This window comes from Haliotis rubra, unplaced genomic scaffold, assembly GCF_003918875.1.
Source record: "Haliotis rubra isolate DU_JTF1 unplaced genomic scaffold, ASM391887v1 Scf333, whole genome shotgun sequence".
NCBI lineage: Eukaryota > Metazoa > Mollusca > Gastropoda > Lepetellida > Haliotidae > Haliotis > Haliotis rubra.
Genome location: NW_025767006.1, coordinates 1,056,824 through 1,128,912, shown reverse-complemented (window position 1 = coordinate 1,128,912; position 72,089 = coordinate 1,056,824). Strand labels below are relative to the sequence as shown.

Here is a 72,089-nt window from a genome sequence, read left to right as displayed (position 1 = left end):
CCACCGTGGGCATCCAGAACTGCACGGCATCGCCTCGGCATCGAACGAGTAAGTCTCAGAATCTCGTGTTGACCAATCGCAGCCCACTCTGCCTGTAGTGCCTGTGCGAGTTGCTGAAGTGTCTGGGGCTGAGGGTTACGGCGTCGCACCCGTCTGTCCAGGGCATCCCACAGATGTTCGATCGGGTGTAAGTCCGGTGATCTCGAGGGCCAGGGGAGCACAATGATGTTTTGGTTCTGGAGGAAGTCTCTAGTGTGACGTGCTGTGTGGGGCCTGGGATTGTCCTGTTGACACAACTCCCTCTGGCGATCAATGATTGGAAGGAGGTGTGGGCGTAGGATTTCGTCACAGTACCGTTGAGCTGTCAGGTTGACCTGGATCATCACCAAATCACTTCTCCTACGGCAGGTGATGGCTCACCACATCATAACACTTCCCCAGCCGAATCTGTCCACCTGGGGAACGTGAGTGTCGGCGAAACGTTCACGTCGACGTCTGTACACCCGCATTCTTCCATTGCGTCGTTCCAATAGAAATCGTGATTCATCACTGAACCAGATTCTACGCCAATTCGGTAGGTTCCAGGCCTGAACGTTGGTGCACCATTGAACTCGATGTCGACGATGTTGTCGAAGCACAGGCCAAAAGGTCTTCTGTCACGTAAACCAGCCTCTCTCAACCTGTTCCTGACGGTCTGTGCAGAAAGCCTCCTCAATCCGGGTATTTGTCGAGCGGTACTGGTCGCCATAGCTGTTCGATGACGTAGGTGATGTACCCGGATGTAGCGATCCTGCGCCGCAGTGGTCGCTCGAGGTCGCCCACTACGAGGGGCATCTGCTACCGAATTCTGCCGTCGATATCTCTCCCAGAGCCGTGAAATGGTGCTTTTGTGAACATTCATGCGTCGGGCAACTGCACGTTGGGACTGGCCAGCTTCAAACAAACCAATGGCGATATGACGGTTGGTTTCACTTAGGCGTGGCATTTTGCGTTCGTCAACAATATTCCAAATACAGTGAATAATCGACAGACAGCGATCAACCTTTTATACCCATCATTGAGACTATCTGATCCCCAACTTTCACGTGCTTTGCATGTGGATTGTGTATTCTGTGACACTACACGCCGAAATTGAAAATCATGCTGTTAAATATGGGTATTTTACGGATGGAGCGTTTTGTTGTGATGTTTCAAAACATAAACACCATAGGACTCATAAACAGAGCAAAACCTTTTGTAAAATGAATCACGTTTTAATTCATTGCTACATGAAATTGCTATTTTCATGATGCGTTTCTTTTTTGGGAAAGTATATATAGCTGTCCACGCATACCCCCGTCAGTCGTCGTATCCGTTGCAGCAGAAACTGTCGCGATTCATGGTGCAAAGCTGCTTCCATTTTGATAAGATGGCACACGTTGGACTTATGGCGGGCCAAGGAAGGATGTCACTGCACGAGAAGGGTGAGGCCTAACGTTGTCATCCATAAATACAGGTCTTGCAGTAAGAGGATGGTTATCAAAATTGGGGACAACAACTGGATCCAGAACGTACTGGATATAGTGATCACGCGTCAAATTCCTACGTATTGTCATCAAATCAAGCTTACAGTTCTGAGAGACACATCCCCCAATCATAAATTAACCCACACCAAAGGCAGCAGATTGTTGAATCTTTTGCTGCAAATGCTGTATTTCACAGCCTCTAGACGCAACAATTGCATAAAGAAGGAATCGGCTTACATCAGATTAATCTATTCTTCACAAAGTCCTCTGATTCCAGGACAAAGGTGCTCAGTTTGATGACTTTTTAAGAGTGAGTGAGTGAGTGAGTTTAGTTTTGCGCCGCTTTTAGATCTATTCCATCAATATCACGGCGGGGGACACCAGAAATGGGCTTCACATACTGTACCCATCTGGGGATCGAACCCGGGTCTTCGCTTTCACCATTGGACTATCCCACCGCCCCACTTTTAAGAGTTGTACCCGGCTCTCATTAGGTGATTCCGGACTGTTCTCGTGGAGACCCGGCGAAATGGTAACAGTGGTGCTTCAGAGCCATGTTTCTGTTGAATGTTTGTCGTCGAGTGAGGTTCAGTAGTGTCCTGTCTTGACGATCTGGTTTCCCTGTATTTTCTGACCAAAATACTGACAACTGTGTAGTGGACATTCATTACCCGACCAATTGCTTTAAAGGACTTACCGGAGTTATGCATACCAATAATTTGCTTTCTCTGGGCATCGGATAATCGTCTTCGTACCATAGTGGCAGAAAAAATATTGAACTTTGTAACCCATGCAGATTAAATACCAACATGTGGCAAGTGCACAAACGATAGCTGTTTCCTTCTGGACATGTTCCACAGGGTGTGTTTGGGAGACACCTTCCACCAAGTACAACTGCAATAATTTCTTAAATGAACATTATTATACATATCACCATACACAAGCTGAACTTGAACACAGTTCTGTCAGCGGTCAACATATTTAGGGGTGCTTAACCTTTTTCCATGTGCATATATCATAATAAATAGTTCCTAAACAATTATGTGTTTGTTGATAGTCATTACAAAACATCACTTGCAAATACCCATTCCTGTCTCAGGGAGCACTCAGGACCCAGCCACACAGATACGACAAAAACTCACATAACTGAATAAAGATGATTTTATTGCTATAGGTCAGTAGCAAAGGTGTGTAATGACATATAGAACAGTGCACATATTGTCGCGTTACTGTTTCTTTGCCTCTTTTGCGGCCAATTTCTGGTCAATTTCATCCTGGGATAAGTCGTAGTAATACAACCCGGCCGCAGAATAATCCACCTGGAAACAAATGTATCACATGATAATTGGATAGCTTGAATTATGCTATTTAATTATTTAAGCCTGAAATAAAGGGTTTTGTGGCATATTATTTTGTGATGTGTCTGATGTATGCCTGTCTTGTCCAAGCGGGATGGTACACGGAAGTAACGTATATCTTAGGAGCTTACCAGTTTTGAGAAACTAAAATATTTGCTAAGCGATGTACCTGACGGTGTAGTAACTAACGCTCCTTATTGCATGTATTGTTTGTACATATTTCAGTTTCAATTTCACTTGGGGCGGTGGGGTAGTCTAGTGGTTAAAGCGTTGGCTCGTCACGCCGAAGACCCGGGTTCGAATCCCCACATGGGTACAATGAGTTAAGCCCATTTCTGGTGTCCCCCGCCGTGATATTGCTGGAATATTGCTAAAAGCGGCGTAAAACCAAACTCAGTCAGTCAGTCCGTCAATTTCACTTTGTTATTTATATAGATACCTTCCTCTGTTGATTACTGGAGTATTTACAGTAGAACTTGTCATAATCTGATGACCAGGGCCCCGTTCCTCAAAGCGATCGTAGCGCTACGACAGTCGTAACTCCCATACTTTAACATAGACTTACGACTGTCGTAGCGCTACGATCGCTTTGAGGAACGGGGCCCTGCATCTTGGGACCAATGTTTCGACTTGATGACTGATCTACAACTTTGTCTACCGCTACATTACAGCTAGTTGTACGACAATGGAAAGAATGACCCTCTCACATAGACTTTGGGTCATGAACAGCATGCAAAACTAATTTGGTGAATAATATATACGTCTATATATTCCTTTTATTTAAAAATATATGAAAATGTAGCTACTAATTAATAGTCAAGTTTTGATATGAGTTACTCACGTATCCATAGTCAACCACGGCACCAACAGCGTACAGTCCGTACTCATCGTAGTTGACGTTGTAGTAGTAAGATTGATAATCTCTCTTATCTTTGTTGTTGTGCTCATCCATGTCGTTAGCAGAGGCGATGATTGAATTAGCGGCGTTCATGACGCTATTGTCGCGATTGCTGTTGGACCTCTTGGCCTTGGTGACGGCTCTGGCGGAGGCGACGACAACAACGACTGCTAGGATAACGAGAACCTTCATTCTTGGATCTGTGGATAATTATATATACAGTAGTGAAAGACGTGGCAGTACAAATGTTTTCTGTTCTGAATTCTCACAACATAACAGAAAAATATTACAATATCTCAGTGTATGCTTAAAATTGCAGCACATCAACATTCTTTCAATATTTTGTTAAAAATCGGCAATATGATAACGTCATTTGCATTTATCATGAGCACTTTAGAGATATGGGGGCGGTGGGGTAGCCTAGTGGTTAAAGCGTTCGCTCGTCACGTCGAAGACCCGAGTTCCCTTTTTGTATCGACCATTGATAAATCTACAGTAACAGTCTCAATTGTACTGGCATAGACTTTACACATTTTCACATAAAGCTCTAAACACACACGCGCACACATATACAACCACAGATGCTTGCATTCAATAGAACGGTGAAAGTGTTAGACTTGCCATGATATCTTTACTGTATATATATATATATATATATATACATGGATCAGGGACAACTCCTGGCCCGTTTACAATGTTCGATACCAACGAATTTAACAATTAAACTTCACTTACTTGCACAGTTGAAACCTCAATGTTCACACAGACTATGATGTGAAACTACTAAACTATATAAGCATTTATATCACCATGACTCCTCAAATGTCGGACTTCAGTCTTCACAAAAAAAGGTTCAACTGATGGGATTATTCTATCATAATGTACATCAGGTTAAGGGCATCCGTGTTGCATCGTCTCAGGTTTCTTCAGCTTCATCAACTGCTGTATAGAACATGGAAGTATTGCAGGATTGAATATCACAGCTCAGAATATAAGCCCAGAGTGGACCGTGATTGTCATTTCTGGACTGTAGAGAATCCCAAGCAACATTCGTCAGGTAAGTTCTCTGTAGATTAGGATATTTATAAATAAATATAAACGTTAAGTTTTTCAGTTTGAAGTCGTTGAACTACCTCAAAATTTCTAAACCATTATTAAATGCGTTTTTTCAAATGAAAACTTTCGTGGAACTAAGGTGCGGTGGGGTTCATTGGATGGTCAGCCTTGTTGGTTGTCATGATATCAATCACGGGTTGTCTGGTCGCGATTCGATAAGCTATTATAGCTGGGGTCGCTTTTTTGCAATATTCCAGTAATATCACGGCAAGGACCATGAGATATGGCCTTCACACACTGTATCCATGTTGGGAATCGAACCTTCGTCTTCGGCGTGGTAACCGAACGCTTTAACTAGGCTACACCGCCCTTCATAAGAATCAGCTATTTAACTTACTTAATGGCAGGTGAACTTAATGGTGGTTCGTTAGTTTGGTGTTTTTTCGTATGAAAAACACACGTTTTTAAAACATGTGCCTACTTCACAACAGTAACTAAACTAACACAATCAAGACAAGCGTAAAATCGTATTCACTCACAAACAGATTTTGTCTATAAGAGTAGCACCTTAGCGGAGATTCCTATGAGGTCAAGGTCGGTGACTAGGTTCACATGACACATTGTGGCTCATGGCGAGAACTCTTGTTCATGCTATCAGTATCTGGTTTCAGCTTGTCCAGGTTTGAACACTGACCAAAAAACATGCCACATATTATTCCGATACCTAGTTATTTTATATATTCAGCGGCAAGACTGACTGACTGAGCTTGGTTTTACTCCGCTTTTAGCAATATTTCAGCAACATTACGGCGGGGGACACCAGAAATGGGCTTCACACATTGTACCCATGTGGGGATTCGAACCCGGGTCTTCGGCGTGACGAGCCAACGCTTTAACCATTAGGCTACCCCACCGCCCCTCAGCCGCAAGAGAGTATAATGATATAAAAGAATGAGGTTTGCTGTAACTTATTTTGAGCAGTATAGATGGAGTTTTGTTGAGTTTTGCTATGTAGCTACGAAACTGGTCACAGTTCATGCGTACAATAGACAGTTCATCTGGCGATGCCAGAATGAATATCATCAAAGTCTAAAAAGTCGCGAGTTGGCTCGATGGTGGATGAGGACAGACGTAGAAAATACACGTAGCACTGAAAAGATGGACATTTTTCTTCACAGAATGAACGTTACCTGTGTCTTCCTGTTGGCGCTACTCGTGGCCTTGACCTTGGCCACACCTCGTGACTCGAGGAAGGACGCCAGGAAACAAGACCGACAATCAAAGCAGTCGAAGGATGGGCAACAGAAGAGAGACGCTTTGAACTTCTTCGATTATGACGTGTCGTACGGTTCTGCCTCTGTTAGTGGTTACGAAGATCAAGGTTATGTGAGTATCGTCGAAGGTTTCACTTACTGGGTTATAGAGATTTAGATGGTATAAGCGTGGTATAAGCGTTTTTCTTGGTGATGTTTGGTCGCGAAGAACTCTTTGCTCACCAACATTTTGACGGTTCTGTTGTTGTTACTGTAAACAAAGTAGTTCTGGTCTATGTTATAAAATAGTTCATGTTCTGATACTACTTATTGCTAGCAGCATAGTGTACCATTACTCCCCCCAAAACATGTTAAAATGAAGCACACTTGCAAACAAGACAAATCCTATACGAATATGTAAAATTCATACTTTCTCCGTTTGTGAAATCCACTATTTGTTCCTCAGTACAACGAGTACGACTACGGGGGTGGATGGCTGGAGTACTACAACAAAGAGGATGAGCAGCTGGAAGCCGAGCAGAAGAAGCAGAGTCGTCGTCGTCGTAGACGGGCAGTCCCCGTTGTCAGAAAAGTGCAGTAGATTTGAAGATTTAACAGAAATGAGACGTCACTTAATACACTTTGGAGTCTGAATGTTTTCATCGTTCTGTTATTGGTGGAATATTGCTTAAAACACACAAGACAGAGAACAGTTTCCATGATCTCACCCTGGCCTATAAATACATGTATTTACAAACTCTATAAAAGAATAATTCTACTCATCCACCTTAGTAGCTTGCATTGCAGCAAGTGGCTTCGAAAGTACTTGACGGTGAAAAAAACATCTTTGAAAGCATTTCTCAATCATATCCTGACATGGGGCGGTAGGTCTAAATTATCTCCTACTCTGACGTCAAAAATGGTAGTATAAACTGTGGAACTAAGTGAGTGAGTTTTATGCCGCTGTTAGAGATATTCCAGCAATATCATGGCAGGGGCCACCAGAAATGGTCTTCACACGTGGATCTTAACGTGACAAGAGTCGTATGTTTCCTTCAAGAGCAGTTTGCATGAAACTTACATTGTACCTGTTCAAGTTGAACTCCCCGTTGTCAGAAAAGTGTTGTAGATTTGGAGATGTAACAAAAGTGAAATGATACTGAATAAACGTTGGAATCTGTATGTATTGTCATGGTTTTGTCATGTCAAATCATAGTGTTCACTTTTGTAATCCACAGCGATTAGGGACGAGTTTGCATTTAGCCTCTTGTACGAGTTATTGTTTTCATGCTAGATACCTTAGTACCTGAAGGATATAATCAGGAACAAACGATTAAGTGTTTCGGGAGAACATTAAAATCTTTAACTTGATGGCCTTTCATACATATTATTGCTATTTCAGATCAATTAAAAGTAGTCATGTAAAACGTTAGCCAAAGAAAGGGTAAAGTTGAGAGGATGATATTGTATTCACAAACTTCAGGACTGGATGAGTGTCCATTCTGTTTTAGAAACATATTGAAAAATAACAAATCATTCAATAGCGGGAGTGGTGGGATAGTCGAGTGGTGAAAGCGTTTGTTCGACACGCCGACGACCCGGGTTCGATAACGCACATGAGTGCAATGTGTGAAGCCCATTTCTGGTGTCCCCTACCGTGATATTGCTAACAGCGACGTCAAACTAAACTCACTCACTAGTCAATAGCGATGACTTTAATAACGTAGACCTACATTGATGATCTTTCGTATAGTCTTAATTCTGTGAAAGGGGGCGAATGTCTGTCTAGTCAAGTACAAACGCTGGAACTCCAAGAATTCCTGTCATGGATGGGACATTGTGGGATTCATTAGGCTTTAAGCCACTCAATATCCAAATCGAAGCCACTAAAAATCCCATATTCATAATAAATCTATATTATGATCCTATGTCATGAAATAAACATATGGTAATTCTAGGTCAATAATGGCTGACGGTTGTATTAGAGTGAGTTAATGTACTGTATATGTACACTTTCGCGGTGAAACACGCCTATGTAAAAGAATTTAAAAGTTTTATTTTTGAAGAATATATGCTGAAAAAAAGCGTTTTATCACAAATGAGAATGTCTACGGCAGTCAATCCCCCCCCCCAAAAAACACACAAACAAAACAAAAACAAAAAACAAAACAAAAACAAAAACAAACAAAAACAACAACAACAAAACACACACACACACAAAACAACAACAAACCAACAACCAACAACAAAAAACACCGACTGTTTTGCATTAGGACTGAAGATTCCTTTCATTGCAGCTGCCTGCACTCAGAAATGATTTTATTTCGCTTCATCCAATATCCTGAACCAAGTGACGCTGAATATTGCTGTTGGCTTGATGGTTTGGTTGTTGTTTAACGCCGCACTCAGCAATATTCCAGCTTTATGACGGTGGTCTGTAAATAATCCAGACAATCCAGTGATCAACAATAAGAGAATATATCTACGCAATTGGGATATGATCACATGTGTCAACCAAGTCAGCGAGCATGACCACCCGATCCCGTTAGCATGGGCTGCCGAAGACCAATTCTAACCCGGATCTTCACGGGTCCTGAACCCATTAGAGCGTCTATGGGATGAAGACGTGTACGTCAACAGACGCCACAGACACTTCCAATGGTGTTACAAGAAGAATGGAGACCTTCACAGCACGGAATCGGTGGACATCATAAGTCTCTGCCAAAGAGGTGTCGACCACTGATGATAGTATTTGATGGTCACACCAGTTACTGATCTGAACGCCCTCTCGTGGACGTGCGGGTCTTGAGACAGGACAGTCAATTTGCCATGCTATTAAGTCTACAGAATATGCGAAATTACATCCTTGTAACGTTCGAATTATTTGAAACACACATTTATTTGAAAACAAGTCATTCTTTTGCTTGCAATTATAGTATTTTTTCTTATCTTTTTATATTTCATTTATCAATTTAATAATGCTTTGGTATCTATTAATGTATTATTGCGTCAGAGTTGATCCAAGAAGAAGTCTAGGTATTTTTCTTCCAAATGAAATATATTCAGTTTTATATAGAGAGCCAGGAGAATCTTCATTAAAACATTGAATCCAGTCAGAGTTAGTTGTCTTGTCAGTTACTATGAGTAGGATGCAATTTTCCCAACAACAGAGGCAGTTCGACCCTGAAAAGTGTTCATTTTGTTTTGTCTTCTGACAATTATAGATACTCAGCAGTCATTGCCAGCCGGGGTTGCTAGGGAGGGGAGATAACTAAACAAGGTAGATAACTCTTCCAGAGTAATAATGTACTGACGTGGTAATCATAACCGACTTGTACTCGAGTCCTGTTCCAATCCTACTATTTGTATGTTTTGTGTTACGGTGACATGTAAATCGAGTCTGGACTAGACAATCTAGTGAGTGATATCGTGAGCAAAGCCCCACGCCATCTTGACGCGCGATAAATCAAGTCAACGAGCCTCACAATCGCCTCTTATGCCCAAGGAAGTTCACTGGAGACTTCTCTCGCCCTACCCGTAACTGCCTCAATGAACTCGCTGTATAGTCGGGTATAGCGAAAACTATAGCGCAAAATAGCATTCGCCCCTCGCTATAAGACGTATCTAGGCGAGGAAAGAGTGTTGTCTATCTGCCACGGCTAATCCTGTGAAAGACACTTCCAATTACCACGTCGATCGATAGTAGCACATATGTGAAGGAATGAAACTTGAGCTGAAGTATGCTTCTCACTATATTTTGAGCATCTCTAGTTTTCCCGGAATAACCGCATTTGAGGTTTTGGTTTGCTCTCAGGTTTTACTTTTAGTAAGTAAGACCTCTTTCAGGTTTTACTTATGTAAGTAAGACCTCTTTCAGGTTTTACTTATGTAAGTAAGACCTCTTTCAGGTTTTACTTATGTAAGTAGGACCTCTTTTCAGGTTTTACTTTTGTAATTATTTTTTCCTAACTCTATATGAACATCGACATTCAAATGATATATGAGTGTTTGAAATCACTTGAAAAATATCGTCCAAGATCAGTTTCAAAGTGCAAATGTTTTCCCATGCAGGATTAGAACCGCATCTATCAGGTCGAAAGCGGTGGGGTTGAATTATCTATTTATAGTTACTGTCATTAAATAGATTTTACTGTTATTGCTATTGTTATGAAGCTTCATTAAATAATCATTTACATTACAATTATCCATCATTGACGGTTTATATACTAGGCACATAAAGAAACTGTGCATACAAAAATTTAAAATCTAAATTTATCAAACCTGTGTAGACACATAAGGATTTAAACTCAGAGATTAGTGACATGTATCCAACATGCATGCACGTGCCACGTTCCGTGACGTCAGTGGCTTCGTCCTTGAGACGTGCAATACGTTGTTGCACGTGCATTCCGGGAAAGAGAAACAGAGCAAATGAATGCCACACAATACTGTCACTTTGGAAAGCTCAACCCCTGCCCTTGCGATCGTTCAAAAAATTAAACGGCTATTGAAACGCATAGCATGCCAAGGCTCACGTCTGCACAACGTCATGAGGCCATTGGGATGGTCCGTGGGGGAATGTCTCAACGACAAGTGGCTGCACATTTCCACTGCCACATGAACACCATTTCTGCTCTGGTGAGACGCTACCAGAACACAAATGACGTCATCGATCGGCCACGTTCTGGACGTCCACGTGTAACAACGCCAAGACAGGACATATGGATAAGGGTGACCCATCTTCGCCACAGGTGTCAGACTGCAGTGATGACTGCCCGAACCAGCCCAGGACTTCGCCGTATCCACCCCAACACAGTTCGACAACGTTTACGTCATCACGGGATCAGACCACGACGTCCCGCCATACGGCCTATCCTGACACAACGTCATCGACAAGCTCGCCGAATGTGGTGCCGAAATCATGTCCGCAGACCCTTGTTTTGGTGGAGAAATGTTGTTTTTACAGATGAGTCCAGGTGTAACATTTCCCATAGTGATGGACGTCAACGTGCCTATAGACGCGTGGGAGAACGTTATGCATAGGCCTGTGTCTTGGAGAGGAATCGCTTTGGTGGTGGTTCCGTGATGATTTGGGGTTGAAAAAACAGCACGCCAAAGAACTCCTTTGGTGATTGTTCAGGGCAACTTAACTGGTGTGGGCTACAGGGATCAGATTCTTCGACCTGTGGCAATTCCTTTTCTGCAACGTCATGGGGTTAACCTTCCAACGGGACAATGCCCGCCCTCATACGGCAAGGGTTGCTAATGGTTTCTTGCAACACCACAACGTTGACTTACTGCCTTGGCCTGCAAATTCATCGGATCTCTCCCCGATAGAGCATGTTTGGGACGAGATGGATCGACGTCTACGCCGTCTTCCTCATCCGCCAGATAACGTCCTTGACCTTGCAACAGACCTTGAGAGAACCTGGCGTGACATCCCACAAGCCTTCCTTTGGTAGGCTCTATGCGTCGTCGATGCACTGCTGTTCTCAATGCCGATGGTGGACATACCCGTTATTGAGCTTGTGACATGGTCGTTTGACCCCTGTCCCGCTTGTGGACTCGTGATGTCATTGTGATTGACTTTTCAACTGAAATTCTCCCGACTTGTTATGGTCTCATGAAAATATTCGAGGTAAGAACGGAAGACACACGAAAGTATAGTTTTGATATGGTCAAATTCATGTCTTTGCCACTGGAATTTACAGTTGTTATGCTCAGTTTATTTCTTTCATAATATTTAATAGGTTAATCCCCACCTGGACTGACTCACACAGTTTTATTGATATATAATTATACAGTTGTGCTATCGTTAATACGACAGTTGCACGCCGCTAAAAATACTCCATGCAGTGGAGAGCATTTTGCAATGTTTTTTTCATTTCTGTAAACGCCGGCTTGTTTTCACTGTATATGTATTCACACACGTGACCTTTCTTCACTGATAAGGGGTTGTGGGGTAGACCAGTGGTTGAAGCGTTCTCTCGTCACACCGAAGGCCCGAGTTCGATTCCCCCCACTTATTTGGCATTTCTGTTAATGTTAGTCCTCAAAATCATATGTTAGAATCACAAAATATCGATATGATTAATCAGTGAAGTGAGTGAGTGAAACTTACGCCGATTTTGGCAATATTCCAGCAATATCACGACACCAGAAATGGGCTTCACACATTATACCCACGTGGAGAATCGAACCCGGGACTTCTGCGTGACGAACGAACGTTTTAACCACTGGGCTACCCCACAGCCCCTAATCAGTGAATAAAGGTCACGTGTGTGAATACATATACAGTGAAAACAAGCCGGCGTTTACAGAAATGAAAAAAACATTCTAAAATGCTCTTTTAAAAGACATTAGCTGTGACTAAACATTGAATTTTTATCAGCGACAACTTATTGGCAGCATGTGCAGCGTACGTTTGGTATCAGGACGAACTGAAAAAAATACAAATGTTTTATTGAATTTTGTTCTTCGTCGTCGCACTCGGTAATATTCCAGCTATATGACACTGGATTGTAAATAATCGCGTCTTGACAGGCCAGTGATGGATATTTAGTCAGCAATAGCTCTATTTAGTCAGCAATAGGGGTGAAGAGATTAAGTGAGTGAATATGGTTTTACGCCGCTTTGAGCTTTACACCAGAAATGGGCTTCACACACTGAGGAATCGAACTCAGGTCTTCAACGTGATGAGCGAACGCTTTAACCACAAGGCTACTCCGCCGCCCCCAATAGTCGGTAGTCGGGATGAAGATGAACTGTTATGAATGTCGTCTAAATTGATCATTGTCAGACCGGGTTCCTGCTGATGGTATACCGCTGTGCCATGATTAGAGGAAGATTCTTCAGTGAACCACAGACGGCCATTATGGCAGATGCCATCCCTTAACACAACAACAAACACACAACATACACTTCACCACACACACACACACACACACACACACACACACACACACACACACACACACTGCCATCACAAACAACATCAACTCCACCGACACACACACACACACACACACACACACACACACACACACACACACACGCACGCGCTGCCATCTCAAACAGTATCAGCTTCACCGACACCCCCTACCACCGACACACACACGCGCGCGCGCACACACACACACACACACACACATACATACATACACACACACACACGCACGCACGCACGCACGCAACCGCACACGCTCACACACTCAAACACACACTTCCATCACAAACAACATGAACTCCACCCTCACCTCCTACCACCGACTCAAACACTGCCGTCACAAAGAACATTAACCTCCACACAATACCACCAACACACCCACCGACTCCCACACCCCATTTCCACGGCCGCTGCCATGACAGCAACCATCACGCCCACCCCACTACCCCTGCCACCACTATGCTTACACAATACGTCCACGCCAACTTCCACTGCCAACACAGCCACAAAACACTGATGAGTCGACGCACAATAATTACCTAATATTCAAACACTAGCTATGGTGACTTTAAAAACTTGTGCAAACATTCTTTGATCCTCTTCTCACCATCATTTTGGGATGGCGATCAGTTGTGTTGGATCAACAACGTACCCCCTGGTGGCTGTCTCCCAAGGGAAGATATAAATACCCATTCCATTAAGAAATGAGCATTGTGTTCTTCTATTCTAGACGCAGTTCTTTGTTAAATATCATTTCAACCAAGACATTAGGAGCTCCCCTATTGATCTCCCCTGCGAAGGAAGTATCATCAATGTCTAAATCCTTGTAAACGATTGAGATTTATCAACGTAGGCCAGCAAATAGGAACGCAGGCATTAGCTTACATGTAGACGCTACGCTACCGATACCTGTTTCTGTATTAGCGGTTCACAAAATCCATGCCGTTCTCATTAACAGGCTGAGCTTAACGTGCCTCGCCGTGGAACCAGAATGCTATGGTAATGGACCTGCTTGTTGATGAACACATACAAGCTTTCGGACACCGTGGTATGTCCACATAAGTGCGGTATATCTCCAGGTACCAATGGTTACAAATGCTGGATGTGCATGCAGTGGCTGCGAAGGCACTGGTCATCAAGCCAGCAGCGACTTAAATTTTTCGGTGAACATTTCGGAATGGGACAGACTGATTCTGGAGAACAAGATTCGACCCTTATCACCGGCTGGCTACCTTGGCACAGCCATTTATCTCACTATAATTGGTAAGTATATGAAATACTGGTTTTGATTAATTTCTTACGAAATAATACAAATTTTTCAAAGAAAAGTTGTATTGAATTTAACAATAATAGTATGTTAGTACGCAGTGTTAATACACTCGAGCATGCGCGTATTAATAAAAAATAATTTTATTTTTTTAATCCAAGATTATTGATAAGAGTCGTGATGACAGATCTGTGTTTAACGATCTCCAAACGTTCACCTTTTACCTGAACTGAAAAGATCTAATAATATAATTTAAATATTACAGATCTTCTCTGAAGAGTACTGTTCCAGCACAGGAACGCTTATTGACAGCTACATTCTGTACATGCTCAACAAATGGCAGTTTCCTCGCCTTCATTTTGAATTTCTTCCCCAATTCAAAATTTGAACAGCATATATATGCTGTATGCAAGAATGATATTGTTATAACCGAGATTGTCATGGTGACGATATGGGTACATATATGCAATCACCATGAAAGGGGTCTGATGGAATACATATGTATTTTTCGTTAGTCTCGAAATGTCAATCAGAGGTTAAGGACATATATACTTGAATACAAGCATACACCTATACATACATACTTAATCACAAGCATACACTTATACATACATACTTGATCACAAGCATACAACTACACATACATACTTGATCACAAGTATACACCTATACATACATACTTGGTCACAAGCATACACCTAAACACACAGAATTCACCAGAAGTATACACCTATACATACATACTTCATCACAAGCATACACCTAAATATGCATAACTCACCACAAGCATACACCTATACATACATACTTGAAAACAAACATACACCTATACATACATACTTCATCACAAACATACACCTATACATACATACTTGAACACAAGCATACACCTATACATACATACTTCATCACAAGCATACACCTATGCATACATACTTCATTACAAGCATACACCTATGAATACATACTTCATAACAAACACACACCTATACATACATACTTCATCACAAACATACACCTATATATACATACTTGAACACAAGCATACACCTATACATGCATACTACATCACAGGCATACACCTATATATACATACTTGAACACAAGCATACACTTATACATATATACTTCATCACAAGAATACACATATACATACATACTTGATCACAAGCATACACCTATACATACATACTTGATCACAAACATGCACCTATACATACATACTTGATCACAAACATACACCTATACATACATACTTGATCACAAACATACACCTATACATACATACTTGATCACAAACATGCACCTATACATACATACTTGATCACAAACATGCACCTATACATACATACTTGATCACAAACATACACCTATACATACATACTTGATCACAAACATACACCTATACATACATACTTGATCACAAACATACACCTATACATACATACTTGATCACAAACATGCACCTATACATACATACTTGATCACAAACATGCACCTATACATACATACTTGATCTCAAACATGCACCTATACATACATACTTGATCACAAACATGCACCTATACATACATACTTGATCACAAACATGCACCTATACATACATACTTGATCACAAACATGCACCTATACATACATACTTGATCACAAACATGCACCTATACATACATACTTGATCACAAACATGCACCTATACATACATACTTGATCACAAACATGCACCTATACATACATACTTGATCACAAACATACACCTATACATACATACTTGATCACAAACATGCACCTATACATACATACTTGATCACAAACATGCACCTATACATACATACTTGATCACAAACATGCACCTATACATACATACTTGATCACAAACATACACCTATACATACATACTTCATCACAAACATACACCTATACATACATACTTGATCACAAACATACACCTATACATACATACTTGATCACAAACATACACCTATACATACATACTTGATCACAAACATACACCTATACATACATACTTGATCACAAACATACACCTATACATACATACTTGATCACAAACATACACCTATACATACATACTTGATCACAAACATACACCTATACATACATACTTGATCACAAACATACACCTATACATACATACTTGATCACAAACATGCACCTATACATACATACTTGATCTCAAACATGCACCTATACATACATACTTGATCACAAACATACACCTATACATACATACTTGATCACAAACATACACCTATACATACATACTTGATCACAAACATACACCTATACATACATACTTGATCACAAACATACACCTATACATACATACTTGATCACAAACATACACCTATACATACATACTTGATACACATGCACCTATACATACATACTTGATCACAAACATACACCTATACATACATACTTGATCACAAACATACACCTATACATACATACTTGATCACAAACATACACCTATACATACATACTTGATCTCAAACATGCACCTATACATACATACTTGATCACAAACATACACCTATACATACATACTTGATCACAAACATACACCTATACATACATACTTGATCACAAACATGCACCTATACATACATACTTATCACAAACATACATGCATACTTGATCTCAAACATACACCTATACATACATACTTGATCACAAACATACACCTATACATACATACTTGATCACAAACATACACCTATACATACATACTTGATCACAAACATGCACCTATACATACATACTTGATCACAAACATACACCTATACATACATACTTGATCATCAAACATACACCTATACATACATACTTGATCACAAACATGCACCTATACATACATACTTGATCACAAACATACACCTATACATACATACTTCTTGATCAAACATACACCTATACATACATACTTGATCACAAACATACACCTATACATACATACTTGATCACAAACATACACCTATACATACATACTTGATCTCAAACATACACCTATACATACATACTTGATCACAAACATACACCTATACATACATACTTGATCACAAACATACACCTATACATACATACTTGATCACAAACATACACCTATACATACATACTTGATCACAATACATACACCTATACACATACATACTTGATCACAAACATGCACCTATACATACATACTTGATCACAAACATGCACCTATACATACATACATCACAAACATACACCTATACATACATACTTGATCATCAAACATGCACCTATACATACATACTTGATCACAAACATACACCTATACATACATACTTGATCACAAACATACACCTATACATACATACTTGATCACAAACATACACCTATACATACATACTTGATCACAAACATACACCTAAACATACATACATACTTGATCACAAACATACACCTATACATACATACATACTTGATCACAAACATACACCTATACATACATACTTGATCACAAACATACACCTATACATACATACTTGATCACAAACATACACCTATACATACACATACATATCATCACAAACATGCACCTATACATACATACTTGATCACAAACATGCACCTATACATACATACTTGATCACAAACATACACCTATACATACATACTTGATCACAAACATGCACCTATACATACATGATCACAAACATACACCTATGACATACAAACAAATGCACCTATACATACATACTTGATCACAAACATGCACCTATACATACATACTTGATCACAAACATACACCTATACATGCATACTTGATCACAAACATGCACCTATACATACATACTTGATCACAAACATACACCTATACATACATACTTGATCACAAACATGCACCTATACATACATACTTGATCACAAACATACACCTATACATACATACTTGATCACAAACATACACCTATACATACATACTTGATCACAAACATACACCTATACATACATACTTGATCACAAACATACACCTATACATACATACTTGATCACAAACATACACCTATACATACATACTTGATCACAAACATGCACCTATACATACATACTTGATCACAAACATACACCTATACATACATACTTGATCACAAACATACACCTATACATACATACTTGATCACAAACATGCACCTATACATACATACTTGATCACAAACATGCACCTATACATACATACCTGATCACAAACATACACCTATACATACATACTTGATCACAAACATGCACCTATACATACATACTTGATCACAAACATACACCTATACATACATACTTGATCACAAACATGCACCTATACATACATACTTGATCACAAACATACACCTAAACATACATACTTGATCACAAACATGCACCTATACATACATACATATACATACATACTTGATCACAAACATACACCTATACATACATACTTGATCACAAACATGCACCTATACATACATACTTGATCACAAACATACACCTATACATACATACTTGATCACAAACATACACCTAAACATACATACTTGATCACAAACATACACCTATACATACATACTTGATCACAAACATACACCTATACATACATACTTGATCACAAACATACACCTATACATACATATACTTGATCACAAACATACACCTATACATACATACTTGATCACAAACATACACCTATACATACATACTTGATCACAAACATACACCTAAACATACATACTTGATCTCAAACATGCACCTATACATACATACTTGATCACAAACATGCACCTATACATACATACTTGATCTCAAACATGCACCTATACATACATACTTGATCTCAAACATACACCTATACATACATACTTGATCACAAACATACACCTATACATACATACTTGATCACAAACATACACCTATACATACATACTTGATCTCAAACATGCACATACCTGATCACAAACATACACATACATACATGATCACAAACATACACCTATACATACATACTTGATCACAAACATACACCTATACATACATACTTGATCACAAACATGCACCTATACATACATATCACTTGATCACAAACATACACCTATACATACATACATACTTGATCACAAACATGCACCTATACACATACTTGATCACAAACATGCACCTATACATCACAAATCACAAACATGCACCTATACATACATACTTGATCACAAAAATGCACCTATACATACATACTTCATCACAAACATACACCTATACATACATACATACATGATCACAAACATACACCTATACATACATACTTGATCACAAACATGCACCTATACATACATACTTGATCACAAACATGCACCTATACATACATACTTGATCACAAACATACACCTATACATACATACTTGATCACAAACATACACCTATACATACATACTTGATCACAAACATGCACCTATACATACATACTTGATCACAAACATGCACCTATACATACATACTTGATCACAAACATGCACCTATACATACATACTTGATCACAAACATGCACCTATACATACATACTTGATCACAAACATACACCTATACATACATACTTGATCACAAACATCACAAACACCTATACATACATACTTGATCACAAACATACACCTATACATACATACTTGATCACAAACATGCACCTATACATACATACTTGATCTCAAACATGCACCTATACATACATACTTGATCACAAACATGCACCTATACATACATACTTGATCACAAACATACACCTATACATACATACTTGATCACAAACATACACCTATACATACATACTTGATCACAAACATACACCTATACATACATACTTGATCACAAACATACCTATATACATACATACTTGATCACAAACATACACCTATACATACATACATACATCATCACAAACATACACCTATACATACATACTTGATCTCAAACATACACCTATACATACATACTTGATCTCAAACATACACCTATACATACATACTTGATCACAAACATACACCTATACATACATACTTGATCACAAACATACACCTATACATACATACTTGATCACAAACATACACCTAAACATACATACTTGATCACAAACATACACCTATACATACATACTTGATCACAAACATACATCTATACATACATACTTGATCACAAACATACACCTATACATACATACTTGATCACAAACATACACCTATACATACATACTTGATCACAAACATACACCTATACATACATACTTGATCACAAACATACACCTATACATACATACTTGATCACAAACATACACCTATACATACATACTTGATCACAAACATACACCTATACATACATACTTGATCACAAACATGCACCTATACATACATACTTGATCACAAACATACACCTATACATACATACTTGATCACAAACATACACCTATACATACATACTTGATCTCAAACATGCACCTATACATACATACTTGATCACAAACATGCACCTATACATACATACTTGATCACAAACATACACCTATACATACATACTTGATCACAAATCACAAACATACACCTATCACAAACATACATATACATACATACTTGATCACAAACATACACCTATACATACATACTTGATCACAAACATACACCTATACATACATACTTGATCACAAACATACACCTATACATACATACTTGATCACAAACATACACCTATACATACATACTTGATCACAAACATGCACCTATACATACATACTTGATCACAAACATACACCTATACATACATACTTGATCTCAAACATACACCTATACATACATACTTGATCACAAACATACACCTATACATACATACTTGATCTCAAACATACACCTATACATACATACTTGATCACAAACATACACCTATACATACATACTTGATCACAAACATGCACCTATACATACATACTTGATCACAAACATACACCTATACATACATACTTGATCACAAACATACACCTATACATACATACTTGATCACAAACATACACCTATACATACATACTTGATGATCACAAACATACACCTATACATACATACTTGATCTCAAACATACACCTATACATACATACTTGATCTCAAACATACATCACAAACATACACCTACATACATACTTGATCACAAACATACACCTATACATACATACTTGATCACAAACATACACCTATACATACATACTTGATCTCAAACATACACCTATACATACATACTTGATCACAAACATACACCTATACATACATACTTGATCACAAACATGCACCTATACATACATACTTGATCACAAACATACACCTATACATACATACTTGATCACAAACATACACCTATACATACATACTTGATCACAAACATACACCTAAACATACATACTTGATCACAAACATGCACCTATACATACATACTTGATCACAAACATACACTTGATCACAAACATACATACATACATACTTGATCACAAACATACACCTATACATACATACTTGATCACAAACATACATACTTGATCACAAACACTACACACACATACATATGCACCTATACATACATACTTGATCACAAACATACACCTATACATACATACTTGATCACAAACATACACCTATACATACATACTTGATCACAAACATACACCTATACATACATACTTGATCACAAACATACACCTATACATACATACTTGATCACACAACATACACCTATACATACATACTTGATCAAACATGCACCTAAACATACATACTTGATCACAAACATACACCTACATACATACATGATCACAAACATACACCTATACATACATACTTGATCACAAACATACACCTATACATACATACTTGATCACAAACATACACCTATACATACATACTTGATCACAAACATGCACCTATACATACATACTTGATCACAAACATACACCTATACATACATACTTGATCACAAACATACACCTACTTGATCTCAAACATGCACCTATACATACATACTTGATCACAAACATACACCTATACATACATACTTGATCACAAACATACACCTATACATACATACTTGATCTCAAACATGCACCTATACATACATACTTGATCACAAACATGCACCTATACATACATACTTGATCACAAACATACACCTATACATACATACTTGATCACAAACATACACCTATACATACATACATACATCTTTCACAAACATACACACAACATACTTGATCACAAACATACACCTAAACATACATACTTGATCACAAACATGCACCTATACATACATACTTGATCACAAACATGCACCTATACATACATACTTGATCACAAACATGCACCTATACATACATACATGATCTTGATCACAAACATACACCTATACATACATACTTGATCACAAACATACACCTATACATACATACTTGATCTCAAACATACACCTAAACATACATACTTGATCACAAACATACACCTATACATACATACTTGATCACAAACATACACCTATACATACATACTTGATCACAAACACCTATACACCTAAACATATACATACATACTTGATCACAAACATACACCTATACATACATACTTGATCACAAACATACACCTATACATACATACTTGATCACAAACATACACCTATACATACATACTTGATCACAAACATACACCTATACATACATACTTGATCACAAACATACACCTATACATACATACTTGATCTCAAACATACACCTATACATACATACTTGATCACAAACATACACCTATACATACATACTTGATCACAAACATACACCTATACATACATACTTGATCACAAACATACACCTATACATACATACCTGATCACAAACATACACCTATACATACATACTTGATCACAAACATACACCTATACATACATACTTGATCACAAACATACACCTATACATACATACTTGATCACAAACATACACCTATACATACATACTTGATCACAAACATACACCTATACATACATACTTGATCACAAACATACACCTAAACATACATACCTGATCACAAACATACACCTATACATACATACTTGATCTCAAACATACACCTATACATACATACTTGATCTCAAACATACACCTATACATACATACTTGATCTCAAACATACACCTATACATACATACTTGATCTCACAAACATACACCTATATACATACATACTTGATCATCACAAACATACACCTATACATACATACTTGATCACAAACATACACCTATACATACATACTTGATCACAAACATACACCTATACATACATACTTGATCACAACACATGATCACAAACATACACCTAAACATACATACTTGATCACAAACATACACCTATACATACATACTTGATCTCAAACATGCACCTATACATACATACTTGATCACAAACATACACCTATACATACATACTTGATCACAAACATACACCTATACATACATACTTGATCACAAACATGCACCTATACATACATACTTGATCACAAACATACACCTATACATACATACTTGATCACAAACATACACCTATACATACATACTTGATCACAAACATACACCTATACATACATACTTGATCACAAACATGCACCTATACATACATACTTGATCACAAACATACACCTATACATACATACTTGATCACAAACATACACCTATACATACATACTTGATCTCAAACATACACCTAACATACATACTTGATCACAAACATACACCTATACATACATACTTGATCTCAAACATACACCTATACATACATACTTGATCTCAAACATACACCTATACATACATACTTGATCACAAACATACACCTATACATACATACTTGATCACAAACATACACCTATACATACATACTTGATCACAAACATACAAACATACATACTTGATCACAAACATACACCTATACATACATACTTGATCACAAACATACACCTATACATACATACTTGATCACAAACATACACCTATACATACATACTTGATCATCAAACATACACCTATACATACATACTTGATCACAAACATACACCTATACATACATACTTGATCACAAACATGCATCACAAACATGCACCTACACATACATACATACTTGATCACAAACATACACCTATACATACATACTTGATCACAAACATACACCTATACATACATACTTGATCACAAACATACACCTATACATACATACTTGATCACAAACATACACCTATACATACATACTTGATCACAAACATACACCTATACATACATACTTGATCTCAAACATACACCTATACATACATACTTGATCTCAAACATACACCTATACATACATACTTGATCACAAACATACACCTATACATACATACTTGATCACAAACATACACCTATACATACATACTTGATCACAAACATACACCTATACATACATACTTGATCACAAACATACACCTAAACATACATACTTGATCACAAACATACACCTATACATACATACTTGATCACAAACATACACCTATACATACATACTTGATCTCAAACATACACCTAAACATACATACTTGATCACAAACATACACCTAAACATACATACTTGATCACAAACATACACCTATACATACATACTTGATCACAAACATACACCTATACATACATACTTGATCACAAACATACACCTATACATACATACTTGATCTCAAACATACACCTAAACATACATACTTGATCACAAACATACACCTATACTATACATACATACTTCATCACAAACATACACCTATACATACATACTTGATCACAAACATACACCTATACATACATACTTGATCACAAACATACACCTATACATACATACTTGATCACAAACATACACCTAAACATACATACTTGATCACAAACATACACCTATACATACATACTTGATCACAAACATACACCTATACATACATACTTGATCACAAACATACACCTATACATACATACTTGATCACAAACATACACATACTGATACATACATACTTGATCACAAACATACACCTATACATACATACTTGATCACAAACATACACCTATACATACATACTTGATCACAAACATACACCTATACATACATACTTGATCACAAACATACACCTATACATACATACTTGATCTCAAACATACACCTATACATACATACTTGATCACAAACATGCACCTATACATACATACTTGATCACAAACATACACCTATACATACATACTTGATCACAAACATGCACCTATACATACATACTTGATCACAAACATACACCTAAACATACATACTTGATCACAAACATGCACCTATACATACATACTTGATTGATCTCAAACATGCACCTATACATACATACTTGATCACAAACATGCACCTATACATACATACTTGATCACAAACATACACCTATACATACATACTTGATCACAAACATGCACCTATACATACATACTTGATCACAAACATACACCTATACATACATACTTGATCTCAAACATGCACCTATACATACATACTTGATCACAAACATACACATACATACTTGATACATACATACTTGATCACAAACATACACCTATACATACATACTTGATCTCAAACATACACCTATACATACATACTTGATCACAAACATGCACCTATACATACATACTTGATCACAAACATGCACCTAAACATACATACTTGATCACAAACATGCACCTATACATACATACTTGATCACAAACATACACCTATAAACATACATACTTGATCACAAACATACACCTATACATACATACTTGATCACAAACATACACCTATACATACATACTTGATCACAAACATACACCTATACATACATACTTGATCACAAACATACACCTATACATACATACTTGATCACAAACATGCACCTATACATACATACTTGATCACAAACATGCACCTATACATACATACTTGATCTCAAACATGCACCTATACATACATACTTGATCACAAACAACATACATACTTGATCACAAACATACACCTATACATACATACTTGATCTCAAACATGCACCTATACATACATACTTGATCTCAAACATACACCTATACATACATACTTGATCACAAACATACACCTATACATACATACTTGATCTCAAACATGCACCTATACATACATACTTGATCACAAACATACACCTATACATACATATACTTGATCACAAACATACACCTATACATACATACTTGATCTCAAACATACACCTATACATACATACTTGATGATCACAAACATACACCTATACATACATACTTGATCACAAACATACACCTATACATACATACTTGATCACAAACATGCACCTATACATACATACCTATCACAAACACATACATACTTGATCACAAACATGCACCTATACATACATACTTGATCTCAAACATGCACCTATACATACATACTTGATCACAAACATACACCTAAACATACATACTTGATCTCAAACATGCACCTATACATACATACTTGATCACAAACATACACCTATACATACATACTTGATCACAAACATACACCTATACATACATACTTGATCACAAACATACACCTATACATACATACTTGATCACAAACATACACCTATACATACATACTTGATCACAAACATACACCTATACATACATACTTGATCACAAACATACACCTATACATACTTGATCACAAACATACCTTACATCTTGATCACAAACATGCACCTATACATACATACTTGATCACAAACATACACCTATACATACATACTTGATCACAAACATACACCTATACATACATACTTGATCACAAACATACACCTATACATACATACTTGATCACAAACATACACCTATACATACATACTTGATCACAAACATGCACCTATACATACATACTTGATCACAAACATGCACCTATACATACATACTTCATCACAAACATACACCTATACATACATACATACTTGATCACAAACATGCACCTATACATACATACTTGATCACAAACATGCACCTATACATACATACTTGATCTCAAACATACACCTATACATACATACTTGATCACAAACATGCACCTATACATACATACTTGATCACAAACATACACCTATACATACATACTTGATCACAAACATGCACCTATACATACATACTTGATCACAAACATACACCTATACATACATACTTGATCACAAACATACACCTATACATACATACTTGATCACAAACATGCACCTATACATACATACTTGATCACAAACATACACCTATACATACATACTTGATCACAAACATGCACCTATACATACATACTTGATCACAAACATACACCTATACATACATACTTGATCACAAACATGCACCTATACATACATACTTGATCACAAACATACACCTATACATACATACTTGATCACAAACATACACCTATACATACATACTTGATCACAAACATACACCTATACATACATACTTGATCACAAACATACACCTATACATACATACTTGATCACAAACATACACCTATACATACATACTTGATCACAAACATACACCTATACATACATACTTGATCACAAACATGCACCTATACATACATACTTGATCTCAAACATCACCAAACATACACCATACATACATACTTGATCACAAACATACACCTATACATATACATACTTGATCACAACATACATCACAAACATACACCTATACATACATACTTGATCACAAACATACACCTATACATACATACTTGATCAAACATACAAACATACACCAAACATACATATACATACATACTTGATCACAAACATGCACCTAAACATACATACTTGATCTCAAACATACACCTATACATACATACTTGATCACAAACATACACCTATACATACATACTTGATCACAAACATGCACCTATACATACATACTTGATCACAAACATACACCTATACATACATACTTGATCACAAACATACACCTATACATACATACTTGATCACAAACATGCACCTATACATACATACTTGATCACAAACATGCACCTAAACATACATACTTGATCTCAAACATACACCTATACATACATACTTGATCTCAAACATGCACCTATACATACATACTTGATCACAAACATACACCTATACATACATACTTGATCACAAACATACACCTATACATACATACTTGATCACAAACATGCACCTATACATGCATACTTCATCACAAACATACACCTATACATACATACTTGATCACAAACATACACCTATACATACATACTTCATCACGAGCATACACCTATACATACATACTTGATCACAAGCATACACCTATACATACATACTTCATCACAAGAATACACCTATACATGCATACTTGATCACAAGCATACACATATAATACATACTTGAACACAAGCATACACCTATACATACATACTTGATCCCAAGCATACACCTATACATACATACTTGAACACAAGCATACACCTATAAATATATACTTCATCACAAGCATACACCTATGCATACATATTTGATCACAAGCATACACCAATACATACATACTTGAACACAAGCATACACCTATACATACATAATTCATCACAAGCATACACCTATACATACATACTTGATCTCAAACATACACCTATACATACATACATACATACATACATACTTGATCACAAACATACGCCTATACATACATACCTGAACACAAGCATGCACCTATACACACACAATTGAACACAAGCATGCACCTATACATACATACTTCTTCACAAACATACACCTATACATTCATACTTCATCACAAGAATACACCTATACATACATATTTGAACACAAGCATGCACCTATACATACATATTTCATCTCAAGCATCCACCTATACATACATACTTTATCACAAACATGCACCTAAACATACATATTTTAAAACACAAGAATACACCTATACATACATAATTGAACTGAAGCTTGCACCTATACATACATAATTAAAAAACAAACACACACCTCTGCATAATTGAACACAAGCATATACCTATACATACATTATTGTTAAATTTATGGATAATTTACGCACACTGAGTTACACAGAAAGTGCAATCCCCAAAATATCAAATATTATACCACTGGGTGTCAGGAGGTATCTGGAACTATATACAGTAATTCAGATATCTGCTGTTTTTGCGAACACTTGGTGTCATCCCCTTCTCATGACGTAGTCGCAATCGTATAATGGAATATGTTTTAGCAGTGATGGCTTATGATTATGGAAATGTCCTATATCTTTTTACTTAAAAAATCCCTATTAAGCTCGACTGTGTCTTGATGGCGATAACCCCTTGTAATACATATAACACGAATGTGGCGTCTCAGACTTCGAAATGGTGAAAGAGGGGAAAATGAGAGCTGATATAAAAGATCATAAAAGACCAAGCATGCCCAAAGCTCTTTTCTCACTTAAAGTATCCATGCTCTTATTTCTGTTGGGAAATTCTATAATGTCTTGTCGAGTTATCTGATTTTCACACCAGCTAGAAACTGAGATCGGAAGCAAATTGGACATACGACAGAGAAGATTAGATGAGTATAGATCTGGTGTCGTTGGTGATGCATTTCAATGATTACTTCGACATATTTAGCGACCTCAGGCTCAGGTTGAAGTTTATTGTTACTGTGGCAGCACTGATAATGTCAATAGTTTATCGTCGTCGTTTGTGATATATCCAGTTAATGATATATAGTATGACCAGAAATTATTACGAATTTTAGGAATATGTATAATTGGAATTCTAGTATAAACAACATTGACCAGCTATCAAGTGATTGGTTTCATTCAAGAGAGACAACTCCGTTAATCCTTTTTCATTAGTTTGTGAAGAGTTATCCCCCTTTGTTTACTTGCTAGCAGACGACATTTACAGTGATCCTCAGTATGGATGATTTAGAGAAGAGGAAGTTCATTTTAGAGTATTATAACAAGGACATCAGATCAGCTAAAGTGAATTTAAGTAGAACAGGCATCGCTTTGTCCACTGTTTATCGTGTTTTGAAAAATATTGCCAATGGATATGGCATTGAGCACCCGGGAGGCGCAGGTAGGCCCAGAAAATTGACTCGGTGACAGGAGGCGGCTTGGTATTCTTGTTTCTAAACAAACTTAAGGCTGGATATGATTGATAGAGGAACTGTGGCCGTCTGTAAGGAGACAATTAGAACTGAGTCGCATGCAATGGGTTGGCAGAAAAGTCGAGGAATTCCATCACCGATCATGAAACCTGAACAAAAGGAACAAAAGGTTGAACTGGTGCTTACAGCATAGAAAGTTTAATTGGGACAATGTTATTTTCTCAGATGAAAGTTCTGTGTGGCTGTTTCCTAATTCACTGAAATTCTGGATCAAACAAACTGAAAAACCTTTGCATCAGCGCCCAAAGTACAGTCCGAAATTTAACTTGTGGGGTGGCATATCTGTGTTAGGGGCAACGCCCCTCTGGTGTATTTAAAGGGAATATGAACAGTGAGTGGTACACAAATATTTTCGAGGGACATTTATTTCCATCTGCTCACGTGTTCTATGGAAAGTTTTGGATTTTCCAGCAGGACAACGACCCAAAACATCGCTCAAAGCATTCACAGGCCTGGTTTCGGACCCAAAATATTACATTATTAGATTGACCAAGCTATAGCCCTGAACTAAATCCAATAGAAAATGTTTGGGGACTTATGAAGGAAAGTGTCAATAAGAAAAATCTGACAAATATTGCAGAAATGAAAGAAGAGATGGTCCGATATTGGGACAGCATGGACCACGACTTTCTAACTTCTTTGATCAGTAGTATACCCCGTCGCATTGAAGCCTGCATTGCTGCCCATGGTGACTTGACAAAATACTAACTGTTCACCTGTCTTTGAATCTGGAGTTATGTTCTGCTAATATTCACATTTAATACGTGAGTAATGAGTGAAATTATTTTTTACAATCTTTAAATTCTCAATAATTTCTGGATGTACTGTAAGTGCTACATGAAACATTAAGCAACATGTAAAAGTTCAAAGGGGCGGTGGGTTAGCCTAGTGGTTAAAGCGTCCGCTCGTCACACCGAAGTCCCTTGTTCGATTCCCCACATGGTACAATGTGTGAAGCCCATTTCTGGTGTCCCCGCAATGATATTGCTGGAATATTGCTAAAAACGGCGTAAAACTAAACTCACTCACAAAATGTTCAACGGTGTAACACATTAGCGGTATATGTCCATCCGGCATTGCCGTCATCTGTACCAACATCACAATATGATTCTATCCTCTACGTCGTTCATATTACAAAATGAGTGAACATTTTTAAAACATTACAATCTTTAACTTCTGAATAATTTCTGGTTGTACTGTATATGAATATTACCGCTTTAGTAATTACTCAGACATGCTTTTTCCTGTCACCAATAGAGACATCAGACTCAAGTTAAATGTCACGCTCGCTGTGGCGACAATAATGTAGAACACCTTTAGTGTCTCTAATAGGAATGTATTTTTGTATTTCAATGAACAACTGTCGAGAGTCTAAGCCACTTTTTCTGAACCACGGTAATTGTTCTCTTTTTAAAAATTATTTCTTTATTGTAACATTCGTTATGTATTTAAAAAGAAATACTAGTCTGAATGTCTTTTCAAACAAAAAGACTTTCAGCAATATACATTTTGAGAAAGATAAATGTTTTCTGTAAAACGATCTGGTTGCCAGTCATCTCTTGACCATGAAATTAGAATCCACGTCGAAACGTCGCCTATAAAGAATAAGGAAGTAACTGTTGTATATCCCTAAAATTGTCCTCATTCTTGATCAGAAGCATGATAATTTTTACAAGAATAGTTTGTAACAATGTACTTCTTTCGATAGAATCCACCACCATCACAGATTCCGTATATAGTAAAGCTCAGTCATGACGGCAGAATTGATACTATTCTGGGCAAATGGTTTCAGCATACTGTTTTCCAAGGCTTCATAATTCTTAAGACAAGCTCACGGTTCTCAGGCTCTCGTGAAGACTCTCGCTTTGAAGCAGATACAGCAGATTTTGAATACAAAATGCAATTTAGAAAATGGTCAAATATTTAGGGTAACACATTCGTGGAAGCCGCGGTGGCTGAGTAGGTTAGGTCGATGACTTTGCATGCTGTCGATTAGGTGCTTAACTTTGAGAGTGAGTGAGCCCCGGATAGGACTAGACCAAACAAAATACTGTGTGTATCACGTCTAGGACACGTCGTCATCATTTATACTATGTCATTGTATTTATGACACATTATCATCATATATGACACATTATCATCATTTATACTATATCACTATATAGTTATGACACGTTATCATCATTTATAATGTGGCAACATCTATGACACGTAGCCATCATTGAAAGCGTGTCATCACAACATTCATCCATCATATGTATCATTCTTTTATTCAGTCAGTCATTCTGACAGGCTGTCATCCCCTGTAACACGAAGCGTTTTTAATATCACACAGCCATTCTTATAACAGTCATCTTTATGTCACGAAGTAACCCTGTATGTATATAACAGCCATCCCTTCTACCACGCAGCCATCCCTTCAATCACGAAGTCACCCCTTATACCACGCCGTCACCCCTTATACCACACTGTCACCTCTTATACCACGCAGTAACCCTTATACCACGCCGTCATCCCTTATACCACAAAGTCGTCTTATACCACGCAATCACCCCTTATACCACACAGTCACCACTTATACCACACAGTCATCCCTTATACCACGCAGTCACTCCTTATACCACACAGTCACCACTTATACCACGCAGTCATCTCTTATACCACGCAGTCACCCATATACCACGCAGCCATGTCTTCTATCACGCAGCCACCCCTTATACCACGCCGACAGCCCTTATACCACAAAGTCATGTCTTATACCACGCAATCACCCCTTATACCACACAGTCATCTCTTATACCACGCAGTCATCTCTTATACCACGCAGACACCCTTATACCACGCAGCCATCTCTTCTATCACGCAGCCACTCCTTATACCACGCAGTCACCCTTATACCACGCAGTCACCCCTTATACCACGCAGTCATCTCTTATACCACACAGTCACCCCTTATACCACACAGTCACCCTTATACTACGTAGCCATTCCTTATAACATATAGTCACCCCTTATACCACACAGCCATTCTATAACATATAGTCACCCTTTATACCACAGTCACCCTCATACCACACAGTCACTCTTTATACCACACAGTCATCCCTTATACCACGTAGCCATTCCTTATAACATGAAGTCATCCCTAATACCACGTAGCCATCTCTTATACCACACAGTCACCCTTATACTACAAAGTCATCCCTTATACCACGCAGCCATCTCTTCTATCACGCAGCCACCCCTTATACCACGCAGTCACCCTTATACCACGCAGTCACCCCTTATACCACGCAGTCATCTCTTATACCACACAGTCACCCCTTATACCACACAGTCACCCTTATACTACGTAGCCATTCCTTATAACATATAGTCACCCCTTATACCACACAGCCATTCTATAACATATAGTCACCCTTTATACCACAGTCACCCTCATACCACACAGTCACTCTTTATACCACACAGTCATCCCTTATACCACGTAGCCATTCCTTATAACATGAAGTCATCCCTAATACCACGTAGCCATCTCTTATACCACACAGTCACCCTTATACTACAAAGTCATCCCTTATACCACGTAGCCATCCCTTACAACACGTAGCCATCTCTTATACCATACAGTAACCCTTATACCACACAGTCATTCCTTATACCACACAGTCATCCTTTGTAGAATAGTTCTGTACTTAATTTTTGGCTGTGGGTGAACGAAAGTGAAAACCCCCAGTAAAATGTCATTTCAGTTTAAAGCAAGTATTAGTGGAAACCTTGATAAGACAATGTGTTCCAAGCTTCGATTTCAGGGGCTTTAATAATAAAGTGATATCAAGTTTTTCTCCATAAAAATGAGACGTAAGTGGATGAGAAAGATTTCAACAATATTGGGCCACTATACATGCCCATGCATATAATAAGGGGTATTTTTGTCGTATGATTAATGTCTCGAACATGGAAGCCATTTGTACATTTCACGCATTGTGTTTGTGATACCTGTATTAATTCTGTAAAAATGCATCGAGTCAAGAAGGTTGAGACGAAAAAGATTTTGACCCAAGTTAATTTTCCCTGGATGTTTAAATACAATGCAAAGTGCATGCATAAGCTCACCCTATGTTTTCACGCCGAAGACCCGGGTTCGATTCCCCACATGGGCACAATGTGTTAAGCCCATTTCTGGTGTCCCCCGCCGTGATATTGCTGGAATATTGCTAAAAGCGGCGTAAAACTAAACTCAGTCAGTCAGTCACCCTATGTTTTCACTAGACAAAACGACCTGTTCCACTCATGTGGGTAATTATTATATCAACGATGTCTCGTCATTTTGATACCAATAGGATCAAACATTTCAGGTATGCCAGATAGGTCCCTTACATTGTCTCCTCTTTAAGTTTTATACGTTTTGGACACCAAAGTGATGACTACCATACAAACAAGGATGCCAGCTCTTCTGTGAGCTGGACCTATGTTTGTTATTAATTTTGATAATAGCCTTTGTGAGAATAAGATCTCTTTGTTATTCACATCCATTAATTAAGAATAACCTTCAGAATACCAAATGGAAATATCTTTTACATATTTTCTCTGTATTAGTATTAACGACATTGAAATAGATCTCATTCTCATTAATAAGTTTCTGTTTTTCAGAAATAATTAGAACATCCAACAACGTCTTCATGCAAAACATCAGTAAGGTATCAAACCACTGCTTATCCATCACATTTGATTAATGGTGGAAGGGCAACAACACCAAGGCCATCATTGAACAATTAATGAAGGCACCTTCAGTATGACTCCACGTCCTGCTAAATGTACCTTACTTTATTTCAGGATTACTAGCAACGATCGGCAACGTGTTGGTGCTGCACCTTCAGGATGACTCCACGTCCTGCTAAATGTACCTTACTTTATTTCAGGATTAATAGCAACGATCAGCAACTTGTTGGTGCTGCACTTTCATGTTGAATCCACGCCCTGCTAAATGTACCCTACTTTATTTCAGGATTACTAGCAACGATCGGCAACGTGTTGGTGCTGGTGGTGTTCTACAAGCACAAGAAGTTGAGGAAGAATCCTCACAATCAGCTGCTTCTGAACCTTGTGATCTCCGACTTGGGCATCTCTCTGTTTGGCTACCCACTAACAACCTCGTCTAATTATGCCGGCAGATACCTGTACGGGAAGGTGGGATGTGTCATTCAAGGCTTCATGACTTTCACCCTGGCACAGACCGATATGAACACCCTGGCGTGTTTGAGTATCTACCGTTTCATTTCAGTATGCATGCCGGGGGATGGTAAGACTTGTAACAGTTTTAAATCGTAAATATACTGAGGGAAACAAGTTAAGGGAACTCCACTTCATTTCAGTGTTCCTTTATTTATTCTCAGACTTCCTCCCAAAGCGCTATTCGAAGCATGTGATGAAAACTGGAAAATAGTAAATGAAACTGGTCAATACACGAACTACTTTCACAAAACTCAATATACACCATGCGAATCCTAAAACGTTAACATTTCATTAATGACGTCGTTGCGAGTTTAGTCACAATCATATGCCCCGTCATATACGACCTTCACCTTAAGCTTGGTGTGCCGCTAAGTATTCTTACGCGAATGCTCGATTCTCTTCATATAAATTCACGTACGATTTGCTTCAGAATCTTTTATTTGAGTAAGTTTAAGATTGACATTACACGATAAAGAGATTATTAACCTCGTGTGTGTCCGTGTCATTGATATCATATATTAGGCATAAAAAATATGTATTCGCCAAAAGCTCGCATAATACATTTTGTTATTCCTAATATAAAATTTAAGATATTAATGATACGGAAAACAGGAGGTTATTACCCTCTATGTATGGTATTATGTAATAATGGTAAGTACAAATCATCCCAAACGAATTAGAGAACGTCAAACATTGGAATTGATGTGTGCCCGAAAAGATAAGATACAGTCGTCTGAAAAAATCGACTTCCTTTGAATATAGATAATATTAAAATTACATCAGTAATTCCTGTTATAATTTTGACAATGTCTGTTTCCGACATATGTGCAATGTAGAAATATGTTATTCAGCATGACGGAAGGCGCAGCACTCACTCACACACGCAGCCACTCGCTCACTCACGCAAACACTCATTCACACTCACATAAACACGCATGCAACCACTCACTCACACACGCAAACACTCATTCACACTCACATAAACACGCATGCAACCACTCACTCACTCACGCAAACACGCATTCACACTCACATAAACACGCATGCAACCACTCACTCACTCACGCAAACACGCATTCACACTCACATAAACACTCAATCACACAACCACTCACTCACGCAAACACTCATTCACACTCACATAAACACGCATGCAACCATTTACTCTCGCAAACACTCACTCACACTACTCACGTACACAACCACTCTCTCAAGCAATCACGCAACCACTCACACACTCACGTAGGCAACCAAAGCCACTCACACAATCAATCACGTAGGCACACACCACTCTCTCAAGCAATCACACACATCTCACGTAGGCAACCACTCTACGCAACCACTCACACACTCACGTAGGCAACCACTCTCTCACGCAACCACTCACACACAATCACGTAGGCAACCACTCTCTCACGCAATCACTCACACACTCACGTAGGCAACCACTCTCTCACGCAACTCACTCACACAATCACGTAGGCAACCACTCTCTCACGCAATCACTCACACACTCACGTAGGCAACCACTCACACTCACACATCACGTAGGCAAACCACTCTCAAGCAACCACTCACAGGCAACCACTCACGTCACGTAGGCAACCACTCTCTCACGCAACCACTCTCACGTAGGCAACCACTCTCTCAAGCAACCACACACAATCACGTAGGCAACCACTCTCTCACGCAACCACTCACACAATCACGTAGGCAACCACTCTCTCACGCAACCACTCACACACTCACGTAGGCAACCACTCTCTCACGCAACCACTCACACAATCACGTAGGCAACCACTCTCTTTCAAGCAACCACTCGCACACACTCACGTAGGCAAACCACTCTCTCAAGCAAACACTCACTCACACACTCACTCACCTACTCATTCCATTATCACCAGTCATACATCAGTATATACTACCCATCAAAAGTTTAGACTCACTAGTGTAACTGTAGCCACTTACTTCAGTCAATGTTCTAAACTTGATTTTGCAAAATATTCCATACTGTTTATGGGTACTGTTCACACATGAACTGACGGATTGTAAAACAAATTCGTAACGTTGAAAAGTTTATTGTTATGGATTCAATAAATGATGAAACTCAGTGAAAATTGGCGCATTCTTAACAAACCTTTACACCAAAACGCAGCTGTTCACATGCACGATACTTGCACATGCTTTACAGCAATTTGATGCATGATTCTCGTGCGATTTATCTGCATAAGGTTTGCAGTTGTTCCCCAAGTTAGTGGAGAAATTCATCTTCGATGTTACCATATATATATACATAACATATAGTGAGTGTTTTAAGTGAGTGTAAACTTTTGATGGGTAGTATATAATCGACCTCTCTATTCTACGTGTACTTCTATGGATGTCAAAATAGTGTCACAGGCAAAATAAAAATTCAAAACTCATATGTTTACCTTTAGTTCACCGCCTTACCCGTTCCGTGACGATCAAAGTGATAATATTCCTGTGGCTGTACTCCCTGTTATGGACCGTTCCGCCGCTTCTGGGGTGGAGCGCCTACACTTACGAACCCTTCGGTACCTCCTGCAGCATCGACTGGGATGACAAGGAATCCGGAGCCGTCGCCTACACGTGGTGCCTTATAATTTACTGCTACATCGTCCACATCCTCATCATCGCTTACTGCTACTACAAGATCGCAATGAAGGCCAGGGATGTCCACTCCAGGCTCAAACATTTTACCATTGGGGGAATATGCAACTCCGATTCCATGTGCCTGCGACGTGTTCACATGGAGAGGAAATCAAGCCTTGTAAGTTCCAATTTCAAATGTCCCGTTCCATTTTGTCAAAATAGCTCTTATAATACTATCTGCTACTTGTGTACGTAGGGTGGTGGGGGTAGCCTAGTGGTTAATGCGTTCGCTCGTCATGCCGAAGACACGATTTCGATTCCCAACCTGGGTACAATGTGTGAAGCCCATTTCTGGTGTCCCCCATCCTGATGTTGCTGGAAAAAGCGGCGTAAAACTAAACTCACTCTCTCATTGCTGAGGGAAAAATGGCTTTGTCGTCTAAAGAGCAGCCATTGGTTGCGCAGAGTTGCTTCCCTTTGTCACGCCAGGAACCTATGATCGATGGTTCTAATCCAGGTTGTCTAAGGGGTAGCGTTGTGATTAAAGCGTTCGCTTCTCAAGCCAAAGAACCTGGGCCCTTATTCTCGAAATGTTCGTAGCCCTAAGAATTCTTAACTTTGATCGTAGCCAATGTGTTAAGAATGGGCTTAAGAAGTTCATAGGGCTACGAAGGTTTCGAGAATAGCTTGCCTGATTCGTATCCCCAGATGGGTACAATGTGTGATTTCCATTTCCCAACGTCCTTGAATATTGCTAAAAGCGGCGTAAAACCTAACTCATTTACTCTCTTTCCAACAGGGGACACGCAAATTGAAATATATATTTCAAAAGTTCAATAAAAGGCCTGGTTTTGTTAAATGTGTGTATAAACAGGATACGTTAAAGTGGAACTTTTAGTTTCATTGTGCATGCTTACGATCGCCGTTAGTGTGATCAGTTTGTTTTAGTCGTTTGTTGTTTAACGTCGCCCCCCGCAGTGTTTACGTAGAGCCGTAGATATTTTTCTTGGTACGTTGATCATTAAGTTAGCCTGACCAACTGATTAATTCAGTCACCTCTTCCAACCAGTACAGGATGCTGGAGGCAAATCCCTGCCCTTAATCACCACGGGTAGGGCAGACCAGCAACACATGACATGTAGGTCATCACATAACCATAGGTTTCTCCATCGTTCTTTCCCAGCTACCAATTTCACGTTGTCACAACTTTGTGGACGTTTGACGCTAACGTATGTTACATTGTCATAACGTTCTATTTAACATTAATAGTTGAATAGTTTTCCCAGTAGTGAACTTTACATAGGAAACAAAGCAGAAATTCACATCAATGTTTATTCGTCAATCTGCATGCTGTTTTGGTCGTGTGATTTCTGAAGCTGTAGCTGAATAGTGAAGAAAGAATCTCAAAGTGAAACGTTTTACAGAAAAGTCACAGCAAGTTATAAGAAACGTTAACATTGTAAGGAGCCAAAAGCATACGTTTCTTCAACGTAAATTTGCAACGTTGTTATTACGTTGTGACGTAACGTTATAAAATGACGTAATACTAACGTTGTGACAACGTTGTGTCATGACGTTACCAATCTACAACCTTCCCAACAACGTTGCGAAAAGGTTGTGTGTTAGCTGGGTATTGAATTAACAAGAGAGATATGTCTCCGCTTCAAAGTTGTCACTCGATTGGAAGTGAATCGAAAGAAAACGCCATCGGCTTCTATATTAAGTTAACGCTTGACGACGTACATCAATCACGAACTAGATACTACTAGGCATGAAATACACCAAATCGAAGATAATGACGCTACACTTGAAACAAGTGACAACAGAACGTAGGTTTTCTTGTAGCCTCTTCAAATTTCAAAATGTTTTAAACCAGTCATTTCATGTGGTGAAGATACAAAGCATAACCCTTTCATGATGTTTGGTGAAATGAAACCTCAGTATCAAAGAAACATCGTGATGTCATTAATCCATTTCAACATGTTCATTTGATAATAGCATGCTTGCAATGAGCTGTTTTCCATGTACAGCATGCTCAAAACGCAAGGCATAGAATTATATACTCAGCAGCAAAAAACAACAACACGTCAATACAAAATGAGATAGGCACTGTCAAATCATTACAGAAATTGACATTATAAGCGGATCAAAAACATTTTTTGTGTACAATATCTTGACACATCAATGAATAACACAATTTCAAGACATTACTTGAACGTTTGCAGTCCATTCAGACCCTTGACTTCAGTATCTAGTGTGACCACCACGAGCGGCAATAACTGCAGCACAGCGTTTATGCATGAAGTGCACAAATCGATTGATGAAGGCCATTGGCACCTGGAACCACACTCTGAGAAAGGGCTGGCGCAGTAAATCGGCTGTGTTCGGCCTTGGTATTATATTATTCAGTTTCCTCTGAATTCATCCCAAAGATATTCCATTGGGTTTAAATCAGGAGTAAGGGATGGCCACTGCATAATGTTGACACCGTTCTGCTGTAGGAAGTCCCGCGTAGCTCTGGCAGTATGGGCCCGGGCGTTATCATACTGGAAAATGTTGTTCCGGTGACGTGCGAAATGTGGTATGACGTGTGGTCTGAGAGCTTGGTCTATGTAGCGCACCGCTGTGATGCCGCCTCCTCTCCCTGGACCAAGATTCTGGAACACCACCGGACCCACTCTCTGGTTCAGGCCTATTCCACCCTATACCACGATGCTTGCACCTCCCCATGAGTCTCTTTCCATAACACATTGGTCTGAGTAACGCTGGCCACGTTGTCGCCATATTCCTGTTCTGCCATTTGCAGTTGATACGCAGTACCGACTCTCATCTGTGAACAGAACAGTTCTCCATTGCCTGTATCGCCAGTTTTGTTGTAGACGTTCACGCCGATGACGAGGGGTGAGGATAGGTCCACGGTAAGGTCTACGGCAATGGAGGTTTTCGCTGTTAAGACGTCGGCGTACTGTATCAGTACTGATTGGTCTTCCGTGTGTTCCCACTGTCTGGCGTGCTGTTTCGGATGCCTGCATGAAGGGATTCTAAACATGCTGTCGCACAACCTGGCGGTCTTGTCGTCTTGTGGTCACCCTTGGTCTGCCAGTACGGAGGCGATCATTTGTGGTGTTGGTGGCCCGGAAACGATGCTGCAGCCTATAGATGGTCCGAACGTTGACCTGGAAGTGATTGGCAACGGCTTGTGCAGTGTGGCCAGCTTCAAGTCTTCCTAGCGCCTGGTTCCTCTGAGCTGTCGTGAGTCGCGACATCCTGCTAATACCCCCTTCACACTTGAGGCGGAATGAGCCAGAATGCCGTCGGAATGAAAATTCCTGGAGATTCCTGGAAATTCGAACTGCATTTTAAAACTTCTTACTCCATTCCCAATGCACTCCAACTATTCGTGTCAATTCTTGTAACATGCCCGAATGTTTTGAACATGTTCAAAACTTTCGAGGTACATTCGAAGTGGAAAAATATCGAACAACATTTGAAGTGCGTTCTAACTGCATTCTAAGTATTCTTACTGCATTCTAACTGCATTCTAAGTATTCTGAACGTATTCGAGGGAGAATCTAAAAAGCAAGCCACTTCAAATCCTGCAAGAATGTCCCGAATGCGCCTCGAATGTAATTTAGGTGGAATACTCCTCAAACGTATCGGAATATTTCGGTTGCACTTGGAATACAGCTCGAATATACATCGAATGAACATCGAATACAGTCAGAACGTCTCGAATGCTCTTCAAATGAGCCCTGGAGTCATAAGAACACCGCCGAATCCCTTAAAAACGTCACTTAAACTTCAGACATCATTCACATCTTCAAGCTGCGCAAGTTGTCTCCAGCCTCCTGGCACCACGTTGTGCTGCTCATCTTCCTCATCCACCATACCATTGTGGAGATTAGGATAACGAGTCCACATCAAGTTGTGCAGGCAGACACAGCATGCAATGATGTCCTTCACAACGGAAGACATTGGCAGCATGGTGGTGAGGAGGATTTGCCAACTGTGGGCCATGATTCCAAATGCATTTTCCACTACCCTTCGGCCCCTACTGATCCTGTAGTTGTTGATTCTCTCGTCTCTCTAGAGAGTCCTATGACCATACGGTTTCATCAAGAAGGCTCTTAATCCAAAGGCATCATCTCCCAGAATAAAGCATGGCATACGCTAGTCATCTTGTGGTAAGGAGAACGGGTCAGGAAATCCTATGCTCCCGTCTTCAAGACAATCCTTGAGCTCGCACTTGTTGGAGATCTGAGCATCAGACATACTTCCGTAAGCACCAACGTCCGCCTACAAGGGCCATTTGGACCACAGAAAAGATGCCCTGTAGTTGTGGTACAATGAGCTGCCCTTGGCAGGTTTCCTAATGGCCACATGTTTGTCATCTAAAGCTCCTACGGCATGAGGTATATTCCACCTGTTTCTCAATACCTCTTCAATGGGTGTCCATTCTTCTGGAGTGGTTGGGCAGATGATAACCTCATCCTTGTATTCCCCCAAATGCCCTTTTGATTGTGTCCCTTGCCACGCGGAAGCTGTACATGGTGCTGGGGCATCACCTGAAGCCAGCAACCTCAACGTGATGGCTAGCTTCAAGCCTGGAGGTAGCACCTTTCTCATATATGTATCCTGCTTCTGTATTCTTGGTCCCACTTTCTTCACCAACTCATCAAACATGGCAGGCTTCATCCTAAGGTAGTTGAAGAATGACTGCTTGTCCCCAACTCTGAGCTCTTCCATCAGTCTTGTGTAATGTCAAACAACCTCCTCCTTTCTTCTGTCAGCCATGGTCTGGTCTGGAATCTCCTGGGTCTTTTCCTGTTTCTTTTCCACATCTCTTTCAATCTGGGCTTGCTGGAGGACAGCAATCGGGAGCACCGCAACATGGTCCAGGTGGTCCATACTCTATGGGAGTTGGGCAGTGACTGATGAATAGTCCAGATTCAACCGGTTTTTATACCACATCGTGGAAAATTCCGGCAGCATTCTTGATGCATACCGGACATTCGTGATACATTCTAAGTGCATTTGAAGGACATTTGAAATATTCAAGCTGCATTCTGTTTTAATTCTTTAACACTCGACCCATATTCGGGGGCCATTCCAAGAAGGTTCTGAGTGCATTCTATGTAAATTCGTGCAGCATTCGAGGAACTTTCCAACTGAAATTCGAGTGCTATTCACGCAGCAATCGAACCGGACTCGTACTGCAGTCGAAATTCATTTTAAGTATTCTTAGTGTATTCTAACGGCGTTCTAGTTATTCCTACTGCATTCCGTTTCATTCAAACTGCATTCGTGATCTAGTACATTTGGAATGAGTAAGAATAATTCGAGGCGGGTTCGAAGTGCGTTCTACGTATTCCAACAGCATTCTTACAAAGCTTGAAAAAAAATGTTTATTTAGACATTCTCTCCCGAATGCGGTTCGAATTTTGGAAATATTTTTTTTCTGGCTGATTCTCCTTGATTCCTGTCAATTCGAAATAAGTGTGAAGGACCCTTAACGTTGTAATGTGAATGTTTCAACCAGGTTTGGGGGTGCATTTTATAGGGCTGGTCCTTGTGAACTGCACGTGCAGCATGAGTTGCATGTAAAACATGGAGAACACCGTACCATCTCCGAGATCAGGTTGCGTTTTGGAGATCATTTCCTCGGTTCCATTCTGAGTTTGGGAAGGAATGCCTTTGCTCAGGTAAAGTTGGAGATGTCAAAATATACAATCAAAACATTAAATGAGTTTACAGTTATCCGTTTCTGAGAAGGAAAATTCCAAAATGACGTTTCTTTTGCTGCTTAGTTTATAAAAACAGACGCTAAGAGATATTGAAAAACTAGAGATACATGGGACAATTAAATGATCATAGTTTGTACCCATAGGCTAATCTGAAGAAGTGAATCTTTAGTAAGGATTTAAAGGTAGAAGGTTCTGTACAGTCATGTAGATATTGAGGTAGTTGGTTCCAGGTTGTAGAGGCTGCATGCGAAAAGGACCTTTCTCCATATGTTAAAGAACATAAAGAACGAATACATGTAAGTGTTTACTGCAGCAAATATCAGCCTTTTCCAATTCTGAAAACACAGAACGTCATTCTTTTTCCGACGGTATTGGTATCAATGGTGTTTCCTATCCAGTCAATTAAATTTCACACAAACACATAATGTTCTCGACAAATCAATTATAAATCTAGCAATACAATCGTGCAGTGAATAAGTTTAGTTTTACGCAGCTTTTAGCAATATTCCAGCAATATCACGGCGGGGGCACCAGAAATGGGCTTCAAACATTGTACACATGTGGGGAATCGAACCCAGGTCTTCGGCGTGACGAGGGGACGCCTTAACCAATAGGCTACCCCAACATCCACAACACACCCCATCCCCCCCTCATGTTACAGACTTTATCGCGGACAACTTCGACGATCTGGACAAAGACATGGTTATCGTTGGATGCATCAAAAATGTTTCCAATGCGGTTTAATCGTGAAACAGGATACTGTACGGTCGTTTCTAAGCGTGTTGGACCCGGATGGTAATTGCAAATAACAACTTTCAACGCTCCAAAACTCTAAAAATATAAATATATTAATTAGCATGCTTTCTGCAGCTGTTCCGGCCTGAAAATGACTTATCTCACAATGTTCTAAATCTCCCATATCACGATTGTAAGTATTTCTTTTACGTTTTGGGATCATCTCCCCTTTGCTTTGGCAGATATCGCCATAATGTTGAAATTAGAATCTCAGTGGCTTTAGGGGCTACTATTGATGAAAGTATCAGCGAAATCGCATCAGGCGTTATGGTCGAAGCAGTACTAACGAAATTCGGTACAAATAATGATAATAACCAAGATAAAACAATGGGTCTTAGAAGAGCATTTAATTTTGATGTTTGGAGTGAGATTAAAAAACATTTATCTTCCAATTGATTAGAGCCACAAATATAAATGAGATTCTTTCTACTTCACGGGAGGAGATAGACAGAGTAGACAATCATGTCATTGCCTCAGTGAAGATTTGGTTTTAGTTCAACTGGAAACTGACTTTTCTCTGTTCGAAGAATAACAATGCATGTTATTCACATCTAATATAAATATGTGTATAAGGGATTAAAATGAAGGATGTAAAACGGGGAACATGGTATTTTAGTAAGAAATAAAGTCGGTATATGTGTTATACTTGCACATACTAATGGATCAAATAAATCAGGCCGGTTTTATATTATTTTGAACAGAGTTAAACTGCCATTGTACCCAAGTTAGGAAACAGCTACTGATAAATGCAAACCAAGACTACAGACTATAGTTCCATGAAAGCGGTGGATTTACTTCCAATACATCAGACATCAGTTTTATAATTTAGTATAACACTCAATGTTCACATTTTTCATGGTCATGTAATACTATATATATGTTACAGTCAGATTGTGAAATCAGTAATTTCGTGAAATGACTGAAAATGTCAGTCATTGCGTGAAATAACGAAGAGGGTCAGCCATTCAACTATCCCTACACTAAACGCCAAAAGAATCGTTACCCTCCTTCCTTAATGATGGAGGTACTTATCTTCAACTGGCGTTGTAATGCGTGGGCGTCCACTTCTTTGTCAACGGTGACCCCAGTCTGTCTGAAGCCCTGAATAAGTCTTATGACCGTGATACGGTGGCATCCGAGGGCGTTGGCAACAGCATTGAATGTCGACCCCTTCTGCACTGGCTCTTTCTCTCTCTTCAGCTGTTAATCATGGCATATTTCTCGTACTTGTGGATCATATTATGCATTCTAGTCTCTCTTTATACCCTATAGAATCATTCTACATGTGAAATGGATAAAAATACTGCTTGAATATTGGTGCGTTTTGGCGATTGATATTACTATGTGTAAACAGAAAATGGAAAAATGTTACTTTGCAAACAAAAATTTTAACAAAGATAATTTTAGATGTTCCCAAAAATTTTTTCACAATATCACAAACACGTTTTACTTGTTTTCACTAATGCAAATCAGCAGAAAATCTTTAAACAGCCTGAAATCTTAGGAATGATTATTGGACAATGTTACACATTCTACAACAGTTGTTTCTTGTTTTAACAGTTGAAAATGGTGACTTTAAATGGTTTATCTTTGTCTCAAAGCAGAATTGTATTTCAACCTTTCTTTTGGACATCTGAATCACTGTTATTGGTTTATTCCGGCATGGACGAAAATAGGACAATTTAACTCTTCTGAAAAAGATGCATTTCACCCTAAATATGAATGCATTTGAGAATTGTTTTTCGTGATTTGCATAAAGCTGTGTTGTTAAGCTTTCTTCTAAACTAATACCTTCTAACATATCTTTGATAGTTTTGAAGTAATTCATAAAAGTAGGAGGGTAACGTTTCTTTTGGCGCTTAGTGTAGGTAACTCCGACTTTGCATTGTTTACATCTTCCAAAAAGGATATAAGTTTGTACATTTTAGCCAACAGTCAAGCAAACGTGCATTCCAGTAATGCCATTAGATGCTAAACACGAAGATGAGCGCTAAACATACTAACTTGTGCGCTCAAGATAAATTTTATTTCATCAGGTCCCTTCAGCGCTTCCGTAAATACACACAATATAACTTTTCTTTCTTGGAATATAGCTTTGAGGTTTTAATAATTAGTCCTCAATCAGTTGAGAACTCTCACTATGAATGTACCGGAGTCTTCAAAAAGCAACACTTTCGCATTAATTGGCTTGTTCTAACGTTGAGCAGTTGTGGGTGTGATCAGGTGAACTAGGCTCTGCTGTGATCAGAAGTAGGCGGTAACTGAGCAGGAAGGTAAGATGACGAGGGTGCACGCCTATTTCCTCCAGGCAGAATACATCCTCACTGACTTCCTCTTCATTAGCAGTAGTCAGGATTGAAGGTTAATGAAGAAGAGTTGCAATAACCCTCTAATAACCTTAACATGTGTCTTCATGGTCAAGTTAAAATGTTATGAATTCATGTGTCCTTCTCTAAAGAGTAATTACTTAAAGGCACAATGTCACACATTTTCGACAATATTTTCGCCTATATTTTATATATTGGGGGATATGCACTCACTTTAGCTTCCTATTGATGAAACGTTATCTCTAACGACTTGCCTGAACCCCGACCGCGTCATACCAAAAGACGTTAAAATATGGTACTTGTTGGTCCCTGCCTGGCGCTCGGCATTAATGGGTATAACAAGGACTGGTCAGTATAATGTGTCTGAGTGGGGTATTCATGCTTCACTGCGGCATGGTATCTCAGTGGGCTAGCACTATAAAACCAGCTTCAGTCTGGGCTAGTACAAGCAGCCGCACATACACATACACACGCATGCACGTCGTCATATGAGCGAAATATTCTCAAGCACGACGTTAAACCCAATTCCACCACCACCACCCCACTTGCCTGAAATCGATAATTGAAACAGCTTGCAAACAGAGAACACTTGCCATATATGGAATGTAAACAATTGCTCCGTACATTGTCGGTGTTTGCCGAACTGGTTTCAATCACAAGTTGTGCGTACGATATTCGTAAAGGGCGCTCCAAGGGGACATAACTCTATGGGGTTCACTTGAAATAATGTTCGGCCTGTAGATGGGCGCGAGAGTCGATTTAATGCAATGTTGCATTGATTCATTCGAACTTTTAAATTTAATATTGTCATCTAAATAAAAAAAATTGTATTGATCAGCTCAGATATCATTTTAGCTTTCGGTTCCAAACGTGTGGATAGTGTTATTGAAAGGCGACTTATCGCATCGTGTTGTTGGTAGTGTTAGACTATAAACTCACTCGATTATTTTCAGGCCGTCGCCATCTAAATGGACCTTTGGTAAACAAACAAACAAACATATGCAAAACATTCGTCAAGGATTTGATGACCTTTAACAGTTTCAGATATGCATATATACTGCTACGCCAGTAATTGTTAGAGAAAAAATAAACTTTGTTTTATTGTACTCTTTTAACTATTACATATGAAAGATTTTTGGTTAGTCTTATGCGGAACACCAAATTCATTCTTAAAATACTTGTGGTTAATTAATACCGAGCGATTAAAAGTTACCTAAAAGCCGCCTACTTCATTCTCGCCCGCCAACGAAACCACAGACAGGTTACGTAACTCTGTCGCCAGAGCACTGCAGTGACGTCATATGAGGAAGGATTTTCAGTTAGTTGTATATAAAGTGTGTAGCAAGCTCGTCATTTTGATGATTTCTCGACATCAACGAAGACATGCCGAATCGTTGCGTTGTCGTTAGTTGCTCCTAGGGGTCGGGCGATGGTGTCACCATGCATAGATTTCCACAGGACCCCGCAGTTCGTGCTAAATGGGTTATGTTTGTGAGTGCGAAGCGAGCGTTGTGGAAGCCTGAAACGATATCTTACTTGTGTTCAGATCGCTTCACGGAAGTTAAAGAATCAAAACTACTTATTAGTTGTAGTAAAATATGTATATATGATTGATGACCATAAAGATTTTCCATGACACAACTTGTAACATAACGATTTCTTCCTCGGAAGCTAGGTTGTGGTCGAAGTAACAATAATATTGTAAGTATATAGTATTATATTGACACCCACCTCGCTTCCACGAGAGAAATGTTATGTTATAACCTATGTCATGCAAAATCCTATTGGCCATCAATCAAATACATATTTCACTACCAGTAGAAAGTAGTTTTGATTTTGGGTAACCGGACAAAATCCACCCCAAAATTGCCACCCCGGACAAAATCCACCTCTTCTTAAAAGAAAAATGGACAAAATCCACCCTTCTCAAATTGCTGTAGTTAAAAGTTTTAGTGTGTCCTGATCTTGGATCAAGATGTTTTTCTCAAGCATTGCAAGCATTGTTTTGATAGCATTTACGTTTTCCTAATTGGCTATTGTTCTTAGATGATGTTTCAAACATTAAAGGTTTCTCCATTTCTCACATTTTGATGACTACTTAATCCCCTTCATATATCATTTAGTAGTCTCACACTTTGATCATTACTTCATCCCCTTCATGTATCATTAAGTAGTCTCACACTTTGATCATTACTTAATCCCCTCATGTATCATTAAGTAGTCTCACACTTTGATCATTACTTCATCCCCTTCATGTATCATTAAGTAGTCTCACACTTTGATCATTATTTCATCCCCTTCATGTATCATTAAGTAGTCTCACACTTTGATCATTACTTCATCCCCTTTCATGTATCATTTAGTAGTCTCACACTTTGATCATTACTTAATCCCCTTTCATGTATCATTAAGTAGTCACACTTTGATCATTACTTAATCCCCTTTCATGTATCATTAAGTAGTCTCACACTTTGATCATTACTTAATCCCCTTCATGTATCATTAAGTAGTCTCACACTTTGACCATTACTTAATCCCCTTTCATGTATCATTAAGTAGTCTCACACTTTGATCATTACTTAATCCCCTTTCATGTATCATTAAGTAGTCTCACACTTTGATCATTACTTCATCCCCTTCATGTATCATTAAGTAGTAACACACTTTGATCATTACTTAATCCCTTTCATGTATCATTAAGTAGTCTCTAGCATTTATCCTCAGACTGGCGGATGTTCGCGACAGGGCGCCGCCATTTTTGAAAATCGTTAAGTCACGGGCTAAAGTCTGTTAGAATTAATGAGATTATGGTTTGTTTTCATCAAATTAGAAAATCAAAACTACTTTCCACTCGTAGTTAAATATGTATTTGAATCATGACCAAAAGGATTTTGCATGACACAACTTATAATATAACGGAAGCGAGGTGGGGGTCGAAGTGACAATACTGCGCGATAAATTTCTTGCTACATTCACGTGGTTAACGTCCACTCACCAGTATGTAGATACAAGTCAATGTACGTCTTTATATTTTGTCTTATAATCCTAATTAGTTTATTATCATACTTGTATGCATTTTGAAACTAAATAAAAAGCAGACGATCTGCTGATACTTATAGTGAATTTATAACAGGACTGTAATATCTAGACATTTTACAGTTTGCCAATGTGAATCATAATTCGCACACACGTCCTAGTGTATGTTGTCTGTCTCATTACACTTCACGGCGAAAATAATGATTCTGTTGAATGCTACGACAAATGAATAAAAACAAAATGCAAATATTAAAATTAAAATCGATTAAAATTATAGGAACAATATCAGGCTATAATGTCCGATATTCTTTAAAAAAGTAATTTAGTTAGCCAATAATGAGCAATCAATCAATGTATTGGCAGTTAATCCTTTGAAAGAAGGACGTTGTTTTTACGCAGACACAGACACGACAGAGTGTATTCAGTATAGATTAGTAAATCTACATACATAAACACTACCTTTTGACAAATCCGCTGTGTAAGATAAAAGTAATTAATCAATCAGCGTGTTATCGGTTAATCCTTTCATCGATGTTTATAATGTTGAGTATTTACTCCAGACACAAGAAATACCAAATCGGAACCTTTGTCGGGTAATCTAAGTGGTGTTACCACTAATTATACCTGTTATAAATTCATTAACTGACCATCAAGTGAATGATGACAAATAACATGTGTAGGTTTATACCACCTAACACGGGTTGCAATAAGGGAGTATTAATTGCTGTATTGCATGCAACTTTAATTGCATGTGAAAACTTATGGGCCGACACTGTTTTGAGAATACAAACAGAACTTCATTGTTGCATAAGAAATCCATATAAGCATTTGCTGTGTGCTAAAACTGTATGTACCTATTTACCTAAGTAAATTTTCAGATTCTTCTAGCAATGGCAAAGTAGGGTTATTTAGTTTTCGGATTGAAATAAATCAAATGTCAATTTTTAATATCATACGTAATAGACGTCATAGTTTTACATGACATGATTAAATATTGAGGTAAAAAAACACAGAAATGGGATCAATTTGGATCAGTCATTATACCATCCTGGCATTAGAAAACCTGAAAAAGCCCACACTGCTTTGATACTTTATTCCAATCAGACAAGAACTACCGGGGATATTTTCAAATAACTGCATCTGATAGGCATCCACCCTTCTTAATGTCGCACTGTTTAGGTTGAAGAAATTAACGGTAACCGTGATGAGCGAGGCTGATCATCGTTTTCGCTATCACTAGCGTCTGGCTCGAACAAATAAGTCCTAGCGACACCAAGCGATTTTGGCAGAATCGTCTATGAAAACAAGTTGTAACTCGGAAACTAGGCAAAGCAGGAGACAGAATTAAATGACAGTAGATTGTGAGAACATAAAGCTTTCATTTCTCACAACAGTTAGAATTGGTCTTCTGCAACCGATGTTTGTCGTAAGAGGCGACTAACGGGATCGGGTGGTCTGGCTCGCTGACTTGGTTGACACATGTCATCCTATCCCAATTGCGTTGGTCGATGCTCATGATGTTGATCTGGTCTGCTTGTCTGGCCCAGATTCAATTATATAAGACATCCGCCTTGTAGCTGGAATATTGCTGAATGCTTCGTTAAACTGCAGTAAAGTAATTGTTATTCATGTATCAATGAAATGGAGCGGTATTCAAATAAGCCATTACCAATCCTAGTTCAATTTATTTTGAATAAAATATGTTTACACTAATTGTTAGCACCTTCCAAAATGTAGACAATATGCTCTCATAAGTAATTTAATATAATTTTAATTTGTTTTTTTTTCTCCAGATGAGTGTGCTTTTAACAGTAACCTTCATCATCCTCTGGTCGCCTTACGCCTTCGTTTGCCTTTGGTCGGTTTATAATCCCAATCTTCCCAACTGGATCACCACATGGCCAACTATGTTTGCTAAGTTCACCTGTACCCTCAACCCTATTCTGTACTTCATGACTCATCCGACCTTCAAACGACATGTGATGGCATTGTTTCCTCAGGGAAGAGAACCACCTCCAAGAAGCGGCCAAGAAATGCGTCCTCTAGGGTAACATGTTTTCTGCCAGACACACACACTCTTAAAAAAACCAACCCGAAACGCATTAGCCTTTTTTACAAGAATTTATTGCGTTCGTTTAAGAGCAATTATCTCATGTAATTTAAGACAAATGGTTCGCCAACACAGCTAAAATCGGCGTAAACTAAACTCCCTCACTCAAACTTATATCAGCCTCATCGCCTGTGTGCTGTAACCAGGTGTCCTAAAGACACCCCACATAAATGTATGAGTGGACTACTTCTTCATTACAATGAGACCGACTTCCTGTCGCCCTAATAGCAGACAAGCCAAATTGATATACTAGTATTCTGTCAAAAGAAGACCTGGAATGTCTTCCTATGCCTGAACACTGGGGCTTTCCATCACAAAGACGTGCTATTGATTGTCCAGTTGACCGAAGCTCACCCCACTTGTATTGGATAGACAATTAATTACCATCCATTGTTCTGTGCTGGTACATGTAGGCGAGTTTGTACGCAATGAACACTTCGTGGGTTGACTGAATGCTCTTGATTGAACATTTTGTTGAAAATACTCACAACCCTGATTAAAAAATACATTGAATCATTCTTGTTGAATAAAGAATCTCAGTGTCATAAATTCAAGGTATTTCAACAGCTTTTAGAATACGATCTGCTATTTGTGTATTTGGGCGGTGGGGTAGCCTAGTGGTTCAAGCGTTCGCTTGTCACGCCGAACACCCGTGTTGGATTCACCGCATGTGTGAAGCCTATTTCTGGTGTCCCCCGTCGTGATATTGCTAGAATATTGCTAAAAGCGGCTTAAAATTAAACTCACTCACTCACTCACTCATAGACATGATTACCATAGGAGGCGATCTGGTCGATCAGATTTCTGGATTCACCGCATGTGTGAAGCCAATTTTGGTGCCCTCCGTCGTGATATTGCTGGAATATTGCTAAAAACAGAGTAAAACTAGAGTCAGTCACTCACTAACCCTCTTTGGCTTATATATATTTGTGATTTATAACATCTATAAAGAAATATCTAAATAACTACCCTCATACATCAACAGTGCGTCGTGATCGATTAACGCTGCGGATGGCTGATCAAAGTCGTCAATTATGCGTTGATGATGATTAATCACCTGGAACATTATAGACAAAATTATAGCGGCTGACAGATTAACAGAACGCTGTAGAATCGTCTTGACTGTCGCAATCAAGCCAGACACGGCGAAGGTCGATATTCTGTCTGTAATTAAGGGGCGACTAACGGGATCAGGTGATCAGGCTCGCCGACTTGTTTGACACATGCCATCGTATCCCGATTGCGTAAATCGATGCTCATGCTGTTGATCACTGGATTGTCTGGTCCAGACTCGATTATTTACAGACCACCGCCATATAGCTGGAATGTTGCTTAGTGCAGCGTAAACTAAAGTCACTCACTCACTCACTGTAATTAGGATGAAGGTAGCTTCTGGAAACACTGTCAACTCCAGGAAAATACCGGGTTTTACAAACGGAAATGCACAACTGACCGTCTTTTCGCTATAACCATAGTTCGTTATATGCGTTTCGACTAAAATATACAGGAAGTCGTCGAAACCAAAACACAAGTTCGTTATATCCACCAGTTCTTATATCGGTTAGTTCGTTACAAATGTAGTTCACTGCACTCACTTATGCCCATTGTATAAACATGACAATAAGTATCGCAATACCCAATATTTTTCATAGCATCAATACCACGAACCATAGCAAGAGAACTTACCAAACCTCGAATTAGCTTATTATTTGGATACAACGACTCTCTAGGAATAAATAAATGGCAAATCTTAACGTAAAAAGACGTACACCTGTGTTTTGTTCATAGATTCAAACCTGACAAAACTTTACTCATTTATAGTGCTGATATATCTATGGTCGTATGATGTTAACATGTGACGTCATTATCATTATTCTGTCTCGACATCCTTAGGATCACACAAGTGTCAATAATCGAGCACAATGTTAATATCTAGTGTATCCTCAGCCAACTGCAATAACATCACTGACCCTCCTTCTCATTGGCTGAATCAGACGTTGGATATGACGTTGAGGTATTGCGTTACATTCCATTGGCGGCTTGTTCCAATTCTTCAAGATTTTGTACTGGAAGATCTCCGGCATATTCTGCGACCCATAATGTCCCAAACATGCTCTATGGGACAAAGATTGGGCCAGGGCAGCATTGCTTCCAACGGCACGTTCACGATGTGGCCTAGCATTGTCATCCATGAAGAATGGCCTTGTGTCCACTCTGTTTTTAACACGCCATTTGTCATGAACGGGTGACGTCTTGTGATTCTGAGAAGGGCTACATCCTCTCTCGGGGTTGTCACTCGTGGACGACCTGAACGCCGACGATCCTTATCGTCATTGGTTTGCTGATGTTTTCTGGCCAATCCGCTCATAGTCAACCAATTTCTCTTGCAGTAGCCCTCAGTCACACACCTGTATTCTCCACTTCGATATCTTGCCACCTTTGACCAGCTGATAGTTGTGGTGGCCCCATATTTGCTTATCAACAACAAAATCAATGGTTTTTTCCAAGTTATCAAGGTGTAAGAACAGTTTCTTGTTTGTTTTAATCACATTTTCTTCATTCAAGTAAAGGATTGGGCACAAGTTATCCAATTTAGAAACAGTTTCTGAATCTTGCACGTAGTGCACGTGATGTGCGTCTTTGAACGTAGCACGTGCATATTTACACTCAATGTACTGTTCACCCGAAGGATCAAAATATTCATAACACAAACATAATCATGACCTGTTGCCATCTTATACTTCACACTAACAAACGACATGTATGCTCTTTTGACGGCTTCTAAAATATTCCTTTTTATATCTTTTCAGAACAAGCAGGGTATTTGCAACAGATCGGAACAACGCTGGTGTTTATAAAGGGAAGGAAAACCGCCTGCCAAACATGTAACCTGGCCCTCTCTTTGTTACATCTACCCGTGAAGGCCCGGGTTAGAATATTGATCTTCAGTAACCCATGCTTGTCATAAGAGGCGACTAACTGGATCAGGTGGTCAGGCTTGCTGACTTGGTTGACGCATGTCATCGGTTCTCAATTGCGTAGATCGATGCTCATGCTGTTGATCACTGGAGTGTCAGTCCAGACTCGATTATTTACAGACCGCCGCCTTATAGCTGGAATATTGCTGAGTGCGTCGTAAAACTAAACTAAACTCACTCACTCACTTTGTTTCATCACACTCAGGATATAACGAATCTCATATAGTACGAACTTCACGCACGCCAATTGTTTGTGCTTGTCATCAAAGCTCCGTACCAGCACCGTAATGGTGATCGAATGTTTTGAAAGGCCTTCTCATTATGTCCTGATGTGCCTAGATGATTGTACATTAACGAGGATGTCATCGTATAATTCATATATTAATGATAATACAAATAGTATGAAAATTATCTGGTATTTTCATATGAATGAGAGGTACATTCTAAAACATTAATTGCATTTAAAACCTCTTTGAACATTAAATACTTTAGCCAAAAATGGCTAATTTGGGAGATTTTCATGCTGTACCATGCTGCTATTTAATGTGAGGTACAGATAAAGATATTGGAAACATTTGTAAGAGTGCTACATGTGTTATGGGCTTGTATAGTCTACCATACAGACCATGAACCATACCCAATACAGCCCACGTAGTCTAATATTATTGTCGAGTCTAAGTTCGTACAGTTTCTGAAGTTCCTTTTACTTATCATAAGATAATTTAATACTTATTCTCTGTAAAATATTTTCATTTTAGGACATAGGTAGTTGAATGGGACTTGCTCATGCTTAAATGTTTTTTTGACAAATCTGCCATTTAGACTAATTGTGGCCATGTTCGCCTCCGACATGTGGAAGTCTAAGATGGTAACAGGGGCTAGTTTTCAGCATGTCTGATAATTTTTATGCCAATATACAGTATTTTAACATTTCCAGTGGCAAGACAGGGACCTTAAACTATTTTATCATCTTCCGCTATTTATCAGAGGATCATTTTCCACGGCTCCCGCCTGCTGCCGGCGACCAAACAGGCCATGATATCAGCTGCCCACTGAGCTAGACTTCTATTTATTGCATATCAAATTACCAGCTTGGGATATAACACATCTTTCCTGTTTTCCAACTCTAAGTTTTTGACTTGTGTATTGAAATGGGAGTTGATTCAAAGCTATAGGCCATTCCAGGCATGCCAGCTGATTTTGAGAGCTGATCCTGGAGTCATAAAGATCTCAGATGTTTACGACTGGTATCCCACGTGATCCTTACACCCATAGGGGAGGCAACTCTACACGGCGTGTTATGGTGCTGAAGACAACTTGGTCGACTGTACCATTCAAGTGTACTTAAAAAACATTTAGGTTCAACAGTTACAAAACATATTATGATTTTTATTATATTTACGGTTAAGTCTTAAATATGATACATGTAGTATTTTTGTAGAGTGAAACCGTAAAGGCCAAAAGAAGTGAATTATGTCTTCGTGGGGTATGCTTTTTTTATCTCCTTGATTTCTTACAATAAATTGCCCTCAAAAACCGAACCCTGTTAGGTTACAATGTGTTACTGGCTGTATCACCACTTGTTTCCTGGCTGTATCACCACTTGTTTACTGGCTGTATCACCGCTTGTTTCTTGGCTGTATCACCACTTGTTTCCTGGCTGTATCACCACTTGTTTCCTGGCTGTATCACCACTTGTTTCCTGGCTGTATCACCACTTGTTTCCTGGCTGTATCACCACTTGTTTCCTGGCTGTATCACCACTTGTTTCCTGGCTGTATCACCACTTGTTTCCTGGCTGTATCACCACTTGTTTCCTGGATGTATGACCACTTGTTTCCTGGCTGTATCACCACTTGTTTCCTGGCTGTATCATCGCTTGTTTCCTGGCTGTATCACTACTTGTTTCCTGGCTGTATCACCACTTGTTTCCTGGCTGTATTACCCGCTTGTTTCCTGGCTGTATCACCTCTTGTTTCCTGGCTGTATCACCACTTGTTTCCTGGCTGTATCACCACTTGTTTCCTGGCTGTATCACCACTTGTTTCCTGGCTGTATCACCACTTGTTTCCTGGCTGTATCACAGCTTGTTTCCTGGCTGTATCACTACTTGTTTCCTGGCTGTATCACCACTTGTTTCCTGGCTGTATCACCACTTGTTTGCCTGGCTGTATCACCACTTGTTTCCTGGCTGTAAGACCACTTGTTTCCTGGCTGTATCATCACTTGTTTCCTGGCTGTATCACCACTTGTTTGCATGGCTTAATTTGGCCATCATAATTAAACTTTTGGCATCAATCACCCACTTACCTTCACAGTTTGTTTAACCTTAAAAGCAAACGGTACAGCTAAACTATTCTTAACAAAAGGATCTGGGATAATGAGTGAGTGAGTGAGTTTAGTTTAACGCTGCACTCAGCAATATTCCAGCTATATGGCGGAGGTCTGTAAATAATCGAGTGTGGACCAGACAATCCAGTGATCAACAGCATGACCATCGATTTATGCAATTGGGAAACGATGACATGTGTCAACCAAGCCGGCAAGCCTGACCACCTGATCCCGTTAGTCGCCTCTTACGACAAGCTTGGGTTACTGAAGGTTCATTCTAACCCGGATCTTCACGGGGTTTTGGGATAATGAACATATGTTTGGTATTTTGAGTGAAATTGTTTTCTCTACAAACAAATCTTGACAGCAACGGTTTTGTTTGGTTTCGTAACTCTCCCAAAAGAAGTTATGAACACCAAAATTGTTGTGAAGCTCTGATTCCACGAAAAAATAATTAATTTCCGGAGGCCTAATTGCGTTTGTTTGTGATTGTTGTTTATTCTTATTTTAAATGTTGTGTCTTATTTATGTCGGAACAACACAGGTATATTGTGAATAGAAATATGTCTCCATTGCGTCATGTGTTTGTACAGTTCTCCAGTCAGTAAGCTAGATAGATAGGTTGAATAGAGTGTTAATCTAGCGTTTGATTTTGTGTGTGTTGTTTTCTGCAATCAGAAATATTACTGGAAATATGTATATGATCGATAAATCCACTGGTTGACATCATGAACATCGATCCTTAGATTTGGCATACAAAGACATATGTCAACCAGGGCCCCGTTTCACAAAGCTATCGTAGCGCAACGACTGTCGTAAGTCTGTGTTAAATTATGGGATCTGCGCTACGACTGTCGTAAGTCTATGTTAAATTATGGGATCTGCACTACGACTGTCGTAGGTCTGTGTTAAATTATAGGATCTGCACTACGACTGTGTTAAATTATAGGATACTGTCGTAAGTCTGTGTTAAATTATGGGATCTGCTACGACTGTCGTAAGTCTATGTTAAATTATGGGATCTGCGCTACGGCTGTCGTAAGTCTATGTTAAATTTTGGGATCTGCACTACGACTGTCGTAGGTCTGTGTTAAATTATGGGATCTGCGCTACGACTGTCGTGCACTACGAAGTGTACGACTGTTAAATTTTGGGATCTTCACTACGACTGTCGTAGGTCTGTGTTAAATTATGGGATCTGCGCTACGACTGTCGTAAGTCTATGTTAAATTATGGGATCTGCGCTACGACTGTCGTAAGTCTATGTTAAATTATGGGATCTGCGCTACAACTGTCGTAAGTCTGTGTTAAATTATGGGATCTGCGCTACGACTGTCGTAAGTCTATGTTAAATTATAGGATCTGCGCTACGACTGTCGTAAGTCTATGTTAAATTATGGGATCTGCGCTACGACTGTCGTAAGTCTGTGTTAAAGTGCAGGGCCTAGATTTTCGAAGCTCTCTTAGCGCTAAGATAGTCGTAAGAGCCATACATTAACATTAAGTTACGACTATCTTAGCTTTAAGAGAGCTTCGAAAATCTAGGTCCAGGAGTTACGACAGTCGTAGCGCTACGATAGCTTTGTGAAACGGGGTCCAGCGAGCCTGACCACCCGGTCCCGTTAGCCGTCTCTTCCTTGGGTTATCGTTAACTAGTGGTAAGTGTTTTGTTAGTTTTGTATGACTGATGTAGGAGCAGGAACAATACAATTGTTTAACGAAAAAACATTTACGGGTGAACTAAATGAATCTTCATAACCTACGCATTCACTTTTAAATGTAAAATTGTGTGATTAATGTTTCCAAATGGAAATCGATAATTTTTTTAACCTTTTGAACTTTGTTAGTTGCTAAAATACCACTTGTCTATAAATATGCTTCATATATAATGCGTGAAGCCATTATATATGCTTCATATATAATGGCTTCAATATATATAAAAACGGCGTAAAAATTAATTCATTCTCAGTTGTTTTATAGTCGAAGGCAAACCAGTAGTCGATGGCATGAACAAACGTCGCTTGTCATAGTCCACTGATGAATCATATCAACTCAGCATCAGAGCCTAACTGGCACAACACCCACTGAAGGTTAGGTACTATGGTTAAGATGCACGATGTGAAATAAGATCAATTCCGATCTGTATCACTTCTATCTTCAATTGCAAATGGCGGTTGGGTAAAGCGTTCGCTCGTCGTGCCGAAGACCCGGGTTCGATTCCTCACATGGGTACAATGTGTGAAGCCCATTTCTGGTGTCCCCCGCCCTGATATTGCTTGAATATTGCTAAAAGCGGCGTAAAACCATACTCACTCACTACTATTAGGACGCATTGCAAGTTCTACACGCTAGACTAAACTGGTCTAAACGTGTACGACTTTAACACTTTTCATAATACATGCACACCGTCTCTTGAAGATTTTAATGAAAAGAACAAAATACGGATGCGTGTGAATCTTCCGAACATGAGCGTCTACCAACCTATACCAAAGCCTAGTTTCTACCGTTATCATTTCAACTTTAACTTACGGCTCTGTCATGGCGTCTACACGAGAGTTCCCTTGTTAGTAAACGTGATATCCTATCAGGTCGTCATAGACATGATTAGGGGCGGTGGGGTAGCCTAGTGGTTAAAGCGTTCGCTCGTCACGCCGAAGACCCGGGTTTGATTCCCCACATGGGTGCAATATGTGAAGCCCATATCTGGTGTCCCCCGCCGTGATACTGCTGGAATATTGCTAAAAGCGGCGTAAAACTAAACTCACTCACACACTCAACTCATAGACATGATTACCATAGGAGACGATCTTGTCGATCAGATTTTTGGTTGATCATATTTTGCTCCAACGACAACAACAGCAGGAGCAACGACAACAACAACAGACTAATCAGAATTAACTTGACCCCCGCATCGCCGCAAAACAAAACGCCTAATCTTGGGTCGCCAGAGTTCAGTCTTCTAGTTAACTGACACTACAATATCGAAGAGCACTTGGGCGAGTTGATTGAAAACTATGAACCAATTCGATAATATTCATTTAAGTTTATTTTAGGGGAATAATTTCAGCGCCAATTCCATATGCAATGTCTGCAATATCAGTGATCAGTGCGTGTTGGGTTTGTAAGAGATCTGATTGGACTACACATATGTGCAATGTTCGATTCATATTTTAGTACAGAAAGGTAGGCTTGAAAACGGCAACGGTGGGAACTAGACCTCGATCTTGCCTGAGGACTTGCTTACTTCGGAACGATGCGGAATCTGGGCACTGATTTGATTATTGTGAGGATATCTATGGTGTCACGTCAGTAATCGTAATAAAAGCCGAAGCAATTTCGAGATATACCTTGACCCACAATCAGTGCAAAATTGTAATGACAAGTCAGGTGGGCAAGATGGCAACAGCTTTAGCTAGGTGAGTTAGTATATATCGGTTTAAATTGTGTTATGTGTTTGCGAGTCGTGTTTTCAAGAAACAAACTGTTTTATTCTTGAAAATATGTATTTTATGTTATTTGGAAGTAAAGTTTGTCAGCCATGTTGGTTTTTCAATTCACTGATTGTTTCAACATAGTTGATTTGACGTTTAACGCAGCAATCAGCAATATTCCAGCTATATGGCGGCGGTCTGTAAATAATCGAGTCTGGACCAGACAAACCAGTGATCAACAGCATGAGCATCGATCTGCGCAATTGGGAACCGATGACGTGTGTCAACCATCTCCGAGGCAGGTTTCGCATTTTGGGTTTGCGTTCCCTCACAACAAACATGGCGGAAACGGGGTTCAGCTGATCTTGGTGGCAAAATAGAGCAGCAGTTTCTGTTACCAAAATAATGATAAAAATCAACTGAGAACTAGGAAAATATTATTTAAAACCCCAGTCTATTGAACATGTCTATTATATGTAACTTGTATACATATAATTACTGGTAACAGTATAATTACGCGAATATTTACCTACAAAAGCATCTCATCTCTTTATTATTTGTTAATTTCCTGATAAAATGACAAACAATATTACCTTCGGCAATGCTGTCATTCGATTCGTTCCACATATGTAGAGACATCTATACTGACGGGCAAAAGAAACTTTCTCCTTGTTCAATTTGATCTCATTTAAAAACAGCAAGAAATCGAAGTTTGCAATTTATAATTTGTGAAGCAATGTCATAGGCACGTGCTAAGTACAAACGTTCGATTTTTAACAAGGCTGATAACTTATTGGACAGGTTATGGTCGACATGGGGTCAAACTAGAGAATTCACGATCAGTGGGTCCATTCGGGAAACACAGCAAAGCGTGAACAGAAGTCTCTAATAGCAAGTTTGTCCACCTCTGGATAGAATACATGCAAACACACGTCTTCTGACTGAAGATGTGAGGCGTCTGATGAAGTCAGCTGGTATTCGCCTCCATTCTTCGAGAAGGGCTTGAGTCATTTGCTGTACTGTAACTGGTGGATTCTGTCTCCGTTGAATAACTCTATCAAGGTGGTCCCATATGTGCTCGATTGGCGACATGTCAGGAGAGCGTGCAGACCATGGCAGGACGTTGGCGTTGGCGTGAAAGAAGTTCTGGACAACTCGAGCGACCATGTCTGTCTGTCAGAAGCGTTCCTCGGTACGGTCGGTAGGCCCTGATACCATAGGCCCGTAGTCTCCATGACACTATCCTTCGACTCACTGGGTGACCGAGTGCTGTTGACGCTGATGGTCTTTCCGTCAGGGAGCGGTTTCTAAGGTGTAACGTCCTCAGGTGGCGGTCTTCCTGCGCAGTTGTCACACGGGGTCTGCCTGTCTGGGGCCTGTCTGAGGTCTGACCAGTCTATTGGTAACGCCGACGAAGGTTCTTGACGGTCACGACGGAACAATTGAAGGTTCTTGCAACGTGACCCGTTGTAGCGCCCATTTGCAGCATTCCGATGACCCTCTCTCGCTCTGCTAGAGTTAACTTCGGCATTGTAAAGTGGTTTTCTTCTGAAGTACAATCTGCTTTGTACTGTGAGGGTTTTTTATCCCATGCATGCACGTGTATTTTACCCTCACTTGCAAAACACATGCATTTTGCTGTTTTTGATGGAAAGTTGTCAAGAGGTGCGTTTGAGCGCTGGTGTTGGTCAGAATCGAACCGTTGTTGTTGGCAATAACTATGGGGCAATTTGCATTTGATTATATTTTCTTATGCTAATATTATGAAAACTTTTGCAAGGGAAAATTTCTTTTGCCCATCAGTATATTTTCTATCTATTTTGATACCGATGGTGAAACCAGCCACTCCTTTATAAAACTAGAAACTGGTTTCACTTTGAAACCATGTATCCGAAACTAGACACTCGTTTATAACAGGAGAAACCAGCCTCAGAAACCCAAACCAGTTTCGCAATAATCGAACAGGCCCTTATACTTTACCCACTGAGGTTCGAACCCATAATGTCAGTGTGTGGCACCTGATCGCCAGAACACAAAGTCAGCGATTTAACCCACTCAGCCAACGATTCCTTGACAAAAACAGTTGGACGAGACAAGCAGCTCGTTTGTATATTTCCGTCATCATGGCAACATGCTGATTAAGGAGGACATTTAGAGGAAGTTTGCCGCAACTCTCAACAAGAAGACAGATATCTCAGATTCAGTTATCATCAATTCACTCGTCTTTATGAATTTGATCATTCAGCAAACACAGAGAAATACTGATATAATAGACGCCAGTGCCAGACAACCAACTATACCAAACAACCTACACATAGTCATAATGGAATTTAAAGTGACTTAACACTTTCCATTATCATATTAATGAACAGCATAAAATCTCTTTGTAAACAAAATAAGTATAAAACGCAAGAGAGTACTCAATCTTGATCATCTACCGAAATGGATTCCATCAGACATAAACGGTAAATTCTACAGATAATATGAAGTTTTCCCTGTTTTTCTGAGATTAAGGGTGCATTGGAAGCCGTGAATTGCTCAGAGTAAGCAAATGAATCACTTATTTCGGGCTTGCAACAGCTCGAAGCCCTCGCCCACAATCCAGAATTGCGGCACGATCACCGTTTGCTGTTATCTGAATAATATAATTTTGATGGAAGCAAGGAACTCTTTTTAAATTGAAAAGGAGCCCCAGTGAGATGGGAGATTCAGAACCCGTGGAAGCCTAGACTTGCTTCATTTAGGGGTTTAGCATTCAAGAAAGGGCTGGCCGAAAATGGTTGGTTTGCTTGTTGTTTAACGCCACAACCAGCGATCTTAAGCTATGTGACGGTGGTCTGTAAATAAACAAGACTCGTCCAGACAATCCAGTGATCAACTGCATGAGCATCAATCTACGTAACTGGGCTACGATGGCATGTGTCAACCAAGTCAGCGAACCTGACCACCCGATTCCGTTAGTCGCCTTTTACGAAAAGCACGGGTTGCTGAAGACCGGATCTTCACGGGCACCGAAAATGGAAAACGGTTCAGGGACTGTGAAACAGACATTGTCAAGGGAAACACTTTTAATGAGCTTTTACTCATGGAAGAAATGTCTCGAACATAAAATAATATTATTGGTTAAATTGGAAATGGACTTATATGACGCCCCTCTTGGTTACACATTAGTACAATGAATGGTATTTATGATTAATATATATTTCAGAATTCAGTATTTCAGAATAAAATCCAGTGATGATATTTGAATTGGCATTGTTTGCTATGGCGTAAACATTTTTTTTTTATCAATATTTCAATATATGTGTTTCAAATCTTACGGGTTGACAGCTTCAACTTATACTCTGTTTAGAATGTAAACTTGAAATGCAATACTAATGAGGTCACACATGTAATTAATACATAGTTCGAAAGTGAATCATCAGCAGCAAATATATACTACTAACACTTTGCCAAGGATCACAAAAAATCACAACTGTACTTAAACGTAGATTTATAATTTGAAATTGCATCCATTTGAAATTGGATAAATAATGATATGGTAACCCCTCTTTAGACAAACAGTCACTTTAATCTTACCTTATGCACTTTATACATGAATAACCATAGAAACTGTTTTCATGGCACCAATCAACCATTTTGCAAATCATGGAACGTGTCATTGACAAGTATACAACACCTGTCAATAGCAGGTATGGGTTCCACAAGACAAACTGAAATTCGTAGGATCCATGCTTACAATAAGCTTAGATATTTAAACCAAATTTGACCCCCACATCATAGTTTTCTGTTGAATCCATGATTTGATCCTCAGCAAAGTGTGAATAGTATATAACAGATTTAAGTTTACTTGTTTTTCCACACTGAAACAAACCCTTAACATCTGAATGGCTAACTGAAATCATGGAGACAAACTGAAATTAGTAGGTGAACTAGTCATTTACAAAATACAGCACAGATTAGCATTTCATTCCATCTTGGCGCTGTTAGAGTCACAACATCGGATGTAAGTCTGGAAGCTGCAATATATGTATCAGATACGTATCCCATATAATGTAAGATAATTTATATTCCTTCATCGTCGCCACGCTGCATCTTAAAGAACTTCCTTGAAATGTGGGTAGGCCGCAACCTATCTGCCACATTAGTTATGATGCATGCACTTATTGGCTGATTGCTTTGTAGGGTAAGCATGCATTGTCCTCCTGGTAACACCTGTAGTCCACTATATGTTCAAAGTGATCAATGGCATGAGCACGATCATCAGCGTATATCAACGACTAGCAATGACTTGGGCCAGTGGGTCACCCGTATTCCATCTGGTCAGAACTGAGAGCAATTACTCCCATCAGAAAATCATTTTCACCAAGCATTTCAGTGTTACAAGACAGGTTTGGAGTGCTTGGCGATGTGCCACCTAATTCCATCTAAGTCTATTATAGTTGGTTGGTCTGTTGTTTTACGCCGCACTCAGCAATATTCCAGCTTTATGGCGGAGGTCTGTAAATAAACGAGATTGGACCAGACAATCCAGTGATCAACAGCATGAGCATCGATCTGCGCAATTGGGAACCGATGGCATGTGTCAACCAAGTCAGCGAGCCTGACCTCCCAATCCCGTAAGTCGAATCTTACGACAAACATGGGTTACTGAAGACCAATTCCAACCCGCATCTTCGCACTTTACTGGTATAGAATTTCGTTAAAAAACACAAAACAAATGTTTACAAGTTCACAATGAAAATATGAGTAACACTGAGTAACGTATTGGTTATCAAAATGGAACTGTATGGCCTGTCCCCCCTTACTGTAATAAACTCTCTGCGTGTACCAGTTCACCCCTCCAGGCCAATCTTTCGTAAGCAATATCTAATTCGATCTTCAGTATAACGACGTATTCAAACTATTAAATTAAAAATCTGTTATTATATATCTCAAATATGCCTCTATGGCCTTTTATTAATTCGAGTAAAAAGAAATGTGAATCTGTTGTAAAAGTATCCTTCGTACCTATAGGCCTGTGGCCTTTAATGCGACAAACATTTGAATGTTAATTTAGAAGAAATGCTCTCTTTATCGGTCGAGTGTAATGAGTGTAAAAGAGGTATCATTTTACTTATGTAAGAGGTTCTTAGAATAGCTATTATGTACTGTTCTCCCCGTGACTGTGGTGCTTCTGTCTCTGTGTAGTTTGTTAGAAACATGTAAGTATAATGGTGACTTATGTTTGACACCTAACACCTACCTAAAAGTATCAACTAATGATATCAGGTAGGTGTGGGGTGTCACACATAACTCATCAGTGGTACTTACATTATATACTACTAAAAAAAGAATCTCGTTGCTGAAAATGGTCATATATTTATGCAAGTAACTAAAGTTTGAATGATGCAGGACAGTGATACAGAAAACAGTGTTGAACATGTATTGTCCAATGGAAGTTAACGTGGGACATGTGCAGAAACAACAAATTCCGGATGTTCTGATATTCTTCCCGCAAAGCCAGAAACAAAGCAGCTACGGTCTGCGGCTGAGGATCACGTTGTCTCACACGTCGATCCAGTTCGTCCCACACATGTTCTATTGGGTTCAGATCTGGTGATCGGGAGGGCCATTCAAGAACCTGAACTTTGTGCATACCGTTCATGACGCCGTCTGTACATACGTGCTCTACCGTCACTGTTTACGTTGTTGCCGATGATATCGTGTAAACATAGGTCTCCTAGGACGAATACCAGCTTCACGAAGGCGGTTCTTGACAGTTTGGTCAGACATTGTTCGGAGTCCTGGCACTACAGATGTAGGGGATACGTCCTGACCGAGGACGATCACGTGTCGATGGTCCTCGGGGACACTGCTGGCTGCGACTCACCAGCTTCCAAATGACCGATCGCATTGTTGCGCTGAGCCTTGGTAAGACTTCACTGCAAGCTTTACGTTTGTCAACTGCCGCTAGAACAATCAGATCCCCTGTTTTTTATTGCCAATGTTGCACGGATTTGGCATGCAAAAGAAAGCGCATGAATCGCATCACATTCAGATTTGGTTGCGTTTTGGCGACAGGTTTTCAATGGCAATGGATTCAAACTCGTAAATGCTTGGAGGGACATATACTTATGCTTCATTTTCAAAGCATTACATGGAAAACTTGTGGCTATGCGTTTTTTTTTAGCAGTATACAACCCAAAAATTAGGGATCAGGAATAGTCTACTATTGACATGGCTAAGTCCGGGGGGACTATGCAGGGCCCGATCATCACATTTTGTTTAAAAAGGTGTTTTACATGCGGACAATACCTGTGCAACAACGTTTCAAGAGTGTCTGTGACCCATGACCTGTTGAACACAATGAAGAAGTATGACCTCTTCGACTATATGCAAGATTATGTAAATGATGAACAGTTCCCCAAGAAAACTAGTTGTCTAACAGTTTGCTACTACGACCAGACTTATCACGGTTGAATGTCACCCATGGAAAACTTGTACCCCATAGGCTATGGAACTTGTGTAACTGGTTTAACATAAGCAAGAGGTCGATATATGCTGTTGTCGAGCTAGGCATTTTACCGATAAAATCGGGTTTGTGTCTGCTCTGTGGTAATGGCATTGTGAATAATCAGCTGCTTGTCTGTCATAAGTTACAGCATGCGAGTTACAGCAATAAAATGTATGAGAAACTATTTGATAATCTGACACATCATCAATATTTGCCTCTGGAAGATTGTTCCGATAATGAACTAGATAGTGAAATTAATTGGCGGCATAACACACGTTGTAGAACGCGTGGACGTTACAACATGGACGACCTTCATTAACGTCGTCTCCACTCCAATCAGTTCGTGGAACCTGCAGTCCAAGCTGTACCTGTAGTATGTACATTCAGTGTGTGCATAATATCCCGGGAAACTCTGGGGTGGCTGTTTCTCACCCAGGACATGTACATCTAATGATGTATTATGTTCTTTCAATAACCTCTGAATTGATGTAATGTTAACATAATATATAGTATTTGTAATAATTGTACTCTCCGTCACCAGTGGAGGAAATAAATTCATACTGACACACACTTATGATTCATTTTCGTCACGACAAAAAGTATTTCCGAAAATGTTCATGACCACTAATTTTCAGTACACGCCATATCTGGCAGGAATTCACGATTCCTCCACCTGCACCGTTCGTTTTCTTCTGTGTTTACAAGATCTGTTCTTGTTTACTGCTTTCTGGGAGCGGTGGAGTTATCTGATGGTTAAAGAACTGGGTTCGATTCCTAGGATAGGTACAATGTGTGAAGCCAATTTCTGGTGCCTCTCACCGTGATATTTCTGGAAACGTACCGACTACTGCTTGCTATGCAGACTACCTACTTCTTGATTCACAATGAAAGTCCGTGGTAATTCAAGCTTTATTCCGGGGCGGCGGGGTAGCCAGGTGGTTATAGTGTTCGGACGTCACGCCGAAGGCCCGGGTTCGATTCCTCAAATGGGCCCATTTCTGGTGTCCCCGTCATGATATTGTTGCAATGTTGCTAAAAACCCAACTCATTTCCTCACTCACTCTTTGTTCCTGCTACTAAAAAGTAACTATCAAACAATCTTTCCAAGTTTTGAATCCATTATGGTGACGTTCTTCCCACGTGTTACTTCAGGTCTTCCGGTCTTTAGGTTTCGTCCAATGGTGTCCTTTAATTGTCATCATCACAGTAAGCATTAACACCAATATTAGCAATACTTAACCAGAAACAGACATGTTGGGCGTCAATCTCTGGTTTCTGGCAAGTCCACTAACAGCTTTGATCACTTGGATATTTAATGTGTAGAATCGAAAAATATCTTAGTATTTTGCCTCCTTGAGTCCAGAGAAGACATTTTATTCCTAAACAATGGTTACTGTTCTTTTCGCAGGCTCATTAAATACCCATCATCAAACTGTATTTCAATGTATGCCATTTTCCGCAAAATGAACAACAAACCGCCCACCAAGACACACATGGGATCTCACTGATGATGTATCGAACACAATGCTGTCACTTACCATTAGGTAATGCTTACTTGAAAAGATTAGCAAAATGTCAACAGAAGACTCAGAGCGTCTTAAGTAGGACTACGAAGTCATAGACAATTAGATAAACGTGATTTGTATACCAGATACATTAATAATCGATTGAAGTACAAAACTTTATTTTTACGTCAAAGTAAATATTCGAGTTTGATGACAAACAAACGCTTTTATCATTGTCCTGAGCTTGCCATGTAATAGGTCGCGAAATCAGAGAACTAAAACAAGACACGTTTTTGTGATTATATTTATTTTAAAACATTTGAAATAGATAATCGTTTACAGTACAAATTCCGACTATACAAGGAATATACATGCTTTTTCTTCTTGTAGACAGTTGATAATAAAGTATTTATTTAAATGTCCGATAACGTAACTAACAGCCATTACAATGTTTCTCCGGCTCATGAAAGCTCCTACTTTTGAACCTCGTTGTGTTACGATTAAAGTCTTAAAGACGGTGTGACCTTGCAACAGCACATTACTACAACACAAATTTAAACTGATCAAAGGGGCGATGGGGTAACCTAATGGTTAAAGCATTCGCTCGTTACGCCGAAGGTCCGGGTTCGATTCCCCACATGCTAAAAGCGGCGTAGAACCCAACTCACACAACTGGCTGTTGAACATAAAGGTGTTTATCAAGAAAGACATAATAAAATACGACTTCGACATGCTCTGAGGAATGTCTTGTGAATAAAAGCGACAAAACCCTTTCCACATATATAAGACACATCTGCCAGGACCAGATTCGAGTGCAGGAATTCGCCTTATCACGAGAATGTGTCAATGAACCACTATCAAATCGCTAAACAATTACACAATGGACACATATGCACATTTATGCTGGTCAAATGTTCACCTAAAAGTCGTACAAATATGTAACAATAAATAATAGATAAGGAATTGCATCGGACATAATTTATGTTACCGATGCGTTAAATTGTGAATTGTCCTTCACGTGTCCACCATAGAAGTGTTCGTTGAGGCCGCCTTTAATGTTGTATTGTAACCTTGATCGAACAGCTTCTGAGAATGGTTCGTGCGAAATCTACGAAAAGAGAGCATTCTCGATTGTACCTCAAAATTTGTTAAATGTAAACACCAAAGGTTGGAATTTGTGGACTATTGTTCAAGGAAGTGAGTGAGTGGATTTTACGCCACTCCTTGCAATATTCCAGCACTGTTACTGCGGGGACACCAGAAATAGGCTTCACACATTGTACTCGTGTAAGGAATCGAACCCGGGCCTTGACGAGCCACCGCTTTAACCACTATCCCAGTGTCCCAGATAAGGGGAATATTGACTGTTGGAAAGTTGAAACCATGCACCTTGCCATACATGCTTGTAGAGAGATTTCATCATCCCACATCTTCATGCATACTTTGTTGATCTGAATTTTACAAGATGAGGAGGCCTCACTGGTCTTCTTTTTTTCAAGTTTAGGTGTGTGAATCAGTGGAAGGGAATTAGCCATTGAACAACGCAATGAGATCTTCGATGTGCCCTCAGCTGGAGCTAGACTTCACAGCCAAATGACCTGTTTTTGATTTGACAAAATTTTATTTGCTTCATGTGTATGTCGGAATAGATCTACAAGAAGGGGAGCATAATTAGTGCCCATAGGGATGCCTATGTCTGGTCTAAATGAATGGACGCCAACGCTAGTGAATTAGTGCTAATAGAAGCCAAGATTTAACAGTTAAGTAGTGTTGATAGGTGATGAACAGTGGACATCTAGAAGCCAATATCTGGAGAATGGACAAAGGGCAGATGGGAGGTAGCCTGTAATAACACTAATGGATAAACACAATAGAGAAAGAGAAAGACACCTAGAGGCCAGTACAAACAGATGGACCCAGAGTAAAATGTTTAGCACAGACATTGATAACGCAATGATTACAGACAGCTAGAGGCCAGTAAAACCAGATGGACCCAGAGTACGATGTTTAGCACAGACATTAATAACGCAATGATTACATACAACAATGATCAAAATAACAAGTCCCAGGCATTGGGCAGGTGTGTTCCTTGGTCGCGGTTCATGGCTGGCAGAGGAGGTTTTGATTTGACACTGGGCTCCCTTATTTCCTGTTCAGGGGATTGAATCAGTGGAAGGAACTGGCTATTTGATAGTTATTGAACAACGAAATTGGATCATTGACATGCCTGAAGCTAGTGTTAAATTTTATGGCTAAACTACTGACTGACTGAGTGAGTTTGGTTTTTCGCCACCTTTAGCAATATTCAACAACATCACGGCGGAGGACACCAGAAATGGGCTTCACTATTCGAACCCGGTTCTTCGGCGTTACGAGCCAACGCTTTGACCACTAGGCTACCCCACCGACCCCAAAATTACTTGTTTTGATTTGACAACCAGAGCAGAAATTCTGCTTCATATGCATAACGAAACAGATCCACAAGAAAGAGAGTGCTATCGGTGCTTATGGGAATGCCAACTTCTTGTCTAAATGGTTCATCCCATTGTACATATGTATTATCAATAAGGAGGCCATGTATTTTCATAGTAAATGAAGATATATCTTAGAAATGAAATGATCCAGCCGACAAAAAGCTAAACGGGAGGACAAACTAGTAAACTGTCAGAAGTACATGTATATGTTTAACATGAACAAAGTGGTCTAATACAGTTGTCTGACAAACAAGATATCGTTTTTATCTACATCTGTTCATTTGAATGAGTGAGTGAGTGAGTTTAGTTTTACGCCGCTTTTAGCAATATTCCAGCAATATTACGGCGGGGGACACCAGAAATGGGCTTCACTCATTGTACCCATGTGGGGAATCGAACCCGGGTTTTCAGCGTGACTAGCGAACGCTTT

The 72,089-nt window shown here is 39.2% G+C and overlaps 1 protein-coding gene across 1 annotated transcript; it reads left to right on the top strand.

Annotated features, from left to right (window-relative positions):
• The first annotated feature begins 34,438 nt into the window (after positions 1–34,438).
• Positions 34,439–56,478, top strand: LOC124284292 (visual pigment-like receptor peropsin). The gene is made up of 4 exons (XM_046720364.1): positions 34,439–34,445; positions 35,593–35,886; positions 38,258–38,610; positions 56,410–56,478. Exons 1-4 carry the CDS (start codon positions 34,439–34,441, stop codon positions 56,476–56,478), a joined length of 723 nt encoding a protein of 240 aa, XP_046576320.1.
• The last annotated feature ends 15,611 nt before the right edge of the window (positions 56,479–72,089 follow it).

Coding starts and splice junctions, on each gene's coding strand:
- LOC124284292 (XM_046720364.1), top strand. Junction 35,887..38,257: donor AGTATGCATGCCGGGGGATG/GTAAGACTTGTA, acceptor GTTTACCTTTAG/TTCACCGCCTTACCCGTTCC. Junction 38,611..56,409: donor TGGAGAGGAAATCAAGCCTT/GTAAGTTCCAAT, acceptor GCTATTTATCAG/AGGATCATTTTCCACGGCTC.